The following is a 70,683-nucleotide window of genomic DNA, read 5'->3' on the forward strand; positions in this document are numbered from 1 at the left end:
TAGCTCTGTTAAGTCTACCTGGAGGCTTTGTATGGCTAGCTCCTGTTCCCCAGCCACCTTTTTCTCATTATCTTTTGTTCACTTTTTAACAATTCAGACACTGATCAACTAGTTGTTTAGCCACCGTGTATATTCCTATACACCCATATTGTCTAAGAAAATGATCACAAAGTGATTGCGTTCCCCAATGTATTTTCTGATGTATTAATGACAGAATTTCTCATGATCATGTTTTATTTAACATCTACCTTCCATCTGCTAAAGTCCATTTTCCTTCTGGATCTTCCCCCGCCCCCCCCACCCCACCCCCCCCAACCCCCCTTATTTTAAGTACATCCTTTTCTTGTTCTGTGAAATTCGGGGCTAAATTCTCATAATCCCCCGGTGTTACTACCAATAAAACTACTGATGATGATTCTGTAGCTGCTCTTCTGGCTACTTAATCTGCTAAATTATTGCCCCTTATTTCCATCGATGCTCCCCTCTGATGTCCTTTCACATGCACAACTGCAATTTCTGTAGGGAGCTTCAGGGCTTCTAAAACTTCTCTGATCAGCCGCTCGTGTACTAGCTCCTTCCCTTTTGTATTTATAAGCCCTCTTCCTTCCCATGTTTTTCCAAATGTGTGGACCACTCCAAATGCATACTTTGAGTCTGTGTACACTGTCCCTTCCTTATCTCTCAAATATACCAACGCCTGTTTTAGGGCATAGAGTTTACAGGCTTGTGCTGACCACCCAGCAGGTAATTTCCCTTTTCAAACACTTCCATCTTCTGCCCCTCGATAATTGCATAACCCAATATTCTTTTTCCTTCTAGGCATCGAGAGGACCCATCAATAAATAGTTTTTCTCTATAGGGCAAAGGTTCACCTAACAGATCTTCTCTTATTTTCGTTTGATAATTTATAAAATCCAAACAGTTATGCTCTGGTTCCTGTATATCCTCCCCGAATCTCCTCCCATAATTCTAGTAATTTAACCACTAGTTTTCCTTCATCCAGCACCACACCTATTCCTCATCGCACTTGTAAATCTCTACCTAGCAAATTACATCCTACCCCTGACATTAACAACAGATCATTAACAGCATATTGATCTTCCCCTTGTATTAACCCATTCTTTGTAACTGGGACTGAAAACCCCTTCACCTTTAGCCCCTACAGCCCAAGTTGTATCTTTTACATAATCTTCCTCCTGGGGTCTTAATTTCAAATTTATCAAGGGCTCTTCTGTTGGTATACCCCCCCAGGAGGTAGAGCCCCTGACACCCCTAGTGATTACCACCCTCATCCTGTTGTGTTACTTCAAACACCAACAGGTCCCGTATTTTCTGGGGGCATTCTTGTTTACAATGCCCCCCCCCCTTCCCACAATAAAAACATCCCCTTGTGATTTCCCTAGCCAGTGGTACCTCTTGGTTCCACCTTCCCTTTCATTCCCTTGCTTGTTTCAAATTTGTGATTTCCCTTCTGAGATTCCCTGTGTTTATTTCTAACAGCTTCTTGTGCAGTTATCATAATTTTAGCTTTAGTTTTAGCCTTTTCTTCATCCTTTCTAATATCTACTTTCTGTGCTTCTCTCAGGAGTTCATCCAGACTCTTATTATAATGACCTAGAGTCACTCATATCTCTCCTCCGCTCTTGTTCAATCTGATTCCACTGCAGAGGGGTTACAGGGAGTTTCTTTTCCCCGGGTATCCCCTGCTGATTTTCTCTCTCCCATATCCACATTCCAGACGTTCTGATCATTTGTCTTTCTTCAGGAGAAAAAAAGATTCCCATCTCCGACAGCCCCACAGGGTCCTCTAATAACTTCCTAAATTCATTCTTATACGCCCTCACTTCTACGTTAGTGAGCGGCACATCCACAAATCCCATTATTGTTTCTCTTTCCAAAATCCTTCCCTTCCACTTACAATGACTTTCACACTGTCTTCCAATCCTCCTTTATTTCCCAACATACAAATACACAGACCTAATAATTATTGCCTCTCGTCTTCCGAGTATTGCGTGTCCTTATAAGCCCTCTCCTGGACACTTTAAACCCTTCGACTTTCACTTATTAGATGCACAATACCACCTATACACACAACATACACATTTTACTATACCCACGTCTGACGAAAGTTTTTCCCTGTAAAGAAATTACTGGGAACAGAGGTGCAAAGGAAATAGGACAGGATCAGCTGGCTGCTCCCAATCTAGTGCAGCTGGCTGTCCAAGGGGGTTACATACAGTTTTTAACAAATATAAACTATTTCCGCGCTCCAACCACTCATTCCTTTCACACAAATAATCACTGGGTTCTAATCCAAAATAACGGAGAAGGGATTCACTCCTCTGTCTCCGATTTATACAAAGATCAATGCTTTTTACAATATATACAAATACCTAAATACAGTTCATTAATTAGACAAACTCCAAAGTTTTCAAACAGAATTCAAAAGGAGAACAAAAGAAAGAAGAGAACAAAAGAGGAAGAAAAAAGACTACAGTTTCAACAAGCCGGAGGTGGTCGGTGACACTCCCATGAACCCCAACAACAACTCATCCAGTTTGCTGAGGTGGTCTCCAACACTCCCATGAACCCCAGGTCTTATTACCCCTTTTAATTAATTCCGTTCCCTGTGCGCGCTACCTCAATTAATCCAGTTCCTTACTTGAGTTTTAAGTTGTGCACCAGGCGTCCCTGCGCGTCTTACCAACAACTCATATACAATTTTTAAACATACCTTTCCGTAGTCCAGGCTGTCCTTGTCTGCTCCTGTAGTGGACAGCTGGGAGTGGAGATCCTCCGAGAAAAGGCTCGGGGTGCACCTAGGACATCCACCCTTCAGCAGTCCCGGCAGCCGAGCAGAGAAGGTCCCATCTGGGTCGCCAAACTGATTTACGGATGAAAGACTTCACAGCTGAGGGTTGTAAAGCAGGTATGTTTATTCGGCGCCGGGCACATGGGGGATCGCTCCGCCACAACAAGCCTGTGCCCCCCCCAGCCGCTCCCGCCTTGCTTATATGTTACAAAGTGTTGCATATTCATGAGGTGTCTATACATATTCACAACCTGTCCCCGCCTACCCTCCCTTCTTATTATAATTAGGGCTCCTCCTCCTTGCGGCTGCGCAGTGAGTTCCTTTGGTCCTGGGCAGGGGTCGTGAAGTGCTGGGCAGTGGTCGTGGGAGGAAGTATCTCCTCATCCTCACTGCTGAACTTTTCATCCTGAATTCCTGCGCAGTCTCTGTCGCCTCCTGGACCCGGGCTAAACCGCAGAGCGGGTTTGTGCTGGTTGTGAGGTGATCTTTTGCTGACACACACTTACTTAAGGAAAGGAAAGGGGGCCCTGTTTTGAACAGGAAATAGAGGCAGAGCAATACAAGCAATGTATCTTGTCTCGTGCAAGCATAATACCAAATTTAGTTAATATCCCATTTCACCATGTGCAGAGAGGGCTGGTGAGCATCTCCAAGGGGGGGAGACCCCACACGCTCCCTGGGCAGCCCGTGCTGCAGCTTGGCAAGCAAGAGGGGCACGTGCAAGCACAGGGGTTTCAAAATCCCAGAACGTAAACCTCCTGATGGATGCAGCGGTGTCCCGTTGGTCCTCTTGATTCTCGGTGTCTTGGTGGTGGGCATCCCCCACCCTCGCTTCTCATGATACCATTTTTACACAGTCCGAGTCCCAGAATCTCTTCCCGGTTCTGAGACACTTCATGCTCCTGCAATATCAGAGTCTCCAGCCTCTGCAGCCTCCCTACGGATTCTTTCCCAATGACGTCTAAGATCAAAACTGCCAGTGGCTGCTGCAGCCAGAGGCTGGTCTGGAGGATAAAGATCAGGCTCCTGCTCAGGTTCTACTGGACGGGGATCTAATGGATCATCATCATTTGTGTTCTTCTCAGTTGACAGCGCAGGTGCTGTGGGCGCTGATACGGCTTTAGAACCTGTGTGCTTTTTAAGTATCTCAAAGATTGTTCACCAGATGGATAACAGATCTTTAGCAAGAGCATTATTCTGAGTAGCTGAGTCCCACGGTTTAACCCCAGCTTGATCCCAGATATCACAGTCAAAACCCAATGTGCTAGTTATATCGGGGCTAGTGGTTTTCATCCTTTTAAGCATTAGCCTTAAATCAAATTCTTTGTATTTACAGTCATGCTTTTTCAAAAGCTGCTTAAGTCTCTAACACCGCCTCTTCAGCCTGAGATGGTTGGTTCCCCATAGTTCCTGACTGCTCACCTGTCAGTTCAGGCGATTATGCCGTACGGACTTCTGCGGTGCTCCCCACCGGATCCTTGCGTTCAGTCAGGCTACGCCACTGGAGTCAAGTTCAGGCCCAGGAGCCGGTCGGTCCCTGTTCGGGCACCATTTGTGGTGTATTGAGGCACGGACTCAGATCATGGGTGATGCTGAGATGCTTTATTTCAGTACACAGGCTGCTTATATACCTTTCATAAGTTACAGCAATTTTCCATCAAGTTACAGCATTTTCCTACCAGCTTAACAACGCCAGGTGGTTACGCGCTAATTACACAGTCCTGGCAGTCTTCCTGCTTGCTGCTTTCACAGCAGCAGCCGAAAACATCAGTGTGCTTATCAGCATTTTTCTCATAACACAGCACTCTTCTAATTACCAAAGAGAAACTTTAACTCTACTTTTCCCAGGGTCGACTTAGCAGGAGCCTTGTACTTGTGTTGTACTTGAGTACTTGTGTTGAGGCTGAGGTGCCTGCTCCAAGGCCTAACCTGCATTTCCATTTTGTCTCCCCCAACACTAGAGCACCACCAGCCTTGCAAGCACAGTCACGTACCTTCCTGAAGATGAGGAAGTACGAGGAGATACTCCAGATTACCACACAATGGTTTCTTCATCCATTTACCTTGAAGAACATACTACAAGGCAAGTAATGCGTTTTTGAAGGACTCTCCACCATCCCAGCACACATTCATCATTCCCAAACATTCAACACTCTACCAGTTGTTTCTGCAATGTTTCCAGCCTGAAGGAACAGAATGCTAATTGGCCTGGTTAATTTTCAGCGGTAGAACAGCAGGGCCATTCTTTCTTTATACCCACATACTGGTATTGATTTGATCTTTGATGCTAGCAGCATCTATCCTCTCATTTTAGGGCAGCGTTACACCACCAGAAGAGGCTGCCATCCAACCAGAAATGGAGGAGGATGCACTGTCAAGATAGCACTAAGCATGCATATTTAAATTAACCCCCAAAACAAGGCTGTGTTTATAAGCACAACGTTGTGGCATCCAGAATTACTAGGCAGTGCCTGAAAGAACTGCAACAACTACTGCAGTAATATGCCCAAAGTTACAGGCAGAGCCACATAAATTCAGGGGTTTTTTGCTTGCAAATTCTTCACGGGTTTCTTGCAAAAGCCTGTCCCCAAAACTCCTAAACAACCAGAACCTTGCAGGCAATTGCAGGCACACAGAATTCCAGATATAACTTTAAGGTGCTAGCAACCCGATATATGCTCACCCTGCACTACACAAAACGACTTACGGGTAGCTCCCAAATGGACCGGTCCCCAAACACAGTTCCAAAAAGAATGCCTTTATTTTAGATGGTCCTTGTCCATCCCCGCAGCGATCCGATCAAGGACAGGAGTCTCTCGGGAAAAAAATCACCGGGGTTACCCAAGAGAGTCCCAATCTCAACAGGTCCTGCAGTCGGGTGGAGAGGGTCCCACCTGGGTCGCCAGACTGAAACACAAAAATTCACTCAACAGTTGGAATCCAGTAAAACTGTTAAGCAGGTATTCTTTATCTGCAGCGCTGGGCAGCACTGGGGCTCGCTCCACCACAAGGGCTCCAACGGAAAGGTGCAATCACAGAGAACCTACGCTGTGAGGTTATACGTGTTCAGCGGATTTCTGAGGACTAATCTGCACACACAGAAGATTTCCTAGAATTTATCTACACTGTCCGAGCACACGTGATAAAATTAGGGTTAGGGGCTTTTCCCCCTCTGGTGGTGGTTCATGGTCTTCCTTGCCCTGTCCAGTGATTGAACTTTGGTTTTCCTTTGCCCAAATACAGTTGTGGAGTTAGCTCATCTGTTCTTTGGCCCTGGGATGCTCCAAGATGGTCAGTTTTAACTAATTTGCCAGTGCTAATCTTGACACTGTCGTCTTGGGCCCTTGTTATCAGGGGTACTCAGGAAGCTTAATGAACCATCTCAAGGTCTACTTCAATTTTTTCTCAGGGAGAAGTTGCATATTTCAAAACACCTTGTTATTAATTCTGCCTAGCAGTTGACTAAACTATGTGAGTGAAATGAAGAGAATAATACGAGTAGAAAATGCTGACCAACTAGGATGCTACTATAAACAAGCTCTTTGCTCCAAACAAGAGAAAAAGTTTTAGCTTTCCCTCAGAAGAGCCTGGTGGCAGCGCTCTTACCCAGGGCGTCTCCCGGGAGCACCCCGAGGATGCCCAATGGCCTCTGGGCACGATGCCACCAGCCCATCACAAATCCCTGGAGGTCGCTGTGGGGAGGTCCACACCCGCGACCGGGTCTGCGAGCCTCCCCTGCCTTTCTCTACGCGGGCGCCCACCGGAGCGTCCCCAGGCCCGGGGGCCCTGTGTGGGAGCAGCGCCTGGGGACGCGGCCCAGGGCGCTGGCGCCCAGAGCTGCCGACTGCACACAGGACCCAGCTCTGCAGAGCCCGCTGGCACCGGGCGCACGTGGGAGGCGCTGGCCCAGGCCGGCCAGGGGCTCGGTGAGGGGAGAGCCGGGGCTGCCCCGCGCCGGGCACAGCCCGTCCCAGCCGGTCCCCGGCGTGGGCGTCTCCATGGGCACCGCCAGGGCTTTGTGAGGCGGGGGCCGCATCACCCCCAGAGGCCACTGTGACATGGGCCACCCCCCACCCCCCCGCAGGGTGACCATGAGGGTATTTAAGGAGCGAGAGCCCTGGGGTGCCCTCCCCCAGGAGAGCAGCTCCCTCAGGAGGTAGCATCTCCCCTGGGTGCTCGTGCAAGGTCTTTGGCTAAGGTCGCCAAAGATGCCCACGGGTGAGGAGGCGAACGCCCGCTCCCGGCCCGCCAAGGGGCTGCCGAGCCTGCAGGAGAGGCGCCAGGTGAGGGACGGGGCAGGAGGGAGAGGCCGGGGGTGGGACGGGGCCGCACGGAGCTGCCTTGGTGCCAGGGCCAGCCTTGCCGGCTCTGTGGGGGCCGCTGTGCCAAGGCAGCCGCCTCCATCCCATGCCTCCTCCTCCTCCTCCTCCTGGTCACAGGTGGGCCTCAGGCAGCCACAGGCAGTGCCGCAGGGCAGCCAGAGCCAGGCCTTGTCCCTCCATGGGGACAGGCTGCCACTGCTCTCCTGCCCAGAGAGCTCGCAGGACACCGCAAGGCACCGTGCACAGGTAGGGAGATGGAGACGGGGCCGAACGCCTTCCCGACCCCAGGAGCTGCCGATGAGCAGGTGGGGTGTGCAGGAGGGGACCGGTGGGCCCAGACCCATAGCAAGCTGAGCGCCCTGTGCGCTGCTCCCGGGAGTCACCATGGGCTGCGGGGGGAGCAGCCCTCACCCCAGCCAGCTCTGGGAGCAGGGCGGCAGCCGCCTGCGGGGCTGAGCACTGCCCAGGGGCTGGCAGGGAAGCAGAGCCGCAGGAGCTTTTCAGTGGTGGGAGTACATGGGGGCGCAGGGGCAAGGGCCGCGCTCACACAGCCTTCTCTCCTCGTCTTCTCTTGCAGATGGATGTTCTGGCACACAGGGTGACCCTGCCCCGCAACAAGGTGGTGCAGGAGGAGACAGCTCGTTGTCCAAGCTTGCCACCTGTCCCCAGGAAGGCAGCGGCACCCGGGCACGCACCCACCGCAGCTCAGCCAGCAGGAGCTGTCAGCACCTGCCCCAGGCCGCCTCCTCTGCCAGCAGCACCCTCCACATCTCCTGTCAGCAGCAGGGAAACCACCAGCGGCACCGCAGCCAGTGGCCGGCAACAGCTCATCCCATCTTCTTGGGGCATCCGCCATGGCCAGGGCACAGCCGCAAGTGTGGAGAGCTGGAGGCCTGCCCCACACAGCTCCGCTGGCCGTGCTGCAGCTGCGAAGGGGATAGCCCAGGGCCTTGTGACTGAGGTCCTGGACAAGGTCTTCCTGGGGAGCCGGGGACCCAGCCAGCAGCCGGCAGCCCAGTGGAACTGGGCACACAGCGCGACTGAGGCGGCACCACCAAGAGCAGCTGAGGTCTGGGCGGCCAGCGGTGGCAAGGCCCCCTCAGCTTTGCCCGTGCCTGGTCCCCTTGCACATGGGGACACTGGTGCTGCAGGCAGGGCCCCTGCGCCAGCTTCCCTGGCCAGGAACGCAAGGCCAGGGCAGCTCCAGCAGCAGCAGGAAGGCGAGGAGCGGTGTTTCCCCCAGTCGGCACCAGGATGGCTCCTCAGTATCAGATCCAGGCAGGTGAGTGCCAAGGTCTGTGCCATGGCTCTGCAGGACACAGTCCAGCACCTCGTGAGGGAGATTGTGGGGAAGGTTGCAACTGCCAAGCAGGGACCCAGCCAGCAGCCGGCTGAGCAAGGGCACGGCCATTTTGCATGGTTGAGGCAAGCTGGGCAGCAAGAACAATGGAAGTCTGGGCAGCCAAGTGCAGCAAGGCCCAAGGTTGGGGGGCCACTGAGGAGGACAAGCTGGGAGATAGATGTCAGCAACAAAGAGCTTGTCCCAAGGGGACGACATGGTAACCTGCATCAACCCCTTGGTCCCAGAGCTCTTCCAGGACCCCCATGCTGGCCCAGCAGCAGCACAGGCACAGAGGCAGCTGGTGACCTGCAGAGCATGTCCCCTGCCCCAGAGGGTCCCACGGACACTGAGCTGGGCAGCTTCACCCACCCAGTCCCTTGGCTCCAGCTCTACTTGTCCCATAGGCACCTGCTGCCTTCTCACATGCCCCAGCTGGCCAGCAACGACCATCCCTCCTCAGAGAGTGACTGGGGCTCTGCACAAAGCTTTTCTGCCCTGGCCAGAGCTCCCGTGAAAGATTGCCAGCGTGTGGCTTCATGGGGCTGGCCCCAGTCTTTCTTTCCCTCTTCTTCCATCTCTCTGCTGCTAAGCTAACAAACTTGTGCCAGCAAAGCAGAGAGCAGCCCTTCTTCCAGGGTCTCCCAGCAGAGAGAACTCTCCGAGCACTGCCTGGGGGCTGGCAGGGGAGCCCAGCTGCAGGAGCTCTTCCAGTGGGGACATGGGGGGCACAGGGGCAAGGGCCGCGCTCACACAGCCTTCTCTCCTCGTCTTCTCTTGCAGATGGATGTTCTGGCACACAGGGTGACCCTGCCCCGCAACAAGGTGGTGCAGGAGGAGACAGCTCATTGTCCAAGCTTGCCACCTGTCCCCAGGAAGGCAGCGGCACCCGGGCACGCACCCACCGCAGCTCAGCCAGCAGGAGCTGTCAGCACCTGCCCCAGGCTGCCTCCTCTGCCAGCAGCACCCTCCACATCTCCTGTCAGCAGCAGGGAAACCACCAGCGGCACCGCAGCCAGTGGCCGGCGACAGCTCATCCCATCTTCTTGGGGCATCCGCCATGGCCAGGGCACAGCCGCAAGTGTGGAGAGCTGGAGGCCTGCCCCGCACAGCTCCGCTGGCCGTGCTGCAGCTGCGAAGGGGATAGCCCAGGGCCTTGTGACTGAGGTCCTGGACAAGGTCTTCCTGGGGAGCCGGGGACCCAGCCAGCAGCCGGCAGCCCAGTGGAACTGGGCACACAGCGCGACTGAGGCGGCACCACCAAGAGCAGCTGAGGTCTGGGCGGCCAGCGGTGGCAAGGCCCCCTCAGCTTTGCCCGTGCCTGGTCCCCTTGCACATGGGGACACTGGTGCTGCAGGCAGGGCCCCTGCGCCAGCTTCCCTGGCCAGGAACGCAAGGCCAGGGCAGCTCCAGCAGCAGCAGGAAGGCGAGGAGCGGTGTTTCCCCCAGTCGGCACCAGGATGGCTCCTCAGTATCAGATCCAGGCAGGTGAGTGCCAAGGTCTGTGCCATGGCTCTGCAGGACACAGTCCAGCACCTCGTGAGGGAGATTGTGGGGAAGGTTGCAACTGCCAAGCAGGGACCCAGCCAGCAGCCGGCTGAGCAAGGGCACGGCCATTTTGCATGGTTGAGGCAAGCTGGGCAGCAAGAACAATGGAAGTCTGGGCAGCCAAGTGCAGCAAGGCCCAAGGTTGGGGGGCCACTGAGGAGGACAAGCTGGGAGATAGATGTCAGCAACAAAGAGCTTGTCCCAAGGGGACGACATGGTAACCTGCATCAACCCCTTGGTCCCAGAGCTCTTCCAGGACCCCCATGCTGGCCCAGCAGCAGCACAGGCACAGAGGCAGCTGGTGACCTGCAGAGCATGTCCCCTGCCCCAGAGGGTCCCACGGACACTGAGCTGGGCAGCTTCACCCACCCAGTCCCTTGGCTTCAGCTCTACTTGTCCCATAGGCACCTGCTGCCTTCTCACATGCCCCAGCTGGCCAGCAACAACCATCCCTCCTCAGAGAGTGACTGGGGCTCTGCACAAAGCTTTTCTGCCCTGGCCAGAGCTCCCGTGAAAGATTGCCAGCATGTGGCTTCATGGGGCTGGCCCCAGTCTTTCTTTCCCTCTCCTTCCATCTCTCTGCTGCTAAGCTAACAAACTTGTGCCAGCAAAGCAGAGAGCAGCCCTTCTTCCAGGGTCTCCCAGCAGAGAGAACTCTCCGAGCACTGCCTGGGGGCTGGCAGGGGAGCCCAGCTGCAGGAGCTCTTCCAGTGGGGACATGGGGGCACAGGGGCAAGGGCCGCACTCACGCAGCCTCTCTCCTTGGCTTCTCTTGCAGATGGACAGCCTGGCATTCAGGGTGACCCTGCCTCACAGCAGGGTAACAAGGAAGCAGACAGACCATCTTGAAATCTTGCTGCCTGTTTCCAGGAAGGCAGCGGCACCTGGGCATGCGCCCACTGCAGCTCATCCAGATGGAGCTGCCAGCACCTGCCCCAGGCTGCCTCCTTTGCCAGCAGCACCCTCCACATCTTCTGCCAGCGTCAGGGAAACCAGCAGCGGCACCACAGCCAGTGGCCACCAACAGCTGGTCCCATCTTCTTGGGGCATCTGCCATGATCAGGGAACAGCCTGGAGCGTGGAGAGCTGGGGGCTTGCCCCACGCAGCCCCGCTGCCCATGTCACAGCTCTGATGGAAGCAGCACGGTGTGTTGTAACTGAGGTCCTGGACAAGGCTCTCTATGCGATCCAGGGACCCAGCCAGCAGCCAGTGGCACAGCGGGACCATGCACAAGTCATGGGGGAGGCAGCAGCAGCAAGAACAGCTGAGGACAAGGGAGCCAACAGCGTCAAGAACCCTGCAGCTCAGCCCACGCCTGGTCCTCATGGAGGTGGGGGCACCGATGCATCTGACAGATCCCTTGTGCCAGCTTCTCCATGCAGGGACGTCGTGCCAAGGTGCCTGGGTCAAGCATCAGAGCATGATCTGGCAATGCCGGTGACGCGTATCAAGTGCTACATCAGTAGTAGGTTGCTGCCCATGCAGGACAGGGTTTTTGCGGTCTATCTGGCCATCCCTTCCGTCAGGACGGACCCTCTGGAGGAGCTGGAGAGGAGTGGCCCAGGCTGCAATGAGAACAGCCTAGCTCAGCTCAGGAAACCCACTCTGCAAGTGCCAGAGGACAAGCAAGGGGCCTTGGCTAAGAAGGAAGATCTCGGCAACGAAGAGATGTACCAAGAGTCGTCCTCCATTACCATCCGCAGCATCTGTATCAACCCTTTTATCCTGGAGCTCGTCCCCCTCCCAACTTGTCCCCAGGAGGGGCCTGGCAGGACCAGCATCATGGGCCCAGAGGCAGCAGGAGAGGCAGCTGGCAACCTGCAGGACGCATCTCCTGCCCCAGCGGGTCCCATGGACCCTCAGCCGGCAGCTTCTGCCCTGGCCAGAGCGCCCGAGGAAGAGGAGGACAATCCAAACCTGTCTCCCATGTCTGGAGCCCAGCAAGGAGAGGCCAGCGCAGCCCTTGACTCCCTGGCGGTGCACGAGGATGAAGTGGCTTCTTCATTCCCTCAGAACCCTCCGACAGACACTGCCACATCCCACCCGGCAGATGACAGAGGAGACGCAGCAGCATCTCCCCTGCCTCTGGAGCCAGGTGGGCAGCACTGCGCGCACGGGGGCTGGCCGTGCCGCGGCCCCCGCTCCCTGGGGACAGCCCTTGGTGGCGGGGGGCAGGCAGGAGCTTGCCCGTCACCCGCCCAGCCCCTCACCTACAACTCTCCTTCCCCCGCAGGCATCGCTGCTCTCTCGCACGCCCCGGCTCAGCGCCGACGGCCCTCCCTCCTCAGGAGGGCGCTCAGGGCTCTGCGCGGGGCGTTCTGCTGCTCCTGCATCGCGGGACAGCAGGAGCAGTAGCGCCCCGCTGCCAGCGCCCGGCGGGTCCCCGGAGATGGCCGCGGGCCCTGAGCCTGCGCAGGCCCCAGAGGGAGCAGCACGCGAGGGATGGGTGCATGGACGGCGCCCCAGGCATTCAGCTGCCCCGAGAACATCGTGCTGCCGGCCACCGCTCGGCCGTGGGTGCTTTCTGAGGCCAATAAAAGATGATCATTTTCCCCCAGTGCTCGTCTGCGCCTGGTCCCTCTCGGGAGAAGGGCGGGTGCAGGCAAGGCCCATGCCGGCAGGCAGAGCTGGAGAGCCCCAGTGCTCCCCCCAGGCCGGGCAGGGCCTGCGCCCTCGGCCTCTGCCCGGGCCTCCGGCGCTCCTGCTGCCGCCCAGCTGAGGCCTCCGCTGGCCTCGCTCCGCGGTGCCCGTGTTTTCAGCCCATCTCTGTCCTCGGGCTGTCCTGGCATTGGTTGGCCTGTTGGGCTTGTGTGTGTGGCAGGGATCTGGGGAGCAGGGGAGGGGGCTGCCGGAGCAGAGACTCCCCTGCAGCCTGCGGCGAGAGGGCGGGCTGGCCCCCTGCAGCCCATGGTCCGTTGCATCCAACTGGTAGACATAGACATGAGAAAGGCAAGGGGCTTTGGATGGAGACAGAGCAATGAGACCAGCGGCGGTGTGGAGAAAGTTTCTTCCCTGATGAGGAACGCTGTAGTGCAACCAGGCACCTGGCTCACAGACACGTGGAAGAAAAACATATGAATTCAAGTCGATGTTCCAGATGCACTGGGTCATTCTCTTCCAGGTCACAGCTGGGCAGATGCGGTATGCCTGAACTCAAGACTATTCATCGATTCAGTCTGCTTTCTGGGAGACCACAAAACCCAGGCTGTTGTTCCAAGTATTTGTTAAAAATTAACTGCAAGTGGAAAAAAAAATCAAGTGGCCCAGTGGCAGATTTATTACAGTTTTAAAAGGTAAAGGGAATGAATCTACTTTGTGAACCAAAATAGCAACAGGAAAGCATACTGAAAGATTTTTAATCAAATGACAAAATGGACACGGCATAAGCAATATGTATTTATATAGAAATATATTGGTTACATTCTTCTTAAATAAAAAACATTCATTAGCAACAGCCAAAAGTATTTCTTTGTGGAAAGAGATTCATCTTCCTTCAGGGCAATACTTGCTCTTTGCCAGGCAAGGCGAGCCCAACATGCCGAGGACCCAGGCTAAAGGAGGAAGAACGCAGCCGACTCAATATGAGTGATAAAGCATGCTTCAGTTTATTGATTTTCGTTACAGCCTTTTATAATCCTTCTACTAATTATGCCTACTAGTCACTAGCTGATTGGCTTAAGCTCTAAAGGTTGTATTCACACGGTCCACCTACTTGCAGTCAGCTAACAGCACAAGCTGCTCATAACACTAAGGTTCTCATGCCACTATTTCTGATTCCTGTTGACTTGTTTTCGATACACGACAGTACCGTAACACAGTGTTTCTCAGACCACCGTTACCATAACACTAGGTTTCTCAGACCACTATTCCTAATTCCCCTTAACCTGTTTTCGACACACCACGGTACACAGGGCTGAAGCGTCCTTGACATTCCTCCTGTATCAGCAGCTGCGAGCAGCTGCAGGCAAACCCTAGTGAGGCCCAGCATCAGCAGCTAGAGCAGGCTCTGATCATACAACTGCTCGGTGGGCTCAGGACCCTTGTCTTTGAGCCATTCTCCAACAATTCCCCCTTTTTCTTTTTGTAGGAGCAGAACCTGCCCTAACGTTCGTTCAAAGATTTTCTTAATACATGACAAGGCACAACTTAAGCATGCAGGCTTACAATCTGTTGGCTAAAGGCACTTATCATGCACCCAGAAGTGCTGTGATAGGTCTGCATCGTTAGCACGCGTGAACAAACTAAATCTACTTTGTGGTTAGTGCATCCAGGCATTCAAACAGGGAGGAAGCACTAGATTGACTTCCTCCTTCTTGCCCTTCCAGGTGACCTCAAGGGCAGGATTACCACGGGGCAGTTTTCTGCTCAGAGACCCAGCCTGGATTGTCCAAACCCTGTAGGATCAGTGCATAACCCTGATCCCCCCGCAAAAAAAATTCCTACCAGGTTTTCCCCCTTTTTCTTTTTTGGACAATCCAGACTCCTTTTAACGTTTGAATCATATCATTCATAAAGCATTTCCACACAGACCCCAATACCATCATGACAATCATAATGACAATCAGCATTGCCAGTCTGTGCATCAACAAAGCTTTCAGCCACTTAGTAACTTCCAAGTTTTGTAGATTTGTAACCATCATCAGTCCATTTTTCAAATTCCAGAGTCTCTTAACCAGTCTGTCAGTCCATGTTCCAATCTTATGCAGTCTTATGTAGCAAGAAAACCATCCTTACAGTTTTAAAAGTGTCAGCAATTGTAACAACAGAGTATGCAATACAGAATGTAATACAGGTTTCACCATGCTATGTTCTAAACATTGCACTGAACCCACAACATACAATGAATCTGATACTACACGAACAAGTTCTTGATACCAGTGTTGATGTTGAAACACCCAGATGACAGTTCGGAGTTCTAAAGTTCGTAAGGAGTCTCCAGACCCCCCGAGGAGAATCTTGTGGGGTTGTGTTCCCGGGTGTCCCCCATCCGTTGTCACTACCGGGCAGGCCAACGCCCCAGCAGCATGCCAGTCCCCTTCTAACAAGGCACCCCGAATCCCCCCACTCCATCGGGGCTGAGCTAAAAGCGGAGCTGGTTCTGGTGAGGGTGACGGGAGTGGGTGTGGAGGGGCTGCCGGCAGCGCTTCCTCTTCTTGTCATTGTAAATGCAGAGTTCTGCTCTGTAGCTCAACTTCTGTAATTTTCTGTCAAGCTCTCGGACTCTGTCCCTGTCCCTTACCGGTGTGTGACCCCGGTGCTTTAATTCGGACACAGCCGCCGTTTTTCTCTCCGACTCAGACGCTGACGCGCCGTCAGGGGCGGAACCATCCGAAGGGCGGGGGGGGGGGGCAGAGGTTCGGGCGGCAGCCGCTCCCCCCTGTCCCCCCGCGCCGCCTGATTTCTCTGCCGCTTCTTGCGCGGTGGAGCAAACAGGAACACTTGGTGCCGTGCCCTTAATAGAGCGGAGCTGCTGATTAACCCCGAAGAAGGTGGCTGATCGGGACGGGCGGTTGGTTTCGGCAGGGACCGGCGGGGATGGTACAGCGCCGACAGCCGCCATGGCAGCAGCAGCTACTTTCTGTTCTGCTGGCATCTCCCTCAGGGCTTTTACGGGCGTTCGCCAGACCAGCCCTTGCTGTCGTGCTTCACTGCCTTTATTGCCTCCAGTGATGGTCTCGTCCCACAATAAATCACCTACTTCGTGCCACTCCTGTTGGCTAAATATTAGCGAGGGGCCATCGTCCCTCTGCCCCTTCGCCTCTGAGGTGGGGGGGTGTGGGGGGGCATGACTGTAAGGGCACTGGGGGGGGCTGGCCTCCGGACTGCCCCTACTTGTGTTAACTGAAACCGGCACTGCTGTTGATGGTACAGGAATACGATCACTGTCAAAGAGCATAGGTCCTGATGCATCACTTTCTGGGGTAACGGTGGAACTTTCCCCCCCCAACTTTGTGGTTGCCACAGCTGCAAGGTTCTTTTCAAGCTGATACCGCTTAATATTATTCACCACGTCCCGCCACGGTTTCATCATTTTCCTTGCAGCTTTATCCTCGTCACTTACCATATCCCATAAAATACCACCTAATCGTCTCCACTCCTCAACATCAAAAAGAGAATTAGGATCTTGAAAACATTCTTTGACCCGTCCTAATGTTACTAAACCCACGAGTGATTTTATACAATCCACTCCCCGCTTTTCTAAAAAGCGCTGTAATGAATCCAGGGCTACCTCCTGTTCCATCTCATCAACCTGGTGCTCCTTGGTTAAGGCACCTCCGGTCCTGTGCTCCCTGCTTAAGGCAAAAAAAATACTCCCGCCGGCCTGTGCTCCCTGTTTAAGGCACTAAAAATACTCCCGCCGGCCTGTGCTCCCTGTTTAAGGCACTAAAAATACTCCCGCCGGCTTGTGCTCCCTGTTTAAGGCACTAAAAAATTACCCCCTCTGATATGTTGCTGATGCTCCGTGACTAAGACACCAGGTGCAGCTCTTGCCAGCAGCCCTTGCAGAGAGAGACCCTCTATCTCGGTTCAGCTCCTCGGAACGACCTGTCGGAGGCCCACTGTCCGATCGTTCTTGATTCGGCTAGGCGCTGCTGTCTCTGATGTTTCCCCGCGTTTGTTTCTGCCGCCGCTGTATGCAGCGCCTTTCCGCGTCAGCTTCCGTCACTCCTCTGCGTCAGTTCCGGCGCCCCCCCCGCTTCCACTGCCGGGGCCACCCTGCGCTCGCCTCCAGCGCCCCCTCGCGTCCGCCCCCGGGGCCGCTCAGCGTTCGCCTGTAGTGTCCCTTCGCGTCCGCCCCCGGGGCTGCCGCAGTCGGCTCCTTACCACGTCAGCTCCGGCGCCTTTCTGCTTCCGTTCGCGGGGCCACTCACTTCTGGTCTCGGGGCCGCTCCGCCTCCGCTCTCTGGGGCCGCTCCAGCCGGCTTCTCTCCGCGTACTCCCCCTGGGCTGCTGGGGCCGGTGCCTCTTCGTCTCAGCTCGTGGACCCTGAACGCTGCTGTATTTGGTGTTTCTCCGGGTCCGTTCTCGAATTCCTCGGTCGTTGCTGTTTCTCCGGGTCCGCCGCTCCGTCCGTGTTATTCTTCTATGCAGGTTCCTGTTCGGGTGCCATCTTGCGGAGCCGCGGACGAACGACACGCCAAGACAGGTTCAGTGTGAAAGATAGAGCATCAATTCAACTTTATTTTCCAGGTGTATATATTTATACAGACAATGCTAATTATTATGCCTACTAGTCACTAGCTGATTGGCTTAAGCTCTAAAGGTCGTATTCGCATCGGTCCACCTACTTGCGGTTAGCGTACAGCACAAGCTTCTCATAACACTAAGTTTCTCAGGCCACTATTTCTAATTCCTCTTGACTTGTTTTTGATACACAACAGTACCATAACACAATGTTTCTCAGACCACTGTTACCGTAACACTAGGTTTCTCAGACCACTATTTTGGATTCCCCTTAACCTGTTTTCGACACACCACAGTACACAAGGCCGAAGCATCCTTGACATTCCTCATGTATCAGCAGCTGCGAGCAGCTGCAGGCAAACCCTAGTGAGGCCCAGCATCAGCAGCTAGAGCAGGCTCTGATCATACAATTGCTCGGTGGGCTCAGGACCCTTGTCTCTGAGCCATTCTGCAACACAGTCTCCTTCTATCAATTGTGCAGTGCTGGGGGTTTTGATGAGAGAAGCCAAACCCTGCCCTACAGTCCCCAGTATCCTCTAGCTTCATCTTGGCTCGACAGAATATGATCTTTCCTGGTGAGGGAGACTCTCCAGTCCTACTCTGTTTCAGTTTGTCAGGGGCCCTGAGAGTATTTTTCCTGTATTTTGGCCAAACCCGAAAATCCCAGTTCGCTATCCTGATCGGAGCCCCGGATCTATCCTCTCATCAAACACCTGCCTGTTTTCTTGCAATTCATACTGGAAGATTTTCTCTCAGTCTAGTGAATTTGGCAAAATTGCATGAAGCCTCTGAGGAGTGTTATGTTCAGCAGTGAGATGACTTTTCAAGTTTCTTATCTGCTCTTGCAAGCACTCAATTGTCTCTTTCTCTGCTTGCTTTTCCTTTCCAGCCGCAATTAACGCAGCCCCTAGAACAGCACAGATGGTTGCTTTTCCTTTCCCCAATCCCAGTTTTCACTCCTTTGCCAAAAGCGTGATCCTGTCCACCAATGCTTGCCAATTCTTTTGGGCCCAAGGCATGCCAAGAGGAGAGGACAGGGATTTATAGCCCTTCAATTTCTCAAGAAGGGGCTTCTCTGCTATTGTTGGATGCCCAAATCGATCCTGATAACAACTGTTACACAATACAAAAGGGTTACTGCTAAAGTATTCAGCCTACGTGTGTGGTTACGGACCCAGTGTGGATCTTTCCAAGAAGATCCACTGTCCTCTCTCCTGTCAGGCACTTCCTTAAAGAAGGGGCCATGCTAAGGGCCCTGATCCCTTCTGGTTGGATCAGTATCACAAGGGCATCCTGTCCGTGACGACAATTTAGAAATGCTGCAGCCCAAAAGAAGCTGTTCAAAACAGCCTCCCTCCCCTTGGGACCTACGACCAAGTTTGAGATACCCTCATACTGAATTGAGGTGAAACACCACCAGCCAACCCGTTTAACAATTTATTAATACAAAAGACATGGCAAGTGGTGAGATACAAATACTCAATGGCAACTTCTTAACTAGGTAAACAAGTCCCATGCTTACTTGGAGCTAGTTACAATTTGTTAAAGAAAGGAGAAGAGAGAAAGAGAGAGAGACAGAGACAACTTGTCTGTTAGGTTTCCCTTCCCTCCCTTAATACAATGCTTAAGGAACCGTCCTGGATCTTTGTGGCCAGCACAAGTAATTAAGAACCTGGGCGTCACAAGGATGAGGCAGGTCTTAATATTCAGAGCATATCCACGCCTGGACTTATTGTTGTAAGATGTTTCAAGACTCCCAGCAATGTACATTTTCGGTTACAGTCCCTGTATATGCACAAGACTAGTGAAATACTCAAGCTGTCTGAGAGAGGGTATTGACATAGCTAAAAGGCTTCAGCATGATGAGGTTCTGCAAAATCAAGTTCTTTCACATAACGGTTTTTATTAACTTTATGCTCCACCTTCCTGCATGGAGACTCCATAGGAGACAAGAGGACGGCAGAGTTTGGATCACTTGGAGTTAAGTCCACTAGGGTAGCAGAATCACGGATGCTTCCAAGAGAAATTTCACCCAATTCCTTCAGTGAAGCAGGTGGGATTAGAGGGCAGGCATCTCGAGCTCTGAAGATGTTCTGAATGAGCTACTCCGCATCTAGGCTCCATGGCACCAGGTCAGTTGGGATGGCCTGTTCCACCATCACCTTGCTGATTTTCTCCTCCTCCTGAGAAGAAGTTGTTTTTTCATCCAGAACATTTTCAAGCATCTCTTGATACACAGCAGAACTGGAGGGAGCTGGATCGCTCGACCCAGAAGTTGTGGCGGTCAAATGCTCTTCAAATGAGTCAGTCCCGTTAGCGGTGTCCTCATTAAGAAGCAGCCCACTGTCTGCCACCTCCTCCAGAGCTTGGTCCTCCGTGGTGAGGCTGCCTGGCATCGTGGCACACAACGCTAACGGCTTCCCCTCTGAGTCCTACGTGGACTCCAGGCACTGCTCATCTCTCACAGAGCTCTTCTGAGCCATCCCCAGGCCCTGCAGCAAAGCTTCCAGTTTCTTGTTTGCAATGCTTATGGCTATGAAGTATTTCTGAATTATTTTGCCTTTCTCAGCCAAGCTGTTTCTCATGCTTTCAACAGCCTGCTGGAGTTCGTGACTTTCCCTTCTCGATTCCCAGAAGTGCAGCTCCAGCTCCATATGCTTACACTCTTCCTCAACCCAGTCTCCCTTCATCCGTGCCAGCTGAGCCTTGAGCTCTTCTATTTCTGTTTCCCTGCAGCAAAAGCAAAATGCAGTGGCAGTGCTGTGGACGGTCAGTGAAAGAGTGCAGCACTTGCCGTCCGGCCTCCTGCCTCGCCCTGGAGGCGATGGGAAGCGGCTGCCCGGATGCGTCCCCCGTGCCTGCCAGCAGCTCGGCACCTGCAGCCAGAGCCAACACGGGCCTCGGGCACAGGACGGCTCGGGGCTGCAGCCCCCGCCTTGCTTTGCACCCACCCAGCCCCGCGTGGGGCCAGGGGCTGCTGCCTTGGCCTGCGAGGAGTGGGGAGAGGGGGCCCCCACGTGAGATCCAGCCCGCGCAGATGCGGAGGTCGGGCGATGCGAGCGGGACCAAGAGCTCCCTGGGCCTCTGGCCCTGGGGCTCCGTGCAGAGCCCGCTCTGTGCCCGCCTGGGTTGTGTGTCACTGCTTTGCTTCGCGTCCATACAAAGGGCTGTTGTGAACCATTCAGTCCCCAAGGGGCAAAACCACCAGTGGGCACGCTGGTGTGTGTAAGAGCTTTTCTTTCACTAGGGGAGAAGGGGGACATTGGTAGCCATCTGTCTCTGAGCGAGGTGGAACAGGAGATGGAGCAAATACATGGTTGCAGGTAAAAACCGCTTGATGTAGAAAAGGTCGCAGTGCTAAATCAGCCTGGTAAAAAACTACTCTTTAAAAATATGCTATTGGGCAAGTTCAAAGAAAGGGAAAAGAGACAAACAGCTGTATTAACTAAGCCGCATGGTACGTATGCACTGAGCATCACGATGAAACCTGAAACAACTAATCAGTCTGATCATATTTCAAATTTCTTCATGAAATCTTTACATGGTCAGAAAATGAGGAAAAAGGTCCTGGATTCCCACCCCAAAACGCTCCTGAGTAAATCGTTCTAACTCTGGTTTCTGAAGTGAAATATACCTTTCCTGAAGTTTGCTCTCAGACTCCTTCAGCTTTGTTTTCAAATGCTGTACTGTAACTTCTTTCTGCTGCAGATGACTCAAGTACTGCTCTCGGTTTTGTGGCTCAATGCTGTGGTTGTCACCACAAGAAATGTATCTCCCTGATCGCCTGGAAAGGGAAGAAACCCAAACCGTCACAGAACATCACTCCTAGAGGTCTTCAGTCCTGCCAAAAAGAGACTTCCCATAGACCGATACAAAGCTTGACTCGTTTGGGGCTCCCCAGTGTCCTCACAAGAGGCTCCTCTGGAAAATCAACATCCTTGAGGAAACAGCTGGTTTGTGGCTGTCGTGCAGAGTTTACTATCTGCTGTCCTTGGTTTCAGTGCCATGCCATCAAATGAGACATTTAACTTTAAAATACTTTTACAACAAAAACTTTTTAGAACTAAAAAACCTTCTTTTTTTTTTTTTTTTTTCCCCCAAATACAGCTCTTTTTTGTTTCTTTCTCGTATCACAGTTCTCATCTGTGTTAGTGTTGCCTGAGAGCATAGTGTTACCCAAACTGTTTTAACACTCACAATACTGATGCTGTATGTATTAGCTGCAAGACCAGACCTACTCGTCTACCTCTGCACTAGCAACACTTGCACTATCCCGGAAAAAACTGCTGTGCTTACTCGAGAGAGAAAGATCTTTTGCTTCCAGCAGCAGACATGGGGACTTCATGCGCTGAAATAGTGCCTGTGCTGCTTGGAGAGATGAAATTGGCTTCACTCCCTGGAAAGGAAAAGGGAAGATTGGAAACATGATGGAAAGTAGAACACAAAGACTGTTTTCCAAATAACAGCAAATCACAAGCATTCTCCCTTTGTGCGTGCTGGGTGAACTTTAGAACTTGCATGAATTTTCAACCATCCCTAAGGGCAAGCACTGGATTTTCAACATGGCTTCAGAACTGGCACTTCCAGAGGAGCAGGAGAAACATCTGGACACGAACCCCTGATGCTACAGAAGCCATGTTAGGACTCGGTGGGGATGTCTTGCACCCCTCCATAGCCGGGACCCGTGTCTTCACAGCCTTAAAGAGGGTGAGACATCCACCAACCACCCTCACCTTCTGGCAGCTCTTAGCAAGCGGTCTGAGGATCAGCCCTGTTCGGATTTAACCCAACACTTTCCCAGCCTCCCCATGTGCCAGCATTGGGATCAGCCCCTGTTTCTCTGTGCCTCTCGTTCAGCCCAGCCCAGATATTCCTCGGCCCGAGCTGAGTGCTGAAATGCACAGCCCAGCTCGTGCAAAGGGTAATCCCAGGGGCCCAGTTTCGCCATCGCTAATCAACTCCATGCCAGTACAACACCCCTGATGATCAGACCCAAGTAGCCACAGCTGGAACCAAATCAGAGCCACCTGCAAGTCTGCAAGGGAAGGGAGGGAAAGCAGCAAAGCCTCTTTGTGTCACAGAGTATTTATATAATTCCTACAGATGCAGCTGTCAGTGACCCTCCTCCTTGGGGAACCAAAATGACCGTGGGACACAATGTCTGAAGCTTCCACAGTCTTTTCCTGATAAACAAAATGCTCCCATCTAAGAGACTAAGATACTAAATGCTCTCTTGGTATCACGGTCCTCCCAAATCTAATTTTCCAAGCAAGACCCGAATGGGTAAACACATCATACAGATTTCATACCTCTGGTGTTCAGGCCCCCATATCATTCTACCCCTTTAAAGATGCCAGCAGCTTTCCAAAGCCACGTCCTGGCTGTGGCACAGAGAAGAGGAGCCCTAGCCAAGAGTTGTCTCTGGTTAAGTAGAACACATCATAACCAGATGTCGCTATCAAAAGCTTTTTGAGGAAACGAGCCTTAATAATAGCCTCTCCCTGAGCCGCCTGGCTTGCAGCGTAGTGCTGGGAAGGGCTGCCGAGCTAGGCACGGCTGGTAAGAGTGAGCAGAGCCTGAAAATGGAACCACCCCAAAGGCTGAGCTTTCTGAGAGCGTGAACTGCATCTGAGACCCAGCGATGTGTCTGCAAAGCATAAATTAACCTGTCTGGCCCCAATTCTGAAAACAGCTACACACAAGCTTAACTCTGAGCACAGGAGACTACTTTTGCTTAAAATTAGGCATGTGGCTATTTACAGGCTCTTCAAGAACATTTTAAAAATTAAAGGGGTCACTGCCAGTATCGGTTCCAAGTGTGCTACTTATGCTCAAGCCAGCTCTGCGTAGAGCAGAGCTCAACAGCACTGGTACTAGGAGAGCTTGAAAAATATTTTCTCCCATTTGGTAAACATCCCTAAGAAAAACATCATGGCATCTATCCATAAAATATTAATTGCAACAGATTCTCCTGGGTAATTGGGACTTCTGTCTTAGAAACACTCTACCAAAGCGGTGAAACTCCGTGCCTAGCAGCAGTGCGGGCAGGACCGAACACGGCCTCTCACCTCTCCTAACGCCGCTCTCCCGGCTGACAGCTCCCTAGGGATGCCTGTTGACTGGTTTTGTCGCTGGGACAACGTGATTGCAAAAGCTCACACGTTTAAGCCCCAGAAGAGCCCACCGAAGCAGCGTTAACCATGAAAGAGGTTAGCATTTCTCAAGAAACACATTCTTTTGTCCCACCCGTGTGGTGCAGCCATCGCACCCACGTTTGGGTGTGGAAGTAGCCCGCGTTTAACTCTGCTCTTTGCACGGATCTGTGCAAGGATAATGACACAGTACAGTGACCATATATCCCACTGCATTCAGAGCGCTGACGGGTAGAGCAGATTAGGTATATTTGCTCTACTGGGACAGGATGCAAGCACTGAAACACCACGTCATGCATGTATACATGTGTGTTGAGACAGCATATACATTCCTTACACAGGGCCACACAATAGCCCCACATGGATGCCTGGTGTATGGCATCCCAGTCTGCTATTTCTGGCCATTACAGGTGGTCGGATACCTTTTTGGATGGTCTCCTGGCCTTGCTATTAACATTTTGCTTGTACTAGAGCGTTGAAGATTTTTCCTCCTATAAGAATAAAGCTCAAACCTGCTTGTGTGCATTTTATTGTCCATTGGCTATCTAAATGGTAAGATTACAGTATGGGAGAAAGGAAAAAGGTCAAGGAATATCTGTGACAGGAACACTGCCAGCTGACCACAAGAACAGGATTCCTACAACTCAGGATGTAGATGAGCTTATGAAAGTTTAGTCTTTTTGTGTAACTCGTTTGTATTTGCAACTTCAGCACTATTTCATAGCTGCCAAAGTCTAGATACCATGGAACTTAACTTGCCTCTCTCCTTACTGCATAAACATGACCTTGTTATGTATATACATACATCTATCAGTCCTGATGCTGGGTTTTGCATATAGTCACACAGTGAAACACAGCTGTGAGTAAAACAGTGCTGACAGAGACAGCTTGTGCTCAAAACGTAAAGCACCTAAATTTGGTGAGCTTCCTTGCCTTCAAAAACACCCTGTCACGTGGGAAAGAGACCAAAATATGAACATGTATGGTCACCACTCTGCTGCAGCAACTAGAGGAATAACTGGAACACTGTCTCTGTAGATGGCTTTATTTAGAGAGCCCGGGGGGAGAGAGAGGGCCTGACTGTGTAAAAACACCCAGTAAAGCCATTAGAAGCAGCTGGAAAAGTGGAGAGAATTCAGTTGTAATGCTCACTGTTGGAAGGACCCGCATGTTTAAGAGACTGAGATTAATTTATCCTAGAAACCTTTTACTCACAGCTACGTCTCTACTTCCCATCTTTAACAGCATAAGCAGTGTGTTTCCAGGAAGCATTAATGCTGCTCCTATTCTATTTAATATGAGGTTGTTCCTGCGAGATTGTTTTTGTATTCTCCCTCTGCCCCTGTCTCATTCTCTCCATGACCATGAGGTCTAAAGTCAGTGGAAGAAGCTGAGGATGTGCCTGGGCATGCCGAGAAGCAGGTCGGCTTGAAAAGCACCTGACAGCTCGGTGCCTGGCTCCTCTCTAAGACCAGGGTGGGTGTTTCACACCGCACCAGAGATATCAGGGTCCACACAGGAGCAGCCCAAGGAAAGCTCCCTTCTGCTGCCTGCTTTACTGGGGAAAGGATCCAGCTGGGATCTGCAGGGCCACATTGAGCTTTGAACTGGGAGGAGGCTGCACATCCCCTCCCCATCACACCACCTGGGACACGCACAGCATCCAGCAGTAAGGACCGGACGAGGAGACGGGGTTCCCATCCTCCCAGCTTCTCATGGCCCTCTGCAGGAGGTGGGATGCCTGCCTGTCTTCATTACTCCCTGCTACGTGCTGGAATCCAAACAGGCCTGAGTTCCCCACAGCTCCCACTTCCATCAGAAGACCCTACCCAAGATCTGCAACCAACACTTTCTCCTTGTCACACATAACACTACAGAACAGGACTGGCAAGTCCGTTTTACGGCTATTCTGCCTGTTACATTGCTACATTCACATGTGAAAAAGAGAAAAAAAAAATAATACAAACCTCTCTCAATGGGGTCATTAGAACGGTTGCTCTCACAAAGGTTGTTCAAGACCAGGTCGGGCTCAGCAAAGACCTGCTGAGCAAACGCCCGAGCTGCCGACTTCTCACAGGTCTCCTCCCGTGCCTGCAGCGGTTCTGTCTGCTGGCGTTCGCGAGGTTCCTGCCGAGACAACGCCGCCTGTGAAACATGCAGGCTTTAGCTGTCACTTCTCTGATCTGGAGGAACGACTCGGCAAACAACATAATGACTGAGGACATCAGTATATGCAGCACCTGGTCCCTCCAGCCTCTATTTCTGCAAAAAGCGTTCACAGGAGAAAGTGCTGGAAAGCAGGCTCGCATGGCACCTGTGCAGTAGGAAAACCCCTGTGGGCTAGACGGGAACTTCTTCCTTGATGTACTGGTTTTATTTTTGGTAAGCCTGGCAAGCGTCTGGAGAGTGGCCAGACTAAGCCTTTCCTGCTGCTTTAGTGTGCCCTGATCTCCAGACACGTGGCTTTACTGGCGTGGCAAACAGAGATGGCAGTTAGCCGTGGGGCAAGTGGAAGGTGGTCCAGGATTTTCTGCACTTTCCAGCATTCTTGGGTGTTTTTCTACCCTGTTTGTTATAACAAACGGGAAATCTGACTATATCCTTAGAAGGCAAGACTGACAAAACACATGTGTAAGGTTGAGTAAGAATGAATAATAAAGGCTTTCCTTTTCTGCTTACTCCTGATTGGGAATTACTCATATTGAGAGCTTGGAAATCACGGGTGCAGGTGCGCTACTACTTAGCTGTTAAGGTAGAAGGATACATTTTGGAATTTCAGAGCCTTGCGAGTATTCGTTTAGGGCATTATCATCAGGAACACAGCTAAGATAAGTGCTTGACTTACAACTGTACGAGCTACAGAAAAAAATTGCTCTCAGGCTTGCCTTGATGAGCCATCTAAGGAGGCAAAGTCACCAGAGCAAGACTGCTTCCAAGAAAGCAGTCTGCTGCCTCGGTTCTGCCACAGAAACTGACTGCAGATAGGGGCTGTTTTGCTACAGGGTTTGTGAGCCCAGCTTTGCCTCATACCTCTCCTTTGTCGGCTGTCCTGGCCATGGCTCCTCGGCCCTCTGCCAGGCTGCAGAGCAATGAGGGTGGTCGCTCAAGGGGCACGTCTGCCTGACCTACCACGGCCGCCTCTATTCCGTGGTCCCCAGGCTCATCTGAACACAGCTCTGGAAAGCAAAGGCATAAGGAATGACACGTGTTGGGGTCAGATGAGCTTTAACAGCCACGACTCTGCCTGTTGATTCCACAGGCCAAATTACATGACAAGAATGTGCTGCAAAATGATTCCTCTGAAGGAAACTGGCAAAACCCTGCACCCCAAGTGAGGAGCGACCCTCTGATGCCATCTGCTGCCCCCCTCGGGAAGGGTCCCGGCAGCATTGTCACTCAGCAGAGGTCGGTCATCTCAGTCCAGAGCGCCGGCTCTCACCATGAAGAACATGCACGTTCTCTTCCTACCTCGGCCAGAAGAGCCCTGGAGGTGAGAGCACACCTGAAATGTGGGCACTTGGTCTGAACCAGACCTGTCTCCTACGGGAGAGCTGAGAGACCTTGCTCAGAAAAGATGCGCTACAGAGGCCACGAGACAACGTGCATCAGTCAGGCCGTAAGAGACCAAAACTTTCAGCGCAGACCACCTCGTTCTGGGAGAAACCCAATGCCAAGGGAGAAAAGCCTGGGGGCCGCCGGGCAGCAGTGCAGCAGGCTTGGCAGGGCGCTGGCAGTGGCACTGTTCACAAACCTCAGGCCACGTCTGAGGAGCATCTGGAAAGAGCAAAGCAAGAAGCCCTGGCCTGTGTGCCAGGAGGTGCACTGAAACTGAAGAAAGGTCATCTAACCTCTGGGAAAGGTCACCCTAATTCGCCCCGTGTGTTAAGGTTCGAAGCGGTGAATTCCAGGATGTTACAAGGGCAACGGTTAGAGAACCGCAACCCAAGGGGACGCTCCCAAATGCCCCATGAATCGCCTTTTCCAGGTTCATCTGGACCCACGTGCTTTGAGTTGGACCTGAAATTCAAAGCTTTACAGCATTCTACCTGTCTGCACATCAGCGTGCTCTCTGCTGTCCTCAGGCTCAGGCGCTTTGGGCTCCAGCTGCTTCTGGGTTCTCTTGCTGCTTGGGCTCCCTTGCTGCTTGGCCAGGGCTCTACTGCAGTCTTCTTCTCGGTGCCTTTGAGCCTGAGGACAGCAATGTGGGATACTCTGGGCAGGCAGCAAGAAAAAGAATCCATCCCAGATTACTTTCCGTGTGGAAGTGGTAATCCTTCTCCCCACAGGGAAATGAAGACGATGGCCTTTGGCCCCACAGACTTGCAGTTCAGGGCCACAAGCCTGAGGAGGGGGCAGTCATGGTCTCTGTGCCCCAAGGGGGGTGTTTGCTCCCAAGGCTGGGGCTGCACCCAGCTCCTCAGGACCTGCCCACAGGGCACTGCCCCAGCATCCTTCTCGGCTGCTGTGTGGTCCAGAGAAGCCACAGCCGGGCACCAGTCACTGGCGTGGAGCACAGGGGACACGGGCTGCCCGTCTGTGCTCTCCGCCCCGGCACTGGAGATTTCTGCCCAAACCCCGCCAGGGAGAAAGAGGCCTCTGTCTTGATGGCTTCCCATCCCAGAAAAGCTGCCCTTCCTATCCTGAGGCCTCTCCCACCCATACACAATGCCAAGGTGGAGAAAGGTAGCCACTGCTTACTTTTGCCTGGCACTGAACCAGAGTCTCGATGATCTGGGCAGTCATCGTCACCGGCTAGACAAGAGAACAAAGGCCAAGTGGGAGACGCTCCTCTGATGGTCTGTGCTAGAAAGCAGCGTCACTCCCGTCAGCCAGCTGGAACAACTTAGACACTTACAGATCTGCAGAGGCCCAAGACCGTCACAAGGAGATTAAGCGAGGGCAGTGTGGTCACTCGTGTTCCCTGGGCTGTGCTGCTTTGCCTGTGCACAGGGAATGGACAAAGGGAGAGCTCTGTGTCACTGAGCCTGGCTTTGCCCTCTCCCCTGCCAGCCCGTCCAGCACCATTTGCATCCAAACAGCCAAAGAAGAAGTCCAGGCAGAAAAGGGGCAAGTGGAGACAGCTGGATCTTGACTTGCCGTTACTTTCCCAAGGCAAGGCTGAGCAGCTCGGGCAGTGCTGCCCCGCAGCTGCCCCAGCAGTGCGGGTACCTCTGCCCCAACCCTCGAGCTGCCTTGCAGCTGCAGCTGGAGCATCCCACCAACGGCCACGGTGGCACCAGAGGTTTGCTACTCCAGCAGGGCTTACCTGAGGATGGCGTCCAGCCAGAGTTCTTTCACCTCTTGCGAGCTGCAGGAGACAGGAGAACCAGTGTCACACCCCACTGCCAACAGATAGGTGTTGTGCAGTTTTCCCTCCGGAGAAAAAAGTCAAAGCCAAGGAGGGTCTGCTCATGACACAGCCTCGTCTCTCCAGGAGTCCCTTTTGATGCTGCAACTCTGCAGCCTTTGGGATGCCCCTGGGCTGAGGAGCGCTGTCGCAGACACGGGGCTTCTCCAGAGCGGGGAGCAACAGCCCAGCTCTGCCAGAACTGCACCTGGGTTTTCCTGGGAGCAAACGGGACCGCCTGTCTGCACACAGCCCCTGCCTCAGCCCACGCCTTGCCTCACCCCTTTGACAGTGCACACCTTGTGCACGGGCTGTTTCCAGAGGGGAGAGGCTCAGCTCGGAAAAGAAGCCGAGCTGCAAAACGCTGCCCAAGCAAAGCGGTGCCTCTGCTTTCCCTCCCCGCCCCGTGCCGTGGACCTGAGGAGCCAGCTGGGCTCTGAAGGCGAGCACTGGGCCAGACAGCCCAACGCCTGGGTGACACGTCACCGCGACTCACCCGAAAGTGACCCCGCAGAGGCTGGTGGGCCAGACGAGGATGAGGGTACAGCTGCAGTCCAGGCCCAACGCTGTGTCTTCTTGTGCACACCCGCACGCCACCTCCTCCTGGCACAGCACCCACAGCTCGCTGAGACGCACCCTGTGCTGCAGCCAGAACCTGGTGCCACATCTGCAGCCAGGAAGAGCAGGGGCTGATGGTGAGCTTGCCTTCTGGGGGGGCACCCATGGCAATCCTCCCTGGGAGAGCCGCTACAGCTGACAGAGCCCTGGGAAGGGCTGCTCAGCTTCACAGCTCACCCAAATCGGCAACATCCTTGCCGGCGACACCCCCTGACCCTTGTAGCCCTGGTTTCTGAGCGGCCGACCCTCCCCAGAAAGCCTCCCTGGGACTTTCTGGGCCATTGGAGCAACGCCCAGCCTGAGAGGGCTTTGTGAGATGTCTCCTGAGGGCTGGTATTGGAGGCAGGAGGTGGGAAGAGAGAGTACTGCCATCCTCTCTTCCTACCTGCGCTTGGCAAAAGCAAGGGCGTCTTGGAAAAGCAGGAGGTCTCTCCTCCTCGTCCTCCCACACCAGGTCACCTCCACACAGTCGCAGCGGAGGAGCTCGGGATGCCGTCGGGACACGAGGGCACCCAGCTGGCTGCCACCAGAGCCGCCCCTGCAAAGGACACGGTTGCGGGCGTGAGGCACGCGGCTCTGCCGGGAACAGGCCGTGCCCGGTGCCAGAGGGACAGAGCAGGCGCGCACCGGGAGAAGCAGGAGGGCAGCTGGCCCATCGTGCTGCGGCCAGGCAGACACTTGTGCTGTGGAAGCGCTCAGCAAGGGGAAGAGCCAGGCCCCGCAAGGCCTTCCGAGGCTGGGCAGCGATGTCCCCGTGCCAGGGTGCTCCTGCCAGAGCCTGTCCCTCCCCAGCACTGCCCGCGCCAGCACAGTGCCGCACCGGGAGACACTGGTGTCCGTGACACCACTGGTTCCCCTTGTGATGCGTGGGGGGGCCACGCCCAGGGCGGGGGCACACAGCGGGCGGGGGGCTCTGGGGCACCAGGAGCTGCTCCTACTCGAATGGCATTTCCCACACTCCCAGCAAACAACAGGAGCTCCCTCCAAGCTGAGGGCCCTGAACAAGGCAGAAAGCTGCGGGCAGGAGTCCCCTCGGAGCCAGGAGAGACGCTCTGTGCCCGGCCCCTGCCAGCTGAGCCAAGGCCTTCCAAAAGGCCCTTCAGCACCTCGGCTCCTGCTGCCGCCACCTCTCCGCGCATGGTGATGTTCAGTCCTTCCACCTGGTCCTCCAGACTGGGCCCAGGGCTCAGGCCAGCCTTGGAGAGACTCTGCGCTGCAGAAAAATAGGTAACAGCCTGGATTTCCTGCTCCCACCAGGCTGCGCACAGGCAATCCTCGGCAGCAAAGCGCTGACAGCTGTGCTTAGGGAAGACACAAGAGCGGTGAGCTGAGGTCCCGGTGAGCACGCCAGTGTCAGCCCAGCAGTCCCACCAAAGCTGTCAGACTCCCCCAGAGCCCAGCCCCTTTGGTGCCACAGTGCATTTCTCTGCTTGGGCTGGCTCACAGACCTCCTGTCCCAGGGCACGAGCATCACGCCACAGGCCCAGCGTCCTCAAAGGCACCTACCCGAAATGTTCTGCTGATGGCAGAGGCGTGTCCATGCCCGAGAGCTGCTCAGGACTCCTGGCAGGCAGCTACCGCAGTCCGTTTGCTGCCTTTGGAGCAAGCTGAGCTCCCAGGGAGCAGCCCCAGACTCTTCTCTCGGGGAGCGGGGCCTGAGCGGGGCGGGGGTGCTGTCATTTGCTGCCAAGTAAAAAGGGAGCAGCAGCGTCCCAGGGAGCAGCCCAAGGGAGCTGGTTCTCTTCCGAGGCCACCAAAGCAGCCTGCCTCTGCCCCCAGTTTTGGGGGAAATACAGAGTGGCGCCGAGACGTTCCTCAGTTATTCAGAAGAGGGGCTGGGGTGGCCTTGGATGCCTCCATGTGATCTCAGAGGGAACATGGTGGGTGTCAGCCCGCAGCACGGTCAGGCCTTGGTGATCCCAAACTGCTGTGTGTGTCGGAGGAGCCAGGGAAGCTCAGGGAGTTTCTGGGGTTTCTGGGGGCAGGACATGGTGGTGCTGCATGGAGAAACTCCTGGGTCCCTTCCCATGGCTCCTGTTCCCCTGCTTTCCTCTGCAAGGAAATCCTTGATGGACTGCAAGGAGGAAGAGGTGGGAAGTGCTGCTTTCCACGCCGGGGGCCGCAGTGGGGGGGTCTGTCTGTGCCCAGTGGGGTGTGAGCAGAGGGGTGAGGGGAGGAGGGCTCCCTGATGGGAAGCAGCAGAGTCCTGGGGCCTTTCTGCAGGGAGGGCTGGGCCACCAGTATGGGGAGAAGCTCTCTCTCCTCCGGAGTGAGCCCTTCTCCCGTGGGGCAGAAGGGAAAGGGAAACCCCTGCCAGCGGGAAGGGCAGGCCAGTGTTCAGGGGATGCTGAGCACTGGGCAGACCTTCAGCCCTCCAAGCAGAGCCTCTCCTTCCCTCTTCAGGACAAGCAGGCTGTCCTTGGGGCGGTGGCCGCCAGGACGGGGGTCCTTCTGCGTGAGGAGCAGCACCGCGAGCGTGCCTGGGAGCAGCTCCTCTGGCTCTTGCACCAAGATCAGGAGGTGCGAGACACTCCCCGGGTCAGCAAGGTGAGGTGTTGCGCAGGGCCCGGCGTGGCTAGCTGGAGCGGGTCTGTGCCAGTGCCACGAGGCGCTGGGGAGCTGTGGGGTGCCAGGAGGAGCTGAGAAGCCCTTAGGGAAGGATCGGGGAGAGCAGAGAGGCCTGAGGCTCTTTGGGCAAGAAAAGAAAAACCCGGGGTGGGGGGCAGGAGGGAGGCAAGAATCCCTAGGGCTCATCTTCTCAGCAAGGGAGGCACTGCCACCTCCCTGAGCTGTGTGGGAAGAGCTTTGCCCTCATGCCCAGGGCCATGTCCAGTGCTGTCCAGTGAGAGGGGCGAGGTCTGCTGAGTGGGAAGTGCCAGGAAACAGAGTTGTCAACACCGGGCTCTGTTCAGAGGCAAGAGCCCCTCCTGGTGCTGCTCTGAGGGGAGGGCAAACAAGAAGCCCCGTGCTGGGGGGTGTGGGGTTTTCCCTGGGAGCTGGTGTTAAGGTCTCCCCTTATCCCAGTGGGGCTGGGTTTCTCCTTTGCCAAGTGCCTTTAGGTGGCTTTAGCCTCCTCTTCCTCCCCCATTCTGTTGTAGAATCCCCAGCTCTGTCCTGGAGGTGCTGGAGGGAGTTCAGACCCCAGACCCACAGGGCATGGCTCTTGCCGTCAGCACTGCTGTGCACCGCCAGGTAAGGGGAGCCTGCGTCCTGCTGCTGGCCTGGGGCCCACACGTGTCATCGCCGTGGAGGGGAAATAGCTGCTGGCTGGCAGGGCAGGGCAGGGCAGGGCAGAGTAGGGCAGGGCAAGGTAGGGTGGGGCAGGGCGGGGCAGGGCAGGGCGGAGCAGGGCAGGGCAGGATGGGGCAGGGCGGGGCAGGGCAGGGCGGGGCAGGGCGGGGCAGGGCGGGGCAGGGCAGGACGGGGCAGGGCGGGGCAGGGCAGGGCAGGGCGGGGCAGGGCAGGGCAGGGCGTCCCTCCACCGGGACCTTCCTGCAGGCCAGGATCACGCCAGGATTTGTGATCCTTAGGGCTGCAGGAGGCCTGACCCTGGCTGTTTGGAACGGGCCCGAGGGGCAGCCCAATTCCCACAGCAAGTTCCCTCTTGGCCAAGCCACAGGAGCATTCCGGAGTGTCAGCACCCTAAGGACTGCCTTTCAACACTGCTCAGCCTCAGCTCCCGGGCTGCTGCAAGCCTCTGTGTGCGCCCAGGGCCACTGTGGGGTGGGCTGGGTTTTGGCTGTGGGTCCCGTGCCCAGACCCCCCAGGGACAGGAGAGCGGAGAGCACCGTTTGGTTTCAGTCCCTCTCAGCACTGACGCAACTTTCTCTAACACGGACCTTGTTCCCACAGCTCTCTGATGTGAGCCGGGAGCCTGGCCCGGCCCGTCAGGCAGTGCTGTGCCGCTGCATTGTGCCTCAGGGTGAGGAGAGGAGGCTGGGCGATAGCCCCGCTGTGCTGTGGCAGCTCTCTCCCTCTCCTTGGTGGCTGCTGGTAAGTGCCTGTAGCCGGGGCAGTCGCGTGGGGGGTCCTGGGCTGCACCATCGGACTGGTTTCCCCAGAGGTACTATGGTCTCTCGGCTTCATGTGAGCTCCTGGAGCTGTGTGCTGAGCTGGTGGGGCCCTTGGGTGCTGGTGCTGGGTGGCTGTGGCTGAGGAAGGGCTGGAGGTGTTGGGTTTGGGTTCCTCGATTAGGGGGAACCCAGCTGTGGTTTAAGCTACTCTGGAGAGGGCTAGTAAATCCCCTTTCTGTTTTCTCTTCCTTTCTCCTCTGGCCAGCAAGCTGAGGCCACCTCTGAGCAGGGAGGAAAATCACAACCTGCTGTCAGTGTGCTGCCAGAGTGTCCTGGTCTGTGCTTCCGAGGAGCAGGTGAAGAAGGACAGAAAGACAGTGGGGGCAGCTGTGAGCATGCGGGTACCCCCCGGCCAGTGCCTCCCACCTCAGCGCACCCTGACAGCCCCCGGGATGCAGAACCTCAGCTCTCCTTTCCTGATTTTAGCTTCTGCACGGGAGAAACCTGGAAGATCTGAGCCTGCTCAGAGAAACCCTTCTGGAGGCAGAGGTGACCTCCACCGGCTTTGACTAAGTGGTCCCTGTGAGTAGGCATGGGGCAACAGGAAAAGTGTTGTGGGGGCAGAGAATCGAGGCCTTAGCAGGTGATAGGAGGTGGATGCCTTTGCTAGAGGAAAGTGGGGCTTTGGCTCCTTGCTCCAGGGCTGTGCATCTGGCCGGGGCCAGGGGCTGAGCTGTGGCACAAGAGCCCCCAGCCACTGCAGCCTCAGGACAGGCAGAGAAGTGGGTCCTGATGGAGGGAAAGCCAAGAGCCAGCCCCGAGCTGGGTGAGAGCAGCCTGGGGGAAGGCTGGAGCGGGGAGATGCTGACAGGGAAACAGCACCTGGCTCAGGGCAGAGGCAGCAGGAGAGAGCGGGGCAGCGAAGGCTGCAGTGCCAGGGCTTGGTGGGGCTGGGGGCTGTGCCAGGAAAGGGCCAGAGAAGAAGGGAGAGGGATCTCAGGGAGAAAAAGATTCCTGTTATGAGAGAGGTGCACCTTGCCCCAGGTCCTGAAGGGCTGGCTCACCTCAGCCAAGGAACAGGAACGGGAGTGAGCCCTGCGGGTCTGTGCCCACATGCTGGGTGCTTGCAAGGAGCGACTTGAGCTCATGGTGAGTAGGGACGCCTGTGTGCCCTGGTGCCCCGTTCCCATTCCTGGCCCCAGAAGGGAGCCCTGCCTGATGGGGTGCTGGGTTTCGGGGCTCCTGGGATTATGGGGCACCCCTTCTGTCTGCCCCTCTGCCCGGTCGCTGCTCAGGGAGCAGGGTGGGCGGTAGAGGCGAGCGGGTGCTGGGGCTGCCTGCGACCCTTTTCCTGCTGCTCTCCCCTGCAGAGAGGATGTCCTTGCAAGCAGTTCAGCTCCCTGGTGGGGTTGCTGGGGTATCTGATCACTGACTGCCTGGCCACATCCCGCCAGAAGGCATTGGTCTGCCTTGGCTACCTTCTGCAAGTGCAGGGTGAGGAGAGCGGGTGCTTCCCAGCTTCGCTCAGCCTGATCCCTCCGTTCTGGCCTGGCACCACGGGGGTCCCACGGGTCAGGGCCCCATCCCCAGCAGGGCAGGGGGAGGCAAGGTGCTCAGCTGGTTTTGTGTCCCCACCCCATTAGCCTTCTGCCTCCCCGGCCATCTCGGGAAGAATCCCTGGGAGAGGGTCGCTGAGTCCCACCTCCCTGGGGCATGTGTGAGGCTGGGTGGTCTGGGCCATCCCTCACGGCTGCCTGAGAGCAGGACATTGTCACCAATGCTGGCGACTGTTCCCCTCCACATCTGTCCCCCTCCGCGTTCCAGGAGAGACAGAAGGTGGCCAGACAACGCGCTGTGATGAGGTCCCCAGCGTTACAGAGCGCGTCTTCCCTCTCGCTGCCTGCCTTCAGTCTGGAGAGACAGGCAGCTACCCAGGCAGTCTCCAAACTCATCCCTGCCAGGGGAGAAACCTCCTGCTGAGCACAAGAGAGGAAACCAATGTGCTGCGCAGAGCAAAGTGGGCAGGGAGGAGGGCTCTGAGCTGCAGGCCCCGAGCCTGCTGCAAAGGGTTGTGTTTGAACCCTCTCCTCTTCGAGCAGCAGGGTCTGCCTGTGCTGAGGAAGTCACTGGGAGGTTTCCTGCCTCCCAGAGATGCTGGTGGTCTATGCGGGAATAGGGGACGCAGCTGCTGGGAGCAGAGGCTGCTGGAAGCCTGAAGCCCCAGCAAAGGGTTCAAGGAGGAAGAGGCCTCTCTCCAGCCCGGGATTTGTCAGCCATTTATCAGGCTGGGGAAATCCTGCTGCCCCGAGTTCAGGAGGGCCCTGGGTTTCCCTGTGGCCTCCACTGCCACCGCTTGGGTTTTCCTTTATCGGTATCTGGGGCCAGAGATTGAGTTTCCGTAGATGTGACTTCTCTTTTCTCCTGGTGTTTGTTCCGGCCCAGACCATGAAGGTGGTGCCTCAGGCAGATGAGATCAGGTGCCTTTGTGAGGAGCTGAACATCCCAGACACTGAGACTGTGGTGGAGACCTGTACCAAAACGGGAAAGGTAACTGGCCCCAAACGAGCGGGGTGGGGGCCCAGCTCCTGGGGTCCTGCACATCTCTCTGCTCCCCTCCAGACTGTCTCTCTGTCACCAGAGCAAGCTGCCGGGACAGCTGGTGTTAGCAAGTAGCAGGAGCCTTTGAGGCAAGAGTTTCCCTTTAGGCGCGATGGAGCAGATACCATGATGTGTGTGTGTGTGTGTGTGCGCGTCTGTGTGTGAGTGCTCTTGTCAGAATACAGATTTGGTATCTCAGCAAGCAGCATGGGGGAGACACTCCCACATGGGTTAGCTGCATCAGATGTAAACAGCACTGTACGCACAGCAGGAGGGTCAAGTGATTGCCCTCTCCAGGGCTGCTGAGCTAAGAGTCCCGTCAAGCTTCCTTTCCTTCCTGAATTGCTGGAGCAGAGCTGGGACATGGTCTGTCCTCTTCCTGACTTCTCTCCAGGCTGTTTGCAAATCATCCCTCCAGCACGGGCTACAGACTCTCTGACTGCCGTCCTGGACAGCTTGCTGCGTGGCCCACCCACAAGTGCAAGAGCAGCCTGGAAGTGGGTGTTTGTCTTCCTGGTGGAATGCAGAAAGGAAATACTCCAGGAGGTAACGGAGACCTTTTTCTCCATTTGACTTGGTCTTATCTCCTGTTGGCTGTTGCAGTACACCCTGCTCAGTTGGCATGGGCTCAAGAAATGCTGCCTGTGTGCTGAGCTGAGGGGCTACTGATGGTTTGAGTCGTGCATCAGCACCTGCTCCAGCTGGCACCTGCTCCAGCTGGTGACCAGGATATGGGCACTTCTTGTCCAAAGTCTCCCACTGGTCCAGGTCCTTCCCATGAGTGAGGCACTAGGAGGTACCAACCTTGCCGTTCCTCCTCTTCCTCCAAGGTCACTCACAGTCCTCCCTGCCCTGGGACCCACTTCACGCTGCTCACTCTTCCCTGGTCCCCAGTTGCCTCTACTCTGAGCTTTGCTGGGCACGCTAGGTTTTCCACAGGTGGGACACTTGTTCATTGTTCTCAATGCTTTCCCCAGCTGTGGTGTTACCCAGCCTGCGAGCTGCCCTTCCTTTCGCCCCCAGTTGCTGCCCGTTTGTAGCCTGGGAGCCTCTGGCCTCGTGCTGTGCCTGCCCTGTCGAGGCTCCTGTTCTCCTCCTCCCCTGGCGCTGGGCTGCGCTCCCCTCGGGCTCGAGGGGCACCAGTGGCTCGCGCAGCCCAGGCTGCCTCCGTGGCCGTCCGCCGCTGACAGAGGTGGGTCCCCGTGAGGACAGCCATGGGTGGCAGCCCCAGGGTCACGCCCAGCTGAGCTAAAGCTCACCCAGCCGTAAGGCCGCTGCTGTTGGAGCCAGGGCAGGGTGTCTCTGCGCTGTCCCTGCAGGGCCCACGGCCGCTCTGGGCAGCGGGAGCGCCGCATCCGTGGGCTGCGGGGTCACCCCTTGCTGCTTCCCCAGGCACAGAGCAGGTTGTGTCTGCACCACGGGCCAGAGGTAGGCAGCCGTGGGAGGAGCTGGGATCTTCCCCGGGAGGAGGGACCTGGCTGGCTCTTTGTCCTTCTCACAGCCAGTGCTTCTAGCTGTGAAAGGCTCAGACAAATATCCCTTCCTTTGGGGGAAGAGCCTCTGTGTGGGGAAGGGGTCTGTGCTTTGGGAAATGAGGAGGGCAGAGGCAAGGGAAAGTGTCCCTGGAGAGCGGGGTTCCTCTGGAAGGAGTCACATGCCCTTGCAAAGGTCCTGCACGGCATCTTCAGGCTCTCGAAGAGCATGTCTGGTTTTGGTCTTGCATTGCTCCAGACACATGGGGAGAGCTCCTCGAGCGCCGGGTGTGAACTGTCTCAGTGTCCTCTGTGTGCACACAGGGCACGCAGCTGCGCATACGGTCGGGCCCAGGCACACCCAGCGACCGAGGCTGCTGTGTGAGTGCCCGTGTGTGTGTGCGTGTGTGCGTGTGCACGATTGCCAAGAGCACACTGGGCTCCAGACGTGCGTCAGGGTCAGGCAAGGTGGAAGGGGTGAGGTTTTGGGCTGGATCTGGACACTGTGTCAAGGGCTTGGGCATTGCTCATGTGCCGAGTGACTGCGTCTGGGCCCCACAGGGCAGGGTAAAGGACGCACTGAGCCTCTTTCTCCTCATCTTCCATTCAGGTGCCCCAAATCCTCAACACCCTTTACAGCTCCATGCAGCAGAGCACCCTCAGGCCCTTCCTGCTCCGTGCAGTGTTTCTCCTCGCCCGCTTTCACCGGGTGCCCGTGATCAGGTGTCTCCTCCAGACAGGTCTGCCCATGGGCAGGTACGTGCACTACCCACTTCCCCGCTGCAGTCCAGTAGTGACCCTGCGGCTTGCTTGCTCTGGGCGGGTCTGGTTGAGAAATAGGTCTTTTTTTTTTCTGCCTGAACAGTCTGGAGTGTTGCAAGACTGTGTGCCTGTGTCTCTGCCGTGAGTGGGGCTTTGTAAACCCCATTGCAGCGGAGGAGGTTTGAGGGCACTGCAGGTCTGCGAGGAGATGGGCTCAGGGGTGAAGGTCTCTTCCCTTCCAGTGACACGGTGGAGGTGTGGAGGAGCCCGGGGAGAAGCATCTTTGGGATTCAGATCCTGAGGTGCTTAGTGGAGAAACTGAACAGAGCAGGAGAGGAGCACCTGGGGACTGACTCCTCCGCCTGTGAGTGGCACAACCATCGGACTGCTCCGGAGACTGACGGCGAGTTCAATGGCAGACACGTTTCTGCAGCTTTGCATCTGCTTTCTAACTCGTACCTCAGCGCAGGGGAGTCGGGTGCCCTGTGCCCGAGGAGACTCCCAGGGCGCTGTGCTGGGCCGGCCTCGAGGAGTGTGGGGAGCCGGGACAGTTTTGTGCTCCTGAGCCACAGTCTGTCACAGAAGTAACAACTGCGGGCAGTAACCCCCCCTCCCCACCCCAGGCAGGTGGGGGAACCGGGCTGGTGGGAAAAGGCCTTGCCTGAGCAGGTGGTTCTTGGTCATGGTTCTCTGCAGATCAGCCGTGCCATCTCCAACGTGGAGCACAGAGGAGCTCCAGCAAGTGCTTCCCCACCTCCTTCCCAGCCTCCTGAGGTGGGCCAGTGAAACGCTGGGCGAGGAGAGGCTGCGTTCCCCCATGGGCAGCTGGAGACAACTGTGCCTCAAGGGCCAGGTGCCTGAGCAGAAGCCGTGCAGGTAAGGAGCCAAAGGGGAAGATGAAGGGCCCCGGGCCCCTGCAGTGCCGAGGGCTGCGGCAGCCCTGGGAGCTGAGTGTGCCCAGTACCAGGCAGGCGACGGAGCTGGGCGTTCTGCAGTGGCAGGCATTTGTATGAGTCTTGATCTCAGAAAGAGATGGTGGAAAAAATGCAGAAAAATATTCTGGGGAGGACAGAGCTTGGATGCAAGTTACAAAATCTTGGAATATAAAATGTTTGGCATAATGGTATGTGCAACCATAACTGCAATGCTATCTGCATCTGCAGTGGCATTGCCCACTGCCATGTCATCTTAATCTGTAATGCTATCTGCATCTGAAATGGTATCTACATTTGTAATGGTAGTTAGCATCTGCCGTGGCATCTGCATCTGTCTACAAGTTCCAAGTCTTGGAACATAAGCATACGATTCTTGGCTTCTTTTTGTTTTTCCTTTTTATTCTGCCCCATCAGAAGAAATCATTGTCAGGGTCTCAGTGCATTGAGAGAGGCGGTGTCACTCTAACTAGAACTTAATATTCCACAAGCTTTTTTTCTTTTGACTTTCACTTTTTCCCATCAGCTACACTCCTATGCTCTGGCCGCTCCATTTCCTAGAGCCAGGGACAGCGGGGGTGTGCTGACTTTACTGGTTTAGATATTGCCTGGCTCACGGCATTAGCTGGGGGATGATGCCCCGCCGTGCTGTGTGTGCAGCTGTACCGGTGTCGGTACCTCCGTCGGTGTGTGCAATGCTGTCGAGAGCTGCGGTGGGATCAGTGTCTGCCACGGCCTCTGCATCTGCAACGTCCTTTGAATCTGCCGTGGCATCTGCAAAGCTCTCTGCACCTGCAGTGCTGTGTGTGCTGGGGGGTGGTGACGTCACTTGTGGGGGAGGAAGCTGATTGGTCAGGAGCAGCAGGTGGCACTGAGGTGCTGGGTGCCCGCCGGTGCCGGCACAGAGAGAGGAGGGGGGGGGGCAGAGGAGAGGCGGGTTGGGGGGCCAGCGAGGGGCCGGCAGCGAGGTGATGGCTGGGGCGGGGGCTGGTGAGGTCACTTCTGCCAGAGGTGCTGATAGGGTAGGAGCAGGCAGGTGTCCTAATGGACCTCCAGATGACCTGGGCTGATGTCACAGGGGGAGGCACTGCGTCACAGGGAGGGCTCCCCGGTACCACGGCAGGGGCGGCACTTCCCGGGGAGGCCTGGGCGCTGCTGGGCACTGCGCAGGGGCTCCCCACCGCTGCCCTTTTTTGCTGCTCCACAGCCAGGAGCAGGATCGGGAGGCAGCAGGGAGGTGCTGGGGGACCCTCGCTGACAGGCGGGAGAAGGGGAGCACATCAGAGAGGAGTTTGGGGCAAGGAGCTGGGAAGGGCGTCCCATTTCCTGAGCCGAGTGTAAGCAGCAAGTGCGATGGAGGACTGCTGCGCCATGGCCGTCAGCTCAGAGCTCAGCTGCTTGTTCCCCACATTCCTGCAGCTCTCCACCAAGGAGGAGGGTTTCGGGAGCTCCGAGCTGAGGAGTCACACGTGGGCTGTCAGCTGCCAAAAGCAGGGGGACAGTGTGGCTGCCAGCACTGCCAGGTCACGGTGCCTGCACTGCCCTGAAGACCAAGTCTCTCGTGGGCATAGGGTGGTGCCCCCAAAAGGGGGAATGATTCAGGGTCAGCTTCCTCTGGGAGCTGGCAGTCTGCACTGGGGGCACAGCCCAGCTCCACAGCCATGGCAGTGTTTTTCTGGGCTGTTTGTGTACCCCAGCATCTGTCAAGCCCCAGGCAAGGAGCTTGCTGAGTGTGTGAGCTGGACAGCCCAGAGCCTGACACTCCCTTCCCTTGCTTTCCAGCGGTCGTGGCTATCTGGAGAGCTGTGCCCAATTACGCCCTGAGGCAGCTGAAGTTGGGCAAGGTGGGCTGGCGCCCTGGTGCCCCTCATCCTGAGAGCCTGGGCCCCAGGGAGAAATCCCTCCCTGAGCATTCCAGCAACACGGCAAGACCACCCTGTGTGCCCAGAGCAGCTTCTTGGCCAAGCAGGAGAGCAACCAAGTCCAGAGCCAGCCTGAGAAAGCATTCGGCACACCCCAGGGCTTCACGCTTCCCTGTGGAGGGACTAAGCAGAGACAGGGGATGATGCTGGGCCTGTGCCAAGGATGTCTTTTTGTCTTTTCCCTGGGCAGCGTGTCCAGGTTGCAGGACTCAGAACCTTTGCTATGGTCCAAGAGCTATTCCGTGGCAAATGAGAGGTGCTTATGGTTCAAAGAAAGACCTGTCTTCCATCTGGACAGTGGTGAGTTATGGCTCCAGGAGCGTGCGTTCGCCACAGTGACTATCCCTGGTGAGAAGGCAGTGGCCGCACTCCCCTTTCCTCCTCCATGTCTAGGGGCTTATGTGCTCTCTGCTCCTTGGAAAGGGCTGGGAGAAGTAGGTAAATGCCTCTGAAGGTTGGGGGACAGCTTGAGCTCTCCCAAAACAAACCACTCCCTAAAGGCTGTTTTTATAAACAACCTTTTCTCTAGATTTATGTAATGAAACTTAAATGGAAATGTGGCCTGCTGTGGCAGAGGCAGTTCCTCCTCCTTGCAGGTGTTGTCAGGATCAAGCCCCTGAAGTACAAGCAGCTATCATGAGACAACTTCTGCCTGTGACACGTGATGGAGAACTGTGTGCGTGTGTGTCACCTGGCACTAAGTGGACAGACAGGTTCCTTTAGGGATACTTGGTAGAATGCTAATGACACTAAATTGCAGTTATAAGTGAGTTTTATTTTCTTAACAAGATACTATGATTAGTTATAGCACAGAATTTACGCTTAGAACAGCATGGGATTTCTACAAGCAGAATCAATGTAGTACAACTGATAAGTAGCGTGATACAGAATTTATAATACAACTGTCAACGAGGAGGAGGACAAATAGGAGGACGAGGAGGAGGACGAGGAGAATGAGGACGAGGATGAGGATGAGGAGGACAAGAAGGACAGGGACAAGGACGAGGACGAGGAGGAGGAGGAGGAGGAGGAAAACGAGGAGGAGGACAAATGGGAGGACGAGGAGGAGGACGAGGAGGAGGTGGATGATGAGGAAGAGGAGGAGGAGGAGGGGGATTAGGACGAGGAGGATGAGGAGGACGAGAATGAGGAGGATGGGGACGAGGAGGAGAAGGAGGAGGAGGAGTTCGAGGAGGATGAGGAAAAGGAGGAGGACAAGGACGAGGAGGAGGAGGAGAACGAGGAGAACGAATAGGATGAGGAGGACTAGGAGGAGGATGAGGAGGAGGAGGAAGAGCAGGATGAGGAGGATGATGAGGATGAGGAGGAGGAGGAGGAGGAGGAGGAAATCGATGAGGAGGATAACGAGGATGAAGAAGAGGACGAGGAGGAGGACGACGAGGCGGAGGAGGACAACGAGGAGGAGGAGGACAATGATTAGGAGAAGGTTGACGAGGACGATGATGAGGAGGAGGGGGAGGAGGAGGAGGACGACGAGGACAATGAGGAGGAGGATGAGGAGGAGGATGATGACGAGGAGGATGAGGAGGAGGAGGAGGCGGAGGATGAGGAGGATGAGGACAAATAGGAGGACGAGGAGGTTGACAAGGAGGACAAGGAGGAGGATGAGGAGGAGGACAAGGAGGATAAGGATGAGGATGACGAAGATGAGGAGGAGGACGAGGATGAGGAGGAGGATGAGGACAAGGAGGACAAGGAGGAGGTCGAGGAGGAGGACGAGGAGGAGGACAAGGTGGAGGACTAGGACGAGGAGGAGGAGGAGGACGAGGAGGAGGATGAAGACAAGGAGGATGAGAAGGACGAGGGGGAGGACGAGGAGGAAGACGAGGAGGACAAATAGGAGGACAAATAGGAGGATGAGGAGGATGAGGAAGAGGACGAGGAGGAGGACGAGTACAAGGACGAGGAGGAGGACGAGGAGGAGGACAAAGATGAGTATGAGGACAAGGAGGAGGATGAGGAGGACAACAAGGAGGAGGAGGAGGAGGACGAGGAGGAGGTGGAGTAGGAGGATGAGGAGGGGGAGGATGACGAGCATGAGGATGAGGAGGAGGATGAGGACAAGGAGGACGAGGAGGAGGAGTAGGAGGAGGACGACAAGGAGGAGGAGGACGACGAGGAGGAGGAGGACAACGAAGAGGAGGAGGATGAGGAAGAGGAGGATGAGGAGGAGGAAGACGAGGAGGAGGATGAGGACGAGAAGAAGGAGGAGGAGGTGGAGGAGGATGAGGAGAACGAAGAGGACGAGGAGGACTAGGAGGAGGATGAGGAGGAGGAGGAAGAGGACAAGCACGAGGACGAGGAGGAAGACGCGGACAAGGAGGAGGAGGAGGAGGAAACCGAGGAGGAAGAAAACGAGAAGGAGGAGGACGAAGATTAGGAGGAGGAGGACGATGAGGAGGAGGACGACGACAAGGAGGAGGAGGAGGAGGATGAGGAAGAGGAGGAAGAGGAGGACGAGAAGGAGGAGGAGGACGAGGACGAGGAGGAGGAGGAGAAGGAGGACGAGGAGGAGGAGGACAACGACGACGACGACGACAAGGAGGAGGAGGACGACGAAGAGGAGGAGGAGGACAACGAAGAGGAGGAGGATGAGGAAGAGGAGGATGATGAGGGGGGAGACGAGGAGGATGAGGACAAGGAGAAGGAGGAGGAGGAGGAGGATGAGGAGGAGGAGGAGGAGGACAAATAGGAGGACGAGGAGGTCGACGAGGAGGACAAGGAGGAGGATGAGGAGGAGGACAAGGAGGACAAGGATGAGGATGATGAAGATGAGGAGGAGGACGAGGATGAGGAGGAGGACGAGGACAAGGAGGACGAGGAGGAGGACGAGGAGGTGGAGGACAAGGTGGAGGACTAGGACGAGGAGGAGGAGGAGGACGAGGACAAGGAGGATGAGAAGGACGAGGGGGAGGACGAGGAGGAAGATGAGGAGGACAAATAGGAGGACAAGGAGGAGGATGAGGAGGACGAGGAAGAGGACGAGGAGGAGGACGAGGACAAGGACGAGGAGGAGGACGAGTAGGATGATGAAGATGAGTATGAGGACGAGGAGGAGGACGAGGAGGAGGTGGAGGACGACAAAGAGGACGAGGAGGATGAGGAGGAGGAGGAGGACGAGGATGAGGAGGAGGACGAGGACAAGGAGAGCAAGGAGGAGGAGGAGGTTGACGAGGAGGTGGAGGGTGACGAGGAAGAGGAGGAGGAGGAGGGGGACGAGGATGAGGATGAGGAAGAGGACGAGAAGGAGGAGGAGGACGAGGAGGATGAGGAGGAGGAGGAGGAAGACGAAGAGTAGGAGGAGGACGAGGACGAGGAGGAGGACGAGTTGGAAGACGAGGAGGAGGAGGAGGAAGGCGAGGAGGACGAGGAGGACGAGGAGGACGAGGAGGACGAGGACAAGGAGGGGGACAAGGAGGAGGACGAGGAGGAGGACAAGTAGGAGGACGAGGATGAAGAGGACAAGGACGTGGACAAGGAGGAGGATGAGGACGAGGAGGAGGAGGAGGATGAAGACGAGGAGGAGGAGTACGAGGAGGAGGAAGAAGAGGAGGACAAGGACAAGGAGGACGAGGAGCAGGACGAGGAGGAGGACGAGGACTAAGAGGAGAATGAGGAGGAGGAGGAGGACGACGAGGACGAGTATGAGGAGGATGACAAGGATGAGGAGGAGAACGAGGAGTAGGAGTAGGAAATCAATGAGGAGGATAACGAGGACAAGGAGGAGGACGAAGAGTTGGAGGAGGAGGAGGAAAACGATGAGGAGGATAACGAGGATGAGAAGGAGGACGAGGAGGAGGAGGAGGAGGAAAACGAGGAGGAGGAAAACGAGGAGGAGGAGGACAACGATTAGGAGGAGGTGGACGAGGACGATGACGAGGACGAGGATGAGGAGGAGGAGGAGGGGGAGGACGAATAGTAGGACGAGGAGAAGTACGATGAGGACGATGACGATGATGATGATGAGGAGGAGGAGGATGAGGATGATGAGGAGGAGGATGACGATGAGGAGGAGGATGAGGATGAGAATGAGGAGGACGACAAGGAGGAGGAGGACGAGGAAGAGGACGAGGAGCATGAGGAGGACGATCAGGACGAGGATGAGGAGGAGGACGACGAGGAGGACGAGGAGGACGACAAGGAGGAGGAATAGGACGACAGGGAGGACAAGGAGGACGAGGAGGAGGATGAGGATGACGAGGAAAAGGAGGAGGAGGAGGGGGATGATGAAGAGTATGAGGTTGATGAGGAAGAGGAGGAGGAGGAGGGGGATGAGGATGAGGAGGAGGACAAGGAGGACGAGGAGGAAGAGGAGGATGAGGAATATGAGGAGGAGGAGGTTGAGGACGAGGAGGAGGAAGATGACGAGGATGAGGACGAGAACTAGGACGAGGATGAGGAGGAGGAAAAGGAGGAGGAGGAGGAGGAGGAGGAGGATGAGGAGGACGAGGATGAGGATGAGGAGGACGACAAGGAGGAGGAGGATGAGGAGGAGGACGAGGATGAGGACGATGACAAGGAGGATGAGGAGGAGGAGGAGGACGAGGATGAGGAGGAGGAGGACGACAAAGAGGAGGAGGACGACGAGGAGGAGGAGGACAACGAGGAGGAGGATGATGAGGAGGACAAGGAGGAGGGTCATGACGAGGAAGAGGAGGAGAAGGAGGAGGAAGAGGAGGAGGACAAATAGGAGGATGAGGAGGAGGATGAGGAGGAGGACGAGGAGGAGGAGGATGATGATAAGGAGAATGAGGAGGACGAGGAGAAGAAGGAGGAGAATGAGGATGTGGAGGAGGAGGAGGCAGACGAGGACGAGAATGAGGAGGATGACCGGGATGAGGAGGAGGACGAGGAGGAGGAGGAAATCGATGAGGAGGATAATGAGGACAAGGAGGTGGACGAGGAGTTGGAGGAGGAGGAGCAAAACGATGAGGAGGACAACGAGGACGAGGAGGAGGATGAGGAGGAGGAGGAGGAGGAGGAAAACGAGGAGGAGGAGGACAACGATTACGAGGAGGAGGACGAGGACAATGACGAGGAGGATGGGGAGGAGGAGGAGGAGGAAAATGAGGAGGAGGAGGACGAGGATGAGGAAATCGATGAGGAGGATAACGAGGACGAGGAGGAGGATGAGGAGGAGGAGGAGGAAAACGATGAGGAGGATAACAATGACGAGGAGGAGGACGAGGAGGAGGAGGATGAGGAGGAAAATGAGGAGGAGGAAAACGAGGATGAGGACAATAATGATGATGATGAGGAGGAGGAGGATGAGGAGGAAGACCAGGATGAGGAGGAGGAGAAGGAGGTGGAGGAGGAGGTCGAGGAGGAAGACGAGGATGAGGATGAGGACAAGGAGGACGAGGAGGAGGATGAGGAGGACGAGGATGAGGACGATGATGAGGAGGACGTTGAGGATGAGGAGGACAAGGATGAGGATTATGACGAGGAGGATGATGAGGAGGAGGGTGAGACTGAGGATGAGGAGGTGGACGAGGACAAGGAGGACGAGGAGGAGGACGAGGAGGAGGACGAAGAGGATGACAAGGAGGAGGAGAATGAGGAGGAAGACGAGGAGGATGAGGAGGAGGAGGAGGACGAGGATGAGGAGGAGGACAAGGACAAGGAGTACAAGCAGGAGGACGAGGAAGAGGAGGAGTATGACAAGGAGGAGGAGGACGATGAGGAGGAGGTGGACAACTAGGAGGAGAATGATGAGGAGGACGAGGAGAAGGCGGATGATGAGGAAGAGGAGGAGGAGGAGGGGGACGCGGACAAGGAGGATGAGGAGGAGGAGGAGGAGGAGGACGACAAGGAGGAGGAGGAGGACAACATGGAGTATGAGGAGTACGAGGAGGAAGAGGATGAGGATGACAAGGAAGAGGAGGAGTGGGACGAGGACGAGGAGGAGGACGAGGACGAGAAATATGAGGAGGAGGAGGAGGACGAGGACGAGGAGGAGGAAGAGGATGAGGACGAGGAGGAGGATGAGGATGAGGAGGAGGAGGAGGAAAACGAGGAGTAGGAAAACGAGGAAGAGGAGGACAACGATTAGGAGGAGGAGGACGAGGACGATGACGAGGAGGAGGGGGAGGATGAGGAGGAGGACAAATAGGTGGACGAGGAGGAGGACGAGGAGGACGAGGATGATGAGGAGGATGAGGATGATGATGAGGAGGATGAGGAGGACGACGAGGATGAGGATGAGGAGGACGACAAGGAGGAGGAGGACGAGGACAAGGATGAGGAGGATGACCAGTATGAGGAGGAGGACGAGGAGTTGGAGGAGGAGGAGGAAAACAATGAGGAGCATAACGAGGACGTGAAGGACGAGGAGGAGGATGATGATGAGGAAAACGAGGAGGAGGAGGACAACGATTAGGAGGAGGAGGAGGACGTGGAGGACGAGGATGATGAGGAGGATGAGGATGAGGACGATGACGAGGAGGATGAGGACGAGGATGAGGAGGACGACAAGGAGGAGGACGACGAGGAGGAGGAGGAGGAGGATGACGAGGAAGATGAAGGAGGAGGAGGGGGACGAGGACGAGGAGGAGGACGAGAACAAGGAGGACGAGGAGGTGGACAAGGAGGACGAGAACGAAAAGGAGGACGAGGAGGAGGACGAGGAAGACGAGGAAGAGGCGGATGAGGGGGAGGACGAGCTGGAGGACGAGGAGGAGTACAAGGAGGAGGAGGAGGAAGACGAGGAGGAGGACGAGGAGGATGAGGACGAGGAGGGGGACGAGGAGGAGGAGGACAAGTAGCAGGATGAGGACGAGGAGGTGGACAAGGAGGAGGATGAGGAAAGAATATATTTTTATAAAGATTGGCTTCATTCATTTATAACAGCAGTATCAGACACCGGCCGTTTTGCTGCTGAGAAAAATAACTCTGTGCCGGGCAGAGCAGCACAGCGGGGGCCTGCACAGCCACCCCGTTGCACGAGGACCCTGCACACGTGTTCCTATTGAGGAGCGGAATCACGACTTTACAACCAGTAAAGTTAGAGAGTAGGTATGTTTATTCATCACTGGGCACAGGGGGGAACCATTCCTCCACAAGCGTGCGTGCCCTGGAGCCAAAAGAGGCTCCTTTTTATTGTGTAAAACGTTACATATTCATTAACTCCAATACACATGCATCACAATTCTGGGGATAGGGAGGGAATATTACAATCAGTTCCGGGAAATCATTAACATATTCCCCCCCCCCCCCCCGCCAAGTCCCTCCCTGCCGCACCTGCGCAGTGCTCCCTGGTGGTCGTAGGCAGGGGTCTGCAGATGAAGGCTCGTAGTCTTCTTCACCGTGTTCACTACCTGACCCTTACTTCTGCACCAACTCAGTCCTGTGGTCACGTACACCTTGTCCTTCAGGTCTGGGCTAATTTGCAGCTCCTTTGTCTTTCTGGCTCAGTGGTTTCAGTTCCTCTCTTATCTCAGGGACAAGAGATCCCAGCGGTGGCCCGTCCTGTCTTCCTTCCAGTCACTCACACGGCAGTTGCCGGCCTTTGATGGAGGCCACCTGGTGAGCAGCCCCCGAGGGGGGGCTATCGGGTTAATGTTTCCTCAGATCACTATTGCACGAGGGCCCTGCACACACCCCCACGTTGCACGAGGACCCTGCACGGGCATCCCTGTCGCACGCGGCTCTTTGCACGCCCGCTGCCCTCGCAGCAGGCGCCGTGCGCATGCGTGCACACTGGGGCCGGGACTACAACTCCCGACGTGCCTCGCGCGGTCGGTCGGTGGAGCCACGCGCTGATTGGCTGTGGAGGGGGCGGGGCCGCGGCGCACGGCGGGGCCCGCCCACTGGCAATGGCAGCAGAGCAGCGGGACGGGTAGGAGGGTCCTGTGGAGCCCAGGAGTGGGGCTGAGGGGGGCTCCGTGCCTTGGGGGGGGCTGTGAGCATCTGGGGAGGGGGCTGGGGGGACTGCGGCCCCCCGGGGGGCCTGGGAGCGGCGGGTGGGCCCCGGGGATGCCAGGGAGTGGGGCTGGGGAAAGGCTCGGAGCCACTCGGGGGGCCGAGGAGTGGGGCGGGGGGCGCTGTGGGCGGCCCCGGGGTTGGGGAGTGGGGCGGGGGGTGCTGGGGGGACTGGCGGGGGGGGCTGGAGAACGGAGGGGGTGCTGGGAGCCGCCGGCAAGGGCTGGGGGAGCCCTGAGCCCTGGGGGGCTGTGAGCCGGGGGGGTCCCGCCCCTTTCCCTGCCCGCCCCAGGCCCCAGCCCGGGGTCCCGGCCGAAGCCCCTCGAGGAGCTGATTTGGCCGCCCCGAGGGACGGCTGGGGGGGCAGCCCCGAGCTGCTCGGCTGGGGCCTCGTTCTTGGGGCAAGAGGCAGCGGGGGCCTGCGCAGCGCTGGGGGTTGGCGCTGAAAATCCCAGCTCGGGGGGGTCGGGGCTGCTTCCCCCTCCCGGGGCGGCTCCTGCTCCGCCAATTCCAGCCAGCAGCCCCGCAGCTTCATCCAGGCTGCTTGGGGTTGTGCTCTTCTTCAAACGCCAGTTGCAGAAATCAGGCTAGTGTTTGAACAGGTTTTGGTCGCTGTGATGACTGCAACAGGCTTCAAAGATGGACCTCAGCAATTCAGTAGTCCCAGACCTTCCCCTTTGTGCCTTTAATTAAGGAATAATTTGAAAACTGATGAAAACTAATGGGTGTTTGGGCCGTGCAGAGTCTTTCTTTGCATGGGGGAACAGATTTGGGTTTTCTTGGCTTAGTTACTGTCCATGGAGGCAAGGAAGGAGAAACCAAGCAGCAGTGATGTCTTTTCTTTAGATTTAAGACATGCATAAAAACACCTAACTAAAAGAAGCCAATGTTAAATTGTCTTGTTTAATGTTAGCAGGAAGCTGATGGGACTATCCTTAAATCAAAACTGATACAAAACAGAAATGTGTCCTAAGCATCTTCTGTGTGTAGTGTCACCCTTAGTGGATTTCAAACCCTTTAATTTCCTGGTGATAGGTTATAAATGTTTAGGGCAATGCAAATAAGTTGTATTAAGATGGTAGCAACTTGATTATTTTCTTATATCCACAAATGTTTTTTAAAAAAGTAGTTGGATTTCTAATTGTTGTGGTTTAGGCCTGATTGGCAGCCAACCACAACGCAGCACCTCTCTCTCCCTTCCCCTCCGGCAATGAGAAGGGACAGAGAGCCAGGCTTGGGGTTCAAGATAGGACTGGGATGGGGGAAAATCCCCCTTTTATGATCACGAGCAAAAGGCAGACTCGTTAGGGGAAGGAAAAAAAAGAACATACATTTATTACAGACACTAACAACACATAACAGAGTAGGACAGTGAGAAGCAGTTGCCACATCTTGAGAACACCTTCCCCCCACCCCTCCCTTCTTCCCGGGCTCAGCTCTGCTCCCGATATCTCTACCTCCTCCCCCAGTGGCGCAGGGGCAGGGAATGGGGGGTGCAGTCAGTGCTGCCACTTCCTTCATCTTCGGTGAGGGGAGTGTCCAAAACTTGTTACCCCCTGCTCCATCGTGGTCCCCCTCTCACAGGAGACAGTCCTCCACAAACTTTCTCTGACTTGAATTCCTCCCACGGGCCGCAGCGTTCCCCACACTGCTCCGTCATGGGTCACTAACTTCCTCCGACTGGATTCCCTCCCACGGCTGCAGCCCTTCCCGAGCTGCTCCGGCGTGGGACTCCCCCGCATGCTGCAATCCTCCCAGCACTGAATTACAGCAGTGGGGCTGCCTTTTCCCATGAGACCCCGGCCTTCTTCAGGCACAGAACCTTGATCAGCCGAGCAACAGGCTGTAAATCAATGTCTGCTCCACCGTAGATCTGCATGGGTGGCAGGGGGGGGGCCGCCCTGCCGTCTCACCACAGGATACAGGGGGGTCTCTGCTCTGGCACACCTCCCCCCTCCTTTCTTCCTCCGTTCCTCCACTGACCTTGGTGTTCACTGCAGCTGCATCAACTCCTCCTCACAAGTCCGACTGCCCGTCACCACGTCCCTTCTTAAATACGTTATCGCAGAGGCGCAGCCGATTGGCTCAATTTCCCAAACAGAAGTGGAGCTGACGTGGAGCTGGGGGAGCTTCGAGAAGCTTCTCCCAGGGGGCCGCCCCGATAGCCCCCTCCCCTGCCACCAAAAAACTCCACCACTCACTCAACCCAGGACACTAATTTAGGTCAAGTTATCTAAAAATCATAAGCAGGACTTTTTTTTTTTCCTCATTTATATTAATTCTGAGTAAAAGAGCAGAAGTTGATTTGGAAACCTGTAAGCTGAAGGGTGTTTTCCAGTGAGGTTTTGGTTTGTTTATTTTTCTTTTTGCTTTTGTGAAGTCCTCAATATTATATTTTCTCCCTCATTATTTCCAGGCTGCAGAACCAGCCTGAAAGGCACGGTGGAATTACTTTTCCCATTAGCTGGGCTCCTTCTAAGGATATAGATTGCATCCATACTCAGAAGCCAGTTGCAGCAACGAAGCCGTTTCGGGTATTTGAAGAGGAGGAAGAACTGAATCACCAGTAAAACGAGACTGTAAAATTTGTTAACCTCTTGGGTTTTTCAGGACAAACTTAACATGAGTTTCCTTTACAAGCTGGTGGTTCTTGGTAAACTGAATAACTTGGTCAAAGAATGGATTTCAGAATTTGGTGAGAGCAAGGTAAGGGTTTTTTATATGCTCTTGTCAAAACAGCTGATGCCTTTTTATTTCTTTTAAAGGCCATACTACTAGGATTTATGCTGAAGTGGAACTTTCAACTTTCTTCTAAAGTATTGAGGAGAGCTGTAGTAACTGCCGTTGAAATAAGGTAGAAAAGGTACTACAGTTCACAATCTTGAAGTCCCTGGGGCACTGAATAAATGTGTGAAGTGGCTCTGTGGGTTGACTTGTAGCAGCTAACAAAGCTGAAACAAGGGATTGTGGGGTGAGCTAGATGGGAAACGGGCACTAATCTCGCCCCAAACAGCCTGCAGCACCCAGTGTGGTTTGAAACTATTGCACTAGACTTGACCTTTGCAGAGATTGTGTTTATTTATGTGCATCTGCTGTGGGGAAGACTAATAATAGGTCTTAATTTCTGTAAATTAAGGACTTAATTTCTGTAAAAAGGACTGATACATTACTCATCTCTTTTTTTGAGTTGCAAGCACTCATTTCAGAAAAACAGTAGCAGTCTATTAGACTAACAACTCAGTCTGGGAGTGAGAAAACACTGTTTATGGAGGCTGTTGTAGTCTTTCTAAAGAGCCCGTATGCTACCTAAACTTGCACATAGGTCAATGTGTATCTTATATTATAAAGTAAACACTTTCTCTTCTACACACAGAATCTTCCTCCTTCAGTAGCAGCAGCAAATGTTGGTGGCAAAATATTTACATTTGGTTCTTACAAGCTTCGAGTACACACTAAAGGTAGAACTTCTTTGTCCAGTCATAGTTCTGATGCTTGAAAGTGACTTCCAACAATAACAGAAGAAATGGAATCTCTTTGCAGGTGCTGACATAGATGCTGTTTGTGTTGCTGCTAGACATGTAGAAAGATCGGATTTTTTTCAGTTGTTCTTTGAAAAACGGAAACATCAGGAGGAAATAAAAAACCTAACAGTGAGTAAGCGCTCTCCGTGATAATCGTGCAACTTCTACAGTAAGAATGTTCATGTTAAAGACTTATATTGGTAGAGGATGTCTTACAAGACAAAACTTTAAAATACATTGTTTCTGAGTCCCTTCTAAAATGCTATCTTATGCAGCATGAAAATGCTGAAGTCAAGCTTTTGGTTCCTTTCCCCAGTGGCTGTACACCACGTAAGAATCTTTGTGGTCCGCTTCTCCCCTGCCCTTGGTTTGAGAATGAGTCGGCTGTATCAAAAAGCAAGGCTGTCCCTGGGAGCCCTGCTTTCATCTCAGGTGCAGTAAGGGGCCTGGACATGCACGCCGGGGGAGGAGGGGGCAGCCTGAAAACTCAGGAAGGTGACGGTGATGTGGAAAGGCTCCTGTCAGTCCCTTGGCCGTGCTGTTGCTCTGGACAGACTTTAGGAGCTCTCGTTCATTCTCCTCTGGCCACGTTCCTCTCTGGCTCCTCAGCCTGAGCCTTTGCGGCCGGGATGCACACTGTCAGCTTTCCAGAAAGTTCCCAGGGGCTGTGCTGGGAACATACAGAACTGCTGTGTAAAATGCCCCTCGGGTGCATGCATTGCATACCTCGCACGTAAAACTGAGCTCCTGGGAAGTGCTTCTCAGCCTGGGCTTCCTCACGCAGACAGTTTGAAAGACTTCACGTGCATAGCTACGGAGCCTTTGTTTAGGTGACTGTCACCTGAAAACAGACTCTCAGCGGGCTGTGGCACAGTTCTGACAAGTGCTCTACAAAACTGAAGACTGTGCCAGAAGGTAGCTGACAGCATCTCAGGCACGGTAGAAAATAAAAATAGAGAAGACTAGTGCGCGCTGTCAAATGTGGACAGAGTTGGTTAGATTTCTCTGGATGTTAACCAGCAGTAAGATAGCTAGAGAAATCTCTTTTCTTCCTCACTGCCAAGGTAAGTACCTTACAGCCACTGATCCTGGTGGCTCATTGTGCGCTGTTTGTTCATTACAATCCATGATCAGCCTCAGAATCTCTTGGCTAAATAGCTTTTTAAAGCCAGTATTAGTTTTAGGCTTTAAAAAGCCTAAAGTATTTACAGTATTAGTGCTCTACTGCTTGCAGCTTACTACCAATTTTTTTGGTTTGGAAGCAAGTCAGTCTTTATACCAAATAGTTTAGCAGTGTAAATTCTGTATTTTATCACAGTTTAGGGAAAAGATCAAAGTAGCAAGAAATACTTTCTTACACAGTAATCCTCTCCTTTACAAGCAGTTGAAGATACATGTGTATCAGTTGTCAAGTTTGAGTTTGATGGCATCGAGGTAAGAATTTTGCTTTTTTTCTTTAAGTAAGGATTTTTTTTTTTTTTTCTTGCTTTGGAATAGGACAACTTTTCAGGGACTTGTGACCTTGCTATTTTACAAGGTTTTTGGTACCTGACAGTGTATTTAGGAAACTGTGATTAAACAGCCTGACCACAGCCTATCCCAGGAGAAGGCACTGCAGTAAAATGGGAGCTGATAGGAAAAGAAGCCCCTAGGAAGCCTGGCGGGCACGGGAACATCAGGGACACCTCTTGCTAAGCCTGTGCTGCAGGCCAGGGTAGCCCACTGGAACAGCAGTTATGTCACAGGGATTGTGCAGCGTGGGAGTAGAGGCAGTGTCCCTGCCAACCCTCCTGAGCTCTGACAAACCAGCTTTCTGCAGGGGGACGGGGATAGTGTAGCTCACCGTATGGATCATGTGAGCAGACTGAATGTTTTGTTGCAAATCAAAAATGAAGTGGTTGTGAGACAAACGTTCTGGAAGATGAAAAGTGAAAGCCCCCATTTGACTCCTGCCCAGGTTTGTCAGCTGCAGGAATCCTTGTATCTTGAATGCATCTCACACCGTGAGTGCAGACCTGCATGCTGTAGTACCTCAGCACGTTACTGCTCGGTGTCACTATCGCCAAGACCTTCAGTGACCTTCTTGTGGCCTCTCTCTGGTACAGACATTCACAGAATAATTTTCTTGCCTCAGACTCTACTATAGACCAGATGCTTTGGGATCAAAAGGGCTTACCGCAGAAAGGAAATGCTCTCTCCTTTGCTGAAGTGTAGTTGAGGTGGCTGAACTTGCATCTTAATTTTATGATTTATGTTCTCTTTTAATGGAAGATGGAAATTGAGAGTAATCTTTTCAACTTAAAACCCCCTTCCTTTCCCTAGCTTAAAAAGGCGGGATACAGTGACGGTTTTGTAAATAAAATATGGAACTTCTAGCAATTCTCTTGAGTTTTCTGGCAAGTAAATCTCTCGGGACATGTATCTGTAGTCACATAGGTCTAAATACAAATGTTAACCACTCTGTAGTCTTGACTAGCTTTTCCCCCACTGATGTGCTGTTTGAAAATGATGCAGCATTCTAACTCACACTTGGCACTTTTCCCCCTCTTAAGATGGATCTCGTGTTTGCCAGACCATCTGTGCAAACTTTTTCTGATAATCTTGATCTCAGAGGTGACTCATGTCTGTGAAGCCTGGATACGAGATGTATGCGGAGCTTAAATGGTAAGCATATTTACACTTCTTTAAAAAGAAAGTGTTACAGAGCTTGGTATAGAATGCACATGGCACAACCCATCGGTTTCTGTACAAGTTGCAGAAACTGATCTCCTGTCTACTTGAGATCTGAGGAGGTGGCAAGTGGGCTTAAATTGAGATGCTTCAAGGAGTTGTGTGTTTAGATAGACCTGTATCTCATGTTTCTTTGATCAGGGTGTGTGCATTGTTCTAGTTCGCCATAGAAACTGCTTCAGATGAATAGGTAGAGCATTTGATAGAGAAGAATGTGTGGTAATTCATTAAAAAAAAAATATATATATATATTTAAAATACCTGAAGCCTAACTTACTCACTGTTTAACACTGACTGGTTTAATTGTTCCCTGCTGTCGAAAGAAACAGCTTTTGGAATCCTCCAGAAAGGCCTTATTAAAAATTGTATTCTATAAACTGTGAAAAAGCTGCTGAGGGCATCAGTTACCTGGAGTGATACTGAATGTTGCGTGTAATCTGTAATTTTTAAGGAAATACAAAGCAAGCAATCCAAACTTGTTTTCATAGGCTTGAACAATGAACTGTGAGCTATTGATCCAGGATAGCATAAAACTGACTTGTACCCGTTACTAGGAACTGCTGCACTTCAACTTTTTTCTTAGAGGCTGCAGAGCTACTGATGAAATACTGCATCCAGAGCCAAATAAAGAGAACTTCCAGCTCACTCTCCGTGCAATTAAACTGTGGGCAAAATGTGAGTAAGGGGATTGTTCATGATCTTTAAACTTTTCACAGGCACCTCGTGCTGAAAAAACAAGACCATTAGCAGTACTTCACCTTTGGATAGCTGTTTAAATGATGGCTTTTAAACTAGAACCTGTTCTTCAGTTTAGATTCACGGTCTGTCCGTGGGGTTGATTCGGTGTGGTTTTTAATGGGGGTAGAGTGGGGAGAAGAGGGAGTGCCTACAAGACAAGGTGCTGCATTGCTTATCAGGAACCTGACTAGAGGTGATAAAAAGGCAAGTTAAGTATATAAACTTGATACGTAAGGAATAAGAAAATACTGTTTGCGTATGTGTCTAGAGCAAGTGCTACAAGAATGGTAGAATTTTTCGTAAGGGAAGTTGGAGTGAAGCAGTAGCTGTAGCAGGGTAGGCAAATTCCAGAGTAGCAGTATTTTGGGAAGTGGTGTGGTCATGATTCTTCTGCTCATCACTGTTAAGGACCAACAATTTTGGCCTCATTGCATTGCAAAAGTAACTGACTTGGAGGCTAAAGTGTACTGAGGATTCTACAGATTGTGAAGTTGGTGCTGTAAATTTGAAGGAAGGTCCTTGGGTATTGAAGGACTGCAGGCTAATGACACGTACCCATTCTAGGACATGGCATTTACTCCAGCGTGCTGGGATTTCTTGGTGGGGTTTCCTGGGCAGTGCTAGTAGCAAGAACAGGTCGAACTCTATCCAAATGCCAAGAAAGGCAAAGCCAAGAGGAGAACAATAACTGCACTCCCAAAAGGGGAGGAGCAAACTGAGTGAGGGCAACTCATCGGCCCCTGTCAGAGTTTCAACACTTGAGATAAACAGAAGAAATAAAATTGTAGGAAGTTAACAGTGGCCGAGAAGCAGATTATAAATCCATCTGATCCAAATCTCAGAAAGACTTTCAGTATTGATTTGTGTGAATACTAGACCGAGGCTGAAATTAAGTGTTTGCTTCTGCTTTCCACGTCACGAGAAGATAACTTAAATGGGCTAAACAGTAACGAGAAGATGCTCAAGGCAATAGCAGAGCTTACTGGTTTCCTCCACTGGACCAACTGTGCAGTGAACCAGCTTAACACGGCCAGTCTAAGGATGTCACTGAAGTTGCTTAAAAAAAAAAAAAAAAAAACAAACAGGTAAGTCCTTATCCTGGAATGTGAAGGCAGCACCTTGGCTCCCACACAGGGTGGCAGAGATGGCCCAGCAGGGTCATGTCCCGACGTTCCAGGTCAGATAAAGAAAGTGCTGGCTGTGTTTGTGGGGTCGGTTTGACGTATCTTTTCTGTTTTCTAGAAGCCTGGGGAAGGACGCGCTGTGCGGTAGGACCGGTGCTACTTTAGCCCTGAGGTTCAAAAACTGCACATCAGTGCAACTCCCTGAGTGGCCTTCATCACCAAATAAACCAGATTTGCTTTCTCCAGGGTGGTGGGAACAGGAGCTCACAAGTGGATTCCAGCTACACCTCAGGGTAGCAGTTGGCACATGCTTAACTTTAACTTTAAAGCCCACCCACTGGCTATTAAAGGTCACATGAACCCCTGAGATCTAATGAAAGGAAAACCAAACAAACCAAAAAAACCCACGACAATATCCCCAGAAAACACTACACCCCGTTTCCCACTCCTGAAGGAGGCCGGGTTCACATGACACGTCGGGGTCCCCCCCTCACCCCGGGAACTTGCCAGCCTCCAGCCGGGGAGCCGGAGCATTTGTCCCCCCCTGCCCGGGGGCAGCTGCCAAAGCAGCGGCGCAGCGAGGAGAGCAGCTCCCACTCGGGCTGGCCGTGCCCACGGAACCAGAACACTACACAGAACAGGTGTCCAAGCAAAAAGGCCCCGGTGTGCCAAAAGAAATAAAAGATTGAACGCTGAAGCAGCTGGGCAGGAATGCTCCGCAGTGAGCAGCTCCATGATGTCTGGCACTCCTCTGCAGGTACAATTCTACACGGCACTTCCACCAGACACAGGGACACTCAAGGGACTATTGAAGCCTTATTTAAGATACTCAAAATGCAGTGACTTTCACTTTCCATTAATGAGAAGAGCGTCACCCAATCGTGGTTGCGTACTTCAACAGCAGTAGCTTAGCATAATTGAAATGTGTGGCAGGACTTTGGAGTGAGCTTTTCAAGGATCTTCCAAGGCAGCCATGGAACCCTGCAGAAGCCCCATGGAAACCTCTGTCTGGGATAGTAGAGGTGTCAAAAAAAATATATCCTTTAAGATAACAGGGGGAACGTATAGTAAAGAAGGGGATCCTTACCTACAACCCAATAGATCGAATGCTACCCCAAGAGTCCTATTCGTTTAAACACACCATGCTGGAATACCATGGCAGTGACGGCCCCTGGCAGTTTCAGCCCTGGCACTGAAGGACGTTGAGCATCTTTCAGATCGGGGAAGCAAGCGGGGATAGAGAAAGGCCGCTGACAGCTGCGGCTTAGTGCCCCTCAGATCCCAACATCTTTACTGGTGCTGTGTAAAAGGGAGCATTCTACTGGCTTTGCAAAAAAATATTTGGGGGTGCTTTTATTAAAATCATGATTCTTGAGGGGTTTCTAAATTCATGCTTTTATTGGCATGAGACTGAAACCTGACAATATTTTCAGGCCAAAGTTGTTAAATGCTTTCTGCAGAGCATGCAGGGTTTTTCAGTGGGTTTGGGGTTTTTTTGGTTTCCCTGTTATTCTGCAGCATAAAGATTACCCACAGAGTTATATTTCTCTTCTCACATTGAAGATGTAAGTATTTGCAGTGCCCTGAGCTGCACGAAGAATATAAAAAGTATACAATTGCATAGCAATTAATACACATCAGCGAGACAGAATTTCTTTGGCACTTACATCTTGCACAATAGACCAGGTGACCATTTAAGCCCCAATGTCTTCACCACTTGCTCTGTCCTACTGTAACAACATCACTTTTTAAATATTTAAAGATTTGCTTTAATAAAGAACTGTGAATAATTATTTTACCCTATCCTTGATTTCTCCCTGCTTTTCAGAGACGTTTTTTTCTCCTGCATTTCAAAATACTACATTGTTTATTGCCTGCTGCCACACTGTCCTGGTTTCAGCTGGGTTAGAGCTTATTTTTTTCTTCTTCGTAGCTAGAATAGTGCTGGATTTGGGATTCAGTGTGGGATTTGGTGTGAGAAGAATGTTGATAATATACTGATGGTTTTAGTTGTTGCTAAGGAATCCAGGACTCTCTATCTCCCCGTGTCCTGCCCGTGGGCGGGTGCACACAAAGCTGGGGGGAGCACGGCCAGAGCACTGGACCCAAACTGGCCAAGGGCATATTCCATATCCGACAGCGTCATGCGCAGTGGGTCGCGGGGGGTGACCGGGTAGCCCTCGCTCTCGCTTCTGGGATTGCGGTTTGGAGATTTCCTCATCTCTGGGATCGCTGGCTGGGGCCGGGCTGGGCATCGGTCAGCGGGTGGGGAGCAATCGCACTGGGCATCACTCGCCTCTATTTTCTATTATTACCGTTATTATTACTATTTTATTTCAATTATGAAATTGTTCTTATCTCAACCTAAGTGTCTCCTTACCTTTTCCCCTCCGATTCTCTCCCCCATGCCCCGGGAAGGGGGAGGGTGGTTGAGAGGCTGCGTGGTGTTGGGCTGCCAGCCGGGTCCAAGCTCCGAACAGCCCCTTTGTTAAAGAACAAACCCAAACCCAGAGCACCCCCAGGCACACACACAGCCCCCCCCCCACTCATTCTGCATTTCGTTTTGAACTTAAACAGGATGCTCTAACTCGTCTGGGTCTCTGTCCCCCTGCACTCCCCCCGGAGCAAATGCCATTTCTGGGCAGTCGCTCTGCATCTCCCTCTGTTCCCTCCTGGTCAGGGCTGTCACCCGACACTCTGGGGCAGACAGGTTCTTCTGGGGACCCTGGGCAGAATGATGGCGGCACTAAGTCATAGTTACAATTAAAGCTTTATTTTTTTAACATTATTTTATGATCAGCGTAGCCTAGAATGTCATGATCAGAGTAGCACAAGATTTCTACAAGCAGCATCAGCGTAGCACAATTTTATAAGTACCGTAGCGCTGAATTTTATAGCACAGCTTAGCTTATGGCTCCCAATCACCCGGACCCTCTGCAGATTGGGTCGCATCTTAACACTTGGCTCGCCGTAGCTACGTAACGATCCTAACCTGGACTCAAAACACATGAGAGCATACGAGTGGCTCTCTCAATCCTCAGAGGAAGCAGACTGGTTGATCTTACAGACGGGGTCTGTGTGCTGCTGCGCTTCCCTGTTCTGTGACGGGGTCGTCACAACCTGCTGGGCCGGTGCCCGGCACCTTCCAGGCCCGTGGGGAGGGAAGACGTCGGCCTGGCGCCCGGGAACCTTGAGGCCGACGGGGACGGGGAGAAGAAGTCTGCCTGGTGCACAGGAGCTCCAGGGCCTGAGGAGGAGGGGAGAGGGGACTGAGACAGGACCAGCCCGGTCACAGAGCGTGGCCGTTTGCCTCATGAAATGGCGTTCGTTATGCTAACCGTGTTTCCAGGGCTCGGGAGCAGGGGGTGCAGGCCACAAGCGCAATTGTTAATCGCCTCCATCAGATGGTTCCTGAAGTGCCGGGATGGCAGCAATGCAGGGCCCAAATAGCCGTTAGGCTCAAGGCCACTGGCGACTGTGTCTTGGCGGGCAGAAAAAATTAATTGGAAACAAACCCGTAAGAGACCAGGTGCTTTGCTACATGAGTCTCACGGACACAGTCCTGTACCTGGGAAGAGTGGAAAAGAAACCCTCAGCACCCCGAACGTGCCAGCCAGCGCTGCGGAGGCACGTTTACAGCCCTGGGCAGGTTTCTTTCACCTGGCTGCTGCAGCTCGGGGAAGAGGCGGGGGCTCTGCCAGCGGGCGAGCAGCCCTTCGGCTGCGGCGGCTGTGTGGCCGCAGTGTGTCCCCGTGCGTCCCTGGGTGGCCCCGTGTCACAAAGGGGCGGTGATGCGGCACCCGCCCGGCGATTGTGATCTCACCGGGCCAGGGCCCGACATCCTGACAAACAGGCCAGTGAAAGGCGGTGGGGCTGAGCCGGCCTTCGGGGTAACTCGGCTCCTTCCTTTGGTACTTGCGTGCCTCCTTTGCACCAAGCAGTTACCGTGTACTGCCCTCTTCTCCTCAACTGCCATCCTCTTTCAAAGGTAATTATGATTTGACTTTCAGGGCAGATCATATGAGTACGTAGATACGGGCTAAAAGTATCCAAACGGCCTTTGGAATTGCTGCCAGTTGGAGTCCTGTGACAGGGACAGTAGGGCCAGCAGCCTGCAGCTCTGCAGCAGCTGCAAGTACCACTGACACGCTCTTGATGGCGGAGGCTGTTCTGTGGGTTTCATTTGGGGTTTTTAAAATTCCTTCTGTTGAGCTACAGTTATCTCTTTGCAATCAGGGACTGGCGCGGATCTTCTCTGTCTGGAGAGCAGCCTGACATCCTTTGTCACCCCAAGCTCTCCCCTGTGTTGCTGAGAGGAGCGAAGGCCGCAATGGGGAACGACTTCTGTGAGTGACAGCTTCACCAGCCCGTTTGGATTTTGGGAATGCCCAAAGGCAGCGGACGTGGCCGGTGCTCCAGCCCTGAGTGTTGCTGTGCTGACAGCCTAGAGTGAATTCTGGGGCCTTGCGTGGTAGCAGCCAGACTTACCTAGCTGTTTTTCATTACGCACAGGAAAACACATTTTATCACTCCTCTGCCTCCATGTACAAGACTTTGAAAGCTGTCATTGCTCGTAGAAAGAGCTGACATCAGTAGGGTTACCTTCTGGGCTGGATACTTACTTGTTTTTGTCAAGTTAAAATCAGGAAAAGGGAAAACTTGACCTGCTAATCCAGTTCAAGACTCGAGAGGGAAGGGAAGGTAGCCCGAGGCACCGAAATCAGCGTGTGGGTTTGCTGGAATTTTGACAAAGAAAGCAGGGGAACAGACTATTTTCCAAAACTGTTTCTTGGCCAGCAAATTTCACTGGCAGTGTTAGGCTTCCCCCAGTGTTTCTGGGTTGGATGTAGACCTGGTTGTACCGGGTGCTACTGAGGAGAACTCAACCTTTAATATGCTTTTGTGCAGCAATATTGTCTCATGTCTTTTCAAATCTCATTTCCCTGCAGTCACTGTTGAGGGAATGGCTCCGCCACAAAAGATTCTCTTTCCCCCGGAGAAGATTTGCATGGACTGGCAGCAACGACAGAGCGCTGGAGCAGGGCTCTACAACCTGGGGAACACGTGCTTCCTCAACTCCGTCCTGCAGTGCCTGACGTACACACCCCCTCTGGCCAACTACCTGCTCTCTCGGGAGCACAGCCAGTTGTGTGAGTGCTTTTATGAACATCTCCTTGTAAATCTGTTGGGCACTTCCCAAGGATTCCCAGAAACTGGAATTCAATTTAGGAGAAAAGCAGCCTTTCTTTGTCAACCCCCTGAGTTGGTGGTCTTGTAACACTCAAGCCTAGAAGCCTCTTGTCATAACCAGAAATGTTCATCTTCAGAAAGACAACTCTTTCTAGCCCTGGGTCTCTATTCCTGCAAGTTAAACAATTCTCTTTGCTTACTCTATAGAAAACTTGTGTCAGTTTAGTGTCCCTCTGAAGAAATTTTCCTGTGCACTAACATGTTCCAGGCTTGTTGAGACGTCAGCACCTTGAGACAAGAGGAGTGGAAACTGTTCTTCTAACTTCAAGATTTCCACTAAGTTTCCCATGGCTATGGGTATTTTGCTAACCAGAGAAGCTTCCTTCCCTCTCTCCCTCTGCAGGTCACCAGCAAGGCTTCTGCATGATGTGCAGAATGGAAGCGCACGTTAACAAGGTGCTGCATTCCTCAGACAGTGCCATCCAGCCTTGGGATGTCGTCAGTGTTCTCTCACGTAAGTCATCTCAGGTGCTTTTACATGTTTCCTGCCATTTTTGTAGGACAGCACTAGTGACTCCTTCTTTCTTAGGAATAGGAGAACATTTCGAGCCTGGCATGCCGGAAGATGCCCGTGACTTCTTACACTGTACTGTCAGTGCCATGCAGACAGCTTGTCTGAGTGGGAGCAGCGAGTAAGCACAAACAAATTACTTTTTCCATGTTCCTGAGCCCTTTGGACATCTTGATGTACTCTCATCAAGAAAACCCTACGCCCAAGGCTTTCAGACAAAGCAAAACTCTTGGAGGAGATAACTCTCTGCCTTACCATTTATTTCCAGCTTGGATGCCTCTTCTCAACTAACTACAGTTGTCCAACAAATATTTGTGGGCTTTCTGAGATCCAGAGGTACTTTTCCACAACCCTTCTTCTCCTCGTCTGTGCCCTTCTGCCTGCCTGTGATAAACAGCTGATTGTGTAACTGGTGTAGTAGGTATGAAGGATGTAAACTGGCACAATCAGTTGATTTCCCCTATCGCTGAGCATTTTGATTTGCCTTCCAGTCACGTGCTTGAGCTGCAACATGACTACCAATTTCTACCAGGCCTTCCTGGATCTTTCTTTGGATATACAAGTAAGGGTTTCTAACTGCGCTTCAAGACATCTCAAAGTCCCTGTAGCTTCCCAGAATCAACACAGTTGACTTAAAAATGTGTACTGCAAACACAAGAGAGCTTGGTGGTGGGTGGGATGTGGAAAGGATGGTGTCCTTCTGGGGAGGCCACGGCAGAGGTCTCCGTGTAGGTGCTGGCCTTAAGCTGGACAAGCACCCATTATCCTCTCTGCACATCATCAGTACATGAACTGAACGGTGGCACAGGGATGGAACTCTTGATAGCCCCAAGGATCCTGGGGAAATGAGGGCAATTTTGAGCGTAATAGCCTCTTTCTGCCTCCTTCTGGACACTTCTTGGCGGTTCACAGTGGCTCTCCTCAGTGTCAACCAGCTGCATTTTTGCGTAAACTCCTAGTGAGTGTTTGGGCAAGGGTACTTCCCACAGCTCAGTGCTCTCTTTTCTCACTCCTCCAGGCAGCCTCATCTGTCACCGCAGCTCTGGAGAACTTTGTGAAACCGAAGCAGCTGGATGGTGAAAACTGCTTTAAATGTAGCAAGTAAGATGATTCCTAACGACATATTAGTACTAGATCCTGCGGGAAGGTGCTGCATGTCATCTGTCATAAGCCATCTTGTCACGTAGGTTTAATGCACAATAGAGTTGTAGCTTTTTTTTATTTGGCCTTATGGTACTGAATAGCCTTAAAATAGCATAAGGATGTGTGAGACAGGAGAGCTTGCCTGGCCTCCTTGGGGCAAGACAGGGTGCATTTCAGCACCTGGCTCTGTGCTTGGTTTCAAGGTGTGACAAGATGGTTGCCGCCTCCAAGAGCCTTACAGTCCACCACGCACCCAGGGTTCTCACGGTGTGTCTGGAAAGGGCTGAAGATTTCACCAACAGGAAGATCAGCAAGGTGTGTACGCAACTGGAGTGCAACTTTCTCTTCCTGGAGCAGGAGATTTCCCAGAGCTGTTCATGTTGAGTTTTTCGTGTTTCCTTCTGGAGAGAGGAGAGTCCCCATGGGAAGACAAGCGTGTGCTCTGCTCCGACTGAGCTACTTTGGCCGACAAGTTTCCTGCCACCCAGACATGTTGTTTTAGGGAAGACCAAGTATCCAGGAGCCCAAAGATGTATTAATACACCTCTGGCCCCTGGTCATTGAGGGCTATTTCATGAGTATTTCTGGATCATTTTGGAGCCCTCTTGGTCTCTCCGTAGGTTGTGGAGTATCCCGAGTGCCTGGATCTTCGCCCGTACACATCTCAGGCAGCTGGGGAACCGCTCCTCTACTGCTTATATGCTGTCCTGGTACACAGCGGTGACAGCTGTAATGAAGGACACTACTACTGCTACACAAAGGTAAAGAGCAGCTTGCTTCCAAACAAGGGAGAAATGTGTGCTGGGGAAGACAAATTTGCATGGCAGGTATCAGCAGATTAGATTTTGGGGAAGAAGGTCTCCTTAGGGGCTGGATTAGATTTGGTGTGGTGTTTGTACTCTTGCTTCTTCTGTAGTTTTCTGCCTGTGTTTTTCTGGAGAAACCACACAGTTCGTCTCCAGGTATCGATGCCTTTTTTTACAGGCCAGCAACGGACTGTGGTACAAGATGGACGATATGTCTGTGCATTATTGTGACATTGACACAGTTCTCAGGCAACAAGCTTATTTACTGTTTTATGTCAGGTAATAACAAGTATTAAAATGTGTTCAGAATACATTTCCTTTTGCTAACTTTTATTTTTTTCCTTTTCATCCCCCTGAGTGTTTCTCTTTCTGTCACAGGAAGCAATTACCACCTGCATCATTCTGTGCTGTCAAATCTAAACTACCCCACGGCAGCCCATAAGGCCCCTTGCTGGGCTTTAGGTCGCTGCCGTGGTGTAAACTGCTACTTGTCTTCTATCTGAAGCTGGCTAATGTAGAGAAGAGACCTTAAAAGTACAGGAAAGATGGGGAGGGACTGTTTATCAGGGAGTGTGGGGATAGGACAAGGGGTAACAGTTTTAAACTGAAAGAGGGTAGATTTAGATTAGGTATTAGGAAGAAATTCTTTACTGCGCAGGTGGTGAGGCACTGGAACAGGGTGCCCAGAGGAGCTGTGGCTTCCCCCTTCCTGGAAGTGTTCAAGGCCAGGTTGGACAGGGCTTGGAGCAACCCGGTCTAGTGGAAAGTGTCCCTGCCTATGGCAGGGAGGGTGGGACTAGATGATCTTTACGGTCCCTTCCAACCATTTTATGATTCTATGACTCTATGAAATGGAGGCTGTAGGATGTATAAAGACGAGATCTTGCTCCGACAGGGGCAGACCTGGTGGGGAGACCCCAACTGAGTTTCCCATTTGTCGTCTTGGTTATGTCTTCTCTCTGTTGTAGAAACGGCTCCAAGAAAATGACTGAACCCCAGAGGAGGTGCTCGGATTTGCAACCTGGAGAAAGGACTTCTTCCTCACCGGCACTGTCCTACGCCCGTTCCTTCCTCAGTCAGTGGGCGGCCGGCAGCGAGCAGGTGGGCTCTGTGGGACCACAGGGTCTGCCTTGTCGGACCAAGGCAGCTCTGGGGAGGTGGGTCAGGGCACCAGACAGACAGTGGATTTCTTTCTGGGATCTCTTTTCCCTCCTAACCTGCAGCTTTCTTCACAGTTGCAGCACCGCTCCCTCTCCAAGCACCCCACCTAGATCCATCCCATTTCTCCACCTTTGGCTCTTCTGCCTTTGCAGCCCTCCAGGAGAGCCTTTGGGAGGCCCTTGGCTGTTCCCTCCCACAGCTCCTGGGGGTTCCCCATGGTTCTGGTCCTTTCAGGAGGAAAGGGCAGGACCTTACCACAGTTCTCTTTGCAGGATGTGGCGGTGGGCATGGAGGGCTCTCTAGAGGACAGTGGCTCCTCTGCACCAGCCAGCACCAGCCAGGTAACCTCGGCAGGTGCCCAGGAGGCATCGGCATGGTGGCTGTGCCGTATCTGGCCAGGCAGGCTCCGCATGGCCTCCTACGTGGGCTCCTGCTTGCATCGCTTCTTCTGTGGCTGTGTAAGGCTGGTATCCAGAAGGAAAGCTGCGTGCCTGGACTCCCGTCAACTATCTGATAGTGTGCTGCACGCCATGCGAGAAGACAGCAACAAAGGGGAGCACGGATTCAGCACTTCTTCCCGCTGCCAGACAAACAGCGCCAGGGAGAGGGCCCGGAGCAGGTCCCCACAGTGGGGAAAAGATCATCGCAGCTGGCTCGTGGACACCACGGACTACGAGCACTCAGCAGGGAGGAGGAGGAGGAGAACTAGTCCTCCAAGTCGTGAACACGCTTCCAGGGATGACACAGCTCCAGAGCCTCCTAATGGAAGCTCCCAGTTGGCTCCCACAGCCAGGGCTGCTCGGGAGAAAACGCTGCCAAGGCAGAGCGAACAGAGCAGAGCCCTGCAGCGCAGAGATGATCTCCTCAGCCAGTTCAAGGAGATCACGGATTACCACTGCTCAGAAAGGACAACACGTTCTCCACGCTGTGACCGAGCCCCAAGGGACAATGCAGCTCCAGGGCCCTCCAACAGCAGCTCCAAGTGGGCTCCCAGGGCTGCTTGGGAGAAAACTCGACGGAGGCAGAGAGCGCGGAGCAGATCCCCACAGCGGGGCCGTGATCGCCGCAGCTGGTTCATGGACACCAGACTATGACCCTTCGGCAGGGAGGAGGAGGAGGAGAAGGGTTTCAGTGCCCCAGAAATGCACATCGCACAAACACTCAGAGCGCTGCAGTGGTGACAGTGGCAGATTGTGACCCTGGATGAGGGAGGAGCATAGCATCCGACTTCTGCCACGCTGGAGAGGAGGAAAACTAATTCAGGAAACACCAAAACTGTGCCCAGCAGGGACCAGGCTGCGCTAAGGCCACCGGCAGCCCCCCTTGTCCTTCCTCTCAGTGCTGCCTCTGCCCAGGAGGAGCTCAGAGAGACCTTCCAGAGACCTGGGCAGCTCTGCTGGCTGGCCCCCCTGCCCAAAGGCCCCTTGAGGAAGAGCTTTAACCCATGCTCAGCTTTTGGGATCACCTTGCAAAACCAGCACTCCTCTGGAAACAACAGTCAGAAAAGCCAAAGCCAGAATTAAAAACAGGTGTTGGCCTTGCATGTGTAATTTACGGGGTGTTTCATTCTCTGCAGGTTTGGGGTCAATCAGTGGAAATATCCAGTCTGAGAAGTTTATGTTATGGGATTTTGAAAGCTGTGGGCTTGCACGTGCCCATCTTGCGCTCTCATTAAGTTCCAGTTCAAGTCACTCGAAGGGAAATGGTCCACATGAGCCAGCACCGAGCGGGACTGCAACAGGCTGAACGGCCGGGCCGAGGGTGCTGCTCAGTGGCACCAAGTGTAGTCAGAGGCCAGTGACTAGCAGTGCCGTTCAGGGTTCAGTACTGGATCTGATCCTGTGTGCCCTCTTCCTCAACTGATGGTCTGGATGACAGGGCAGAGTGCACCCTCCACAACTTGGCAGATGCCACCAGACTGGGAGGAGTGGTGCCGAGGCCAGGGGGCCGTGCTGCCATCCCGAGGGGCCTGGGCAGGCTGGAGAGATGGGCTGGCAGTTCAGCAAGGAAAAGCACAAAGGGTGCTGTGCGGGTGACGAGCACCAGCACCGGCTGCCCGAGGCGCCTGTGGAGGCTCCAGCCAGGTAGATGTGCCACAGCCCTCTCTGCCCATGGCCAGGGACACCCAGCTGCAGGTGGCCCTGCTCGAGCAGGGCTCAGCCCGGGTGAGTGCCCCCTCCGGCGGCTCTCCCGGCCAGCCTCACGGAGCCTGCGCTGCTGGGAAATGGCTGCTGAGAAGAGGACGCAGGACTTCTCCTCAACTTCCATCCTCTTTCCATGGTAATTATGATTTAACTTTCAGGACAGATCATAAGAGTAGGCAGATACAGGATAAAAGTATCCAAACGGCCTTTGGAATTGCTGCCAGTTGGAGTCCTGTGACAGGGACAGTAGGGCCAGCAGCCTGCAGCTCTGCAGCAGCTGCAAGTACCACTGACACGCTCTTGATGGTGGATGCTGTTCTGTGGGTTTCATTTGGGGTTTTCTAAATTCATTTTGTTGAGCTACAATAATGTTTTTGCAATCAGGGACTGGCGCTGATCTTCTCTGTCTGGAGAGAAGCCTTTGTCATCCCAAGCTTTCCCCTCTGTTCCTGTGAGTAATGGCCTCACCAGCCCGTTTGGATTTTGGGAATGCCCAAAGGCAACGGACGTGGCCGGTGCTCCAGCCCTGAGTGTTGCTGTGCTGACAGCCTAGAGTGAATTCTGGGGCCTTCCCTGGTAGCAGCCAGACCTACCCCAGTGTTTCTGGTTACACACAGGAAAACACATTTTATCACTCCCCTGCCCCTAGCACAAGACTTTGAAAGTTGTCGTTGCTCATAGAAAGAGCCGACATCAGTAGGGTTACCTTCTGGGCTGGATACTTGCTTGTTTTCACCGAGTTACAATCAGCAAAAGAGAAAACTTGAGATGCCATTCCAGTTCAAGACTCAAGAGGGAAAGGAAGGTAGCCCGACGCACAGAAATCCGAGTGTGGGTTTGCTGGACTTCCAGCATGTTACATGGACTGGCAGCAACAACAGAGAGGTGGAGCAGGGCTCTACAACCTGGGGAACACGTGCTTCCTCAACTCCAGTCCTGCAGTGCCTGACGTACACACCCCCTCTGGCCAGCTACCTGCTCTCTCGGGAGCACAGCCAGTCGGGTGAGTGCTTTTATGAAATATCTCCTTGGAAATCGGTTGGGCACTTCCCAGGGTTTCCCAGAATCTGGAAGTTGATTTAGGAGAAAAGCAGCCCTTCTTTGTCAATCCTGTAGTGGGTGTTCTTGGAACACTGAAGCCGAGAAGCCGCTTGTCTTATCTAGGCGTGTTCATCTTCAGAAAGGCACCTCTTCCTAGCCCCGGGTCTTGGTCCCTATTCCTGCAAGTCAAACTCTTTGCTTATTGCACAGAAACTTATGTCAGTTTAGTGTCCCTCTGAAGAATGTTTTCTATGCACTAAAATGTCCTGGCCTTGTTGGGACACTGGCACCTTGGGAGAAGAGGAGTGGAGACTGTTCTTTTAACTTCAAGATCCCCATCAGGTTTCCCATGGCTATGGGTATTTTGCTAACTTGAGAAGCTTCCTTCCCTCCCTCCCTCCCTCCCTCCCTCCCTCCCTCCCTCCCTCCCTCCCTCCCTCCCTCCCTCCCTCCCTCCCTCCCTCCCTCCCTCCCTCCCTCCCTCCCTCTGCAGGTCACCAGCAAGGCTTCTGCATGATGTGCACAATGGAGGCACACATTAGCAAGGTCAGGTATTCCTCAGGCAGTGCCACCAAGCCTTGGGCTGCATCAGTGTTCTCACACGTAAGTCATTTCAGGTGCTCTTACAGTATTTTCTCCATTCCTGTAGGAGAGAACTAATAACTTCTTCTTTCTGAGGAATAGGAGAACATTCTGATCCTGGCATGCAGGAATATGCCCATGAGTTCTTACGCTGACTTCCCCTACCACCGACCATTTTGATTTGCCTTCCAGTCAGGTGCTTGAGCTGCAACACGGTCTCCGATTCCTACGAGGCCTTCCTGGATATTCCACTGGATATAAAAGTAAGAGGTTTGGCAACTGTGTTTCAAGACGTCCCAAGGCCCCTGTAGCTTTCCAGAATGAATATGGTTGACTTAAAAATGCATACTGTGAACACAAGAGCGCTTGGTGGTGGGTGGGGTGTGGAATGGACGGTGTCCTCCTGGGCAGGCCATGGCACTGCTCTCCCTGTAGGTGCTGGCTTTAAGCTGGACAAGCACCCATTATCCTCGCTGCACCCTTGATAGACTCTCATCCCTCTTTCTTTTGCCCTCCCTCAACCCCCATCTGGCTCCTAGGCTGATGGGTTGTGTTGTTTTCATTACCGATGACCCTCCACACCATCGGGAGCTGAACTGAGCGGTGGCACAGGCACGTAGCTCTTGACAGCCCCAGAAATCCTGGGGAAATGAGGGAAATGTCGACCATAATACCCTCTTTCTGCCTCCTCCTGGACACTGCCTGGGGGTTCGCAGTGGCTCTCCTCAGCGTCATCTAGCTGGGTTTTTGTGTAAACTCCTAGTGAGTGCTTGGGCGAGGCTATTTCCCACAGCTCACTGCTCTCCTTTCTCACTCCTCCAGGCAGCCTCATCTGTCACCACAGCTCTGGAGGAATTTGTGAAACCGAAGCAGCTGGATGGCGAAAACAGCTTTAAATGTAGCCAGTAAGATGATTCCTAACGACATATTAGTACTAGATCCTGCGCGCGGGTGCAGCATGTTGTCCA

The 70,683-nt window shown here is 53.8% G+C and overlaps 2 pseudogenes; one reads left to right on the forward strand and one right to left on the reverse strand.

The window, feature by feature from the left end:
* Positions 1–19,020: 19,020 nt before the first annotated feature.
* Positions 19,021–30,865, reverse strand: LOC122154105 (annotated as a pseudogene).
* Positions 30,866–32,137: 1,272 nt separating this feature from the next.
* Positions 32,138–56,676, forward strand: LOC122154106 (annotated as a pseudogene).
* The last annotated feature ends 14,007 nt before the right edge of the window (positions 56,677–70,683 follow it).

Source organism: Tyto alba, unplaced genomic scaffold, assembly GCF_018691265.1.
Source record: "Tyto alba isolate M040663 unplaced genomic scaffold, T.alba_DEE_v4.0 Super-Scaffold_31, whole genome shotgun sequence".
NCBI lineage: Eukaryota > Metazoa > Chordata > Aves > Strigiformes > Tytonidae > Tyto > Tyto alba.